This window comes from Cydia amplana, chromosome 5, assembly GCF_948474715.1.
Source record: "Cydia amplana chromosome 5, ilCydAmpl1.1, whole genome shotgun sequence".
Lineage (NCBI taxonomy): Eukaryota > Metazoa > Arthropoda > Insecta > Lepidoptera > Tortricidae > Cydia > Cydia amplana.
Window position 1 is genome coordinate 15,318,512 of NC_086073.1, and position 72,089 is coordinate 15,390,600.

Sequence of the window (72,089 nt, forward strand, 5' to 3'; positions counted from 1 at the left end):
CATAATCCCGATTTTTTATATGTCCGAAATAATGAAATTACGACTTTGAAAACCACGAAAGAAGAAAATCACGACTATGCTATTACCGAAAACTTAAAATCCGATTGTCATATGCACGAAAGCTTAAAGTTCCGATTTAAAAAAAATCCGAAAATATTTTTCCCGAATTTGTCTATTCCGAAAAAATCATTGACCGATCGGAAAAAAGTAATTCGATATTCAGAAATTCGATCTTTTGTAAACTCGGAATAATGAAATTCGTGATTTTCAAAATAAGATTTAAACGCACTTAAACGTCTATATGTATAACTAACCAAAATCCGAATCGGAGCACCCCACTTTCCACGTGGTCTTGTCTGTCCTTCCCCTAGAGTGTATGTAAAAAGCCGGAGGCGCGGAGGGGAAGCAGCCCTCGCCCGCCGTAGCAAAGCGCAGAGCACAACGCGAGCCGTAGCGGCTGAGGCTGGTCGCCTAGGCCGAAGCTGCGGAGGCGAGCATTTGTGCCTGCGCTTTGCTACGCAAGGGCGAAGGGGCTGCATTGCCCGTAGCGCCGGAGCAGATGCGGAACACGACTCGATAAATTCGGAATTTTAAAAATGGGGATAGTTAAAATAGGAATCACGTGAAATCGGAATTCAAAATTTCGGAATAATGACAATTCGGAATTCGTGATTTCAAAAATCGAAAATGTTAAATTCGGTGTTTATAACTATCGGAATTTTTATATTCGGAATTATGTGGTTCGGAATATTAAAAAATCGGCTTTTTTGTTATTCCGAAATATATACCTTCGTGATTTTCATCCTTCGTAATTACGACAGTCGGAATTTTGATGGATCGAGCATTTAAAAATCGGAATAATAAAGTTCGATATTCTAAAATTCGGCATTAAATATTTCGGAATTATGTAGTGTACCCGTTTCATAATAAATTAACAATATTTTTTCCATATTGCATGACGTCAAACTTCGTCGCCTGCTTGTGAAAATCCATTTCAAAAATGAAAATGATTTTTCGACCTCGACAGATGTAACTGGCAAAAACTGTAGTTTTTTGTAATGCTCTATGCAACTTTTGTTTACAACGCTGTTATGAATTTGAACTTCCTTATTTTCTAACAAGTGATTTATAATATTTACAGATTTAAAGCCCGGATTTTTATTTAATATGTTTGTTAATTTTGCATGTATCAGTTTCCCTTTATGGTGCTGCCTCACTAATGAAATTTTAAGTCATTTTAATTTTAATTTAAGTGATCCCTGTGAAGTGGTGGAAGAGATCCCTTATAGGGATAAGCTGGCCTTTGTACATTGTTTCTTTATTAACTGTGTTGTAACTTGTTTTATTTACCCCCGAACTTAAACGGTTTAAACAACACTATAGGCACCTAGTACCTAATAAGTCGTCTCTGTACGATTCTATAATTTGTCGCCGTCCTATCTGATGAAAAAGCTGGAATGAATGTCTAGAGCATTCACAAAATAAGAAATTTATTTTGACAAACAATCCTTTATAGATAAATATGAATCGACTAATAATGTGAAGCAACATCACTATTTGCCCCCAAACTGAGCATTAGATAACGGGGTGTAATCATTAATTAGTAATAATACGCATCGTTCTGCCAATAAATAATTGTTTGAATAAAATATTCTTATCTTGTGTAAGCAAATCTCAGTCGCGTCACGGTGAATCACCCAGTGGCATTAGCCGACTGGATCAATATGTACCATGAAAAATATGACGTAATATTCTAGGAACTTACTATTTACTATGTATAACCTTCTACGACATACCTACTCATCATCAAGGCTCGGGAAAACTCCTGTCATTTTGAAAACATAACCCTGGCCTGTTCCGTACAACAGAGACTTCACCAAATTCAATGATTAAGTATGACGCCCGTATCTCTGTGAACGAACATTTTCGACTCATGAGTCCTAAATTATGGTTGTGTTTTCAAAATGACGGGCGTTTTTCCGAGCCTTGTTCATCATCATCATCCACACAGACATTTACTGATTATTACTACGTCCCGATGTTGGTGTTGGCCTCTTAGTGCAGTAGAGGGTTACATCACATAATTACAAGTACTACAGCTTATCCAGTATCTAGGGCCAGTAAATAAGTAAGTATGTAGTTAAGTAAATTAACAATAAAAACGGATATGAGTGTAGTTAACAAACAGACGATATCGGGTTTCCATTAAAATGATACATGCTTTATTTACATGAAATGACAGATAGATGCCTGCGTATTTACAAATAGACGGTACCTAATACATAATATCTCTCATGTGAATGAAATACCTAATAAATGGGAATACTAAATAGTTTATAGTAAATGTTATATAGGTAGGTACCTTATATGAAAAGACACTTGTATATTCATAAATAGGTCTAATAACAATGACCACTTTACATTTTCCTTATTATTGAAGTCTGGAAGTACTTGACTATTTCGTGGACTCATTCAGCGTTAAATACATGTCATCCCGTGAAATCACGGTTAAAACCCGTTAGTCATGTGCCGTTAAAGTTACGCAGCCCACGACGAGCATGCAACACCCACGCCTCCATAAAACGTTCCCAACTTTCTCAGACGGTTATTCTATACAGCGCAATTGCAACGAAAATCTACATTTTGATCTCTTGAGGCTATAAAGTATAGGGAAAAAACATTGCAGCCACGGCCACGCCTGAATGAGTGTGCTTGTTGAAGGAAAAACTTAATGTTTACTGAAACTGCATGACTTATTGGACAAATAACAAGGGCATTTATATTAAGACACGCTGTTGGCTTTATATAAGCAAGAAATCAACATTGAAGTAGGTAGCGTAGACATTGGTACTACCTTCGCAAACAAACAGCGTGATGGCTGACATTTTGTGATAGATAGGTTTTTCTTAGTGACCTATGTTCAAGAAACAATATATGTATATACAGTATTATAGTTATATGTACGCTGTAACAAATTCTATATAGGTACCGTCTATGTGTGAGCCAAAAAGGTCAAATATCTACATCAGCCATACTCTAAGTGTGTTCCGCGGAACCCTTGTGTTCCGCGACACCCCTGCAGGGGTTCCGCAAGAATTTAGAACACTATGCTTTAGTCGCCTCGAATAATTTTACTATGCCGCCACCGTATTGTAGGGTTCCATCAAGTATTTCCAAAAGGGTTCCGTCAAAAAAAAGATTGAGAACCGCTGATCTACATAAACATTATGCGTCGAGTATTGCAGGTATTTAAATACCTAATATGCAAGCCCTTAAAATAATGCGAATATATTATTCTATTTTCTAACGCTTTCTATCTTCATATCCATTGTATAGATAAGTAATATAACGGGCAATCATTTTATTACAAGGAGCTACATGGGTAGGTATTTTTTAATATAATAGATTTGCAATTTAGAAACAAGAAAAACTGAGGCATATTTAGGCAAGACAGAACCGAAAAACCCAAAAACAATATATTACTTATGATAAGATATATTGACTGTTTATCAGTTTAGAGCTTATAAAGATTGACCGTTATTTACGCTCGCGACACACATGGGTTGAGTTGAGATTATCATTTATCTTAAAGACCGGACGGCCATAGGTCAGTCGGTCATTTTAAGTATACTAGCGTCATTAATTAAATAAATATATACAACTAGGTACATAAATTGCCAATCGCACCTCTTGTATTGGTTGTTAATTTTAAAAGTAAATAGTTAATGCTTCTCTTATCTTTGTTCCAGTTATTTATTGATTGTCACATGTTTATTTTTATAATCAGAGGATAAACAATTGGCCACTTAACAAATTATCCAAGGAAAATATAATTATTTTGAAAGGTTGATCATGAATTGAAACTAAACAAATTTCGAACCATTATCCGGACATTGATTCGGGTATTTACGTAACTTCGAAACACAAATATGGTGACTCATACCATCTTACTTAAAATATCACAGAAATATATATAGCACGTACTTAGTACTACACTACGGTCTAGCGCTAAACATAACAATACAGTTGCTTCACCTGTAACAGTGCACTTTACACGCTCGTAATATTACCTATATTAACATAACACTAAATATGAGCACATTTGTGACACGAACACCGGACGAGTTCATTTGTTTTATTATAGCGTCGATCACAGGCAGTGGAATTGCTATGAGGGTCAAATCCAGACGCTGAACTTACGAGATCTTCGTTTGTTGCAAAGCCAAGGAGTAACCGTTAGCGATGCTCAGATCCGGAACCTCGGGCCCCTCGGTCGATGATTCAAGCAGGTAACACCTATGGCAAAGAAAAGAAAACATTAATATATGAGAAGAGCGCGTGCCTGAGTGTGAGTCATGGAGGTTGTACGTGACGCGATGTGAGTCAACTCTGTAGAGGTCGCGCTGAATGGCTACTGTTCGTCTTTGCTTTTAGAACATGACGAAGATTGTTCATCGATAAATTCATAACATAACGAACAACTTTCTCTTTCAATTCTTTGATTTCAATCAGCGCGGGGATGCGAAAACTGGCGCGTCTGTTCTCTCTCTGCAAACTAGTTCAAGTATCAAAATTGGCCTTTTTTTGCGACGAACGGGGTCAATGTTTCGCGATTCGAATGGGTTACAAAAAACTCGTTATGCTAGTTAATACAATTGTTTTATCAAGAGCAGAAGAAGTAAAGCCCATGAATTTATTCAATTACGCATGGAACGTGACATAAAGAGAGGCGATTTAATCACATTCTTATCTTCTCAGCGCGATATCAAGGGATTTTGGTGAGATCAACTTTATGTACATTTCCACACGTTTCCAGCACTACGACTACAACACTATGACTAACAAGCAAATAATAATTCCAATTAAATTGTGTAACACTGACATTCATTTCGTATCTAAAGTAGTTATAGTAATATTTATGCTACTATTCTGTTAAAGATCCTCCGTTTTTGTGAGTATGAGACGGATAACTGACAACTGCAACGATGAGTAAATGAATTATTGAACAACATTCATTTGGCATGTACGAGTACCTACCAATAGAATTACGTATTTTGTTCTATAATTTCATATTTTTCTGAATTTTCCACAGATTTGTTTCGGAACTAACATCTAGACACGCGGCAGCGTGTCCAGCCAAGTTCAAAGAAAAAGGAACTGGCGACGCAGCAACCGTGTGTAATATTACACGAACCATTTCGAGCTACTTTTGACCCCTTCACAACTTGAAACCTACTTAACCTACACACATGAAATTTGGCACATGTATTCAAGTCCCTTAACTTGTACAAAATACAAAATTTCATAAACAGCTCAAACAGTTATTAATAAATTAACGTTTAAAAACCGGCATTTTTGTGACTGACTGACATATAGATTAAAAACCTAACCCACTTCCAGATGATCTAGAAACTTGAAATTTGGCATAAAGGTAGACTATTAGGTGTATATAGAGGGAAAAATCTGAAAACTGGAAATGATTGATATTTCGATGGAAAATAATTTATTAATACTTATAGACCAAAAACCTAACCCACTTCTAGATGACTTAGAAACTTGATATTTGGCATCAAGGTAGACTATTAGGTGCATATAGAGGGAAAAATCTGAAAACTGATATTTCGGTGGAAAAAAAAATTAATACTTATAGACCAAAAACTTAAACTACTTCTAGATGACTTAGAAACTTGATATTTGTCATCAAGGTAGACTATTAGGTGCATATAGAGGGAAAAATCTAAAAACTGATATTTCGGTGGAAAAAAAAAATTAATACTTATATACCAAAAACCTAAACTACTTCTAGATGACTTAGAAACTTGATATTTGGTATCAAGGTAGACTATTAGGTGCATATAGAGGGAAAAATCTGAAAACTGGAAATTATTGATATTTCGATGGGAGAAAATGTATTAATACTTATAGACCAAAAACCTAACCCACTTCTAGAGGACTTAGAAACTTGATATTTGGTATCAAGGTAGACTATTAGGTGCATATAGAGGGAAAAATCGGAAAACTGGAATTTATTGATCTTTCGGTGGAAAAAAAATAATTAATACTTATAGACCAAAAACCTAACCTACTTCTAGATGACTTAGAAACTTGATATTTGGCATAAGGTAAACTATTAGGTGCATATAGAGGGCAAAACCTGAAAACTGGAAATTATTGATATTTCGATGGAAAAAAAAATATTAATACTTATAGACCAAAAACCTAACCCGCTTCTAGATAACTTAGAAACTTGATATTTGGCATCAAGGTAGACTATTAGGTGCATATAGAGGGAAAAATCGGAAAACTGGAAATTATTGATATTTCGATGGAAAAAAAAAATACTTATAGACCAAAAACCTAACCCACTTCTAGATGACTTAGAAACTTGACAATTAATTGGCATGAAGGTAGACTATTAGCTGCATATAGAGGGAAAAATCTGAAAACTGAAACTTTTTGACAATTAACCGCGCGTTAGCGAGGGTTTCCTTTTCAGCTTAGGCAAACGGCTTTCATGATGAATATTATAGTAATTTCTGTACAAAAAGTAATGATATCCCAACAAAAACATAAAAGTGAATGAAAGCCAAGTTCAATAGGTATTAAGAATATGTGTCGTTGTTGACTCGCCGACAAAAGAATTGAGATCTATATGGGTGCCAAGTTCTGTGCTGTGTAGAAAATCCTGAACTTATAAAGGATTTGTCTTGGCTAGTTTTTAAAAACAAACCAATTTTTTGAAAAATAACAGATAAATATATTTTATTTTATTTTATTTTATTTTAGTACATGGAAAACCAACAGCGCTACATATATCCAGAAATTACAATAGAATCACAGAGCCAATTATAGGTTCTCACTTATAGAAATACAATAAATTATAAAAAGTTTTTGCCCAACTTAGTTACACATACAAGTTCACAAAGCATAAGAACAGATGATCTATATGTATATGATCTATGTTTACAAAAATAAGTGAAGAGAAGAAAAAAGAAAAAACCTTTTGCGAGTAATACACATTCAATAATGCACCGAGCCTTGACCTGCGCCAGAATTATTGTCACCCATGAAGTATCTAATTAATTTATATTTTATTACTGGTATGCTATCACTATATATGTCATATTTATTAAAATACAATAATTTGTTTACGCGTAGGTACCTATGCTTTGTGCCGTTTTATATTTAGATAATTTACCTTTATTATTTGGGAAAAAATTAACTTTATTAATAAGGAGCCTGTAGCGAACCTTTTTCGGTTGGCTTACCTCCGCCTGCGAAAGCAGGCCGCTAAGTCAATGATATACCTAGGTGTCAATTTAATTGTCTAATTGAAGATATTCTTGTAATGTCAGAATAAATATTAATACGTTTTAGGTATATGAGATTAATTATTTATTTAATCCTAAATAGGAGTCCCACAAGCCTTTTCTTTTTGTACGTATTAGAAATTAGAGTTATTTATTCAATAGAAAACCGTTCCCGTTGCTCTAAAATATTCAAATGTACCTACCTAGAATCTGAAATTAAATACCAAACGGATTAATTACAAATAGTATTTTCACGTATTCATACTACGCGTATGATCGTTGTACAAATACTTATGACTACGTTGTAGGTACAAATGTAATCCTAAACTCACATAGATTAAAGCTCAATGTAACCAGCCAACAAATTCAAATACGAGCCTGCAAAAATTTACGTCGCGATACACATACACAACTTCAATACCAAAATGGAACAAGTAGATAAAGAGATCAATCCAACATTCATTTTAAAGCTAGTGTTCTGAATGAAACTTCAAGTGCGCTCCATTTTTGCGTTGTCTCTTTTGTAAGTAATGCATGCAAAATATAGATTTTTTTCTAATGTCATATTACCTATATGCCTATACGTAAAAACTAGCCAAGACAAATCCTTTATAATTTCAGGATTTTCTACACAGCACAGAACTTGGCACCCATATAGATCTCAATTCTTTTGTCGGCGAGTCAACAACGTACACATATTCTTAATACCTATTGAACTTGGCTTTCATTTAACTTTTATGTTTTTGTTGGGATAGTAATCTAACATAGGAATAAAAGACAAAAAGGGTTACCAATATTTACAATCCCTATAACATTAACTACTTAAATGTCGTCATGCCATGATGCCCATGATACGTAAAGCTCATACTATTACCTAAGCAGACTAATTTTGTTTGGACTTACCCCGCTTTAGGGTTTTCCCTAATATCTAATCCCATTATGGAAAAATCTTTGCATAGGTAGGTGTTTCCTCAAAGAAAAATATCTTTTGGAATCTTTTTTCTTTCATATTCATATTCATATTCATCATTTATTTGCATAAAAAACACAGAAATGCATGCAAATACAATTTTTAAAAACACAGAGATCGCAACAATACATAAAACAGAAATAATAAAACACACAGCTATACATAAGTCAAACAGAAAAAACAAAACAATAATACTAAGTCAAATGTCAGGTACAATGGTCAAATACAACTTCTACGACATAACTTAAACTAAGGCAGATAGGTTTAACAGTAATAAAAATAAAAAATAAAAATGAATACTATGTCCAAAATAATAATAATAAGTCAATAGAGAGAGTGAAGATATCAGATTACAAATATATAATAAAACATTAATTTAATAGAATAGCATTACAGAGATGTCAGGTACATTGGTCAAAAAACTTATCATAGTATTCATTTATGGAATAGAAAGGACGCCTCAAAAAATATTCTTTAACTGTTGTGTCAAAAGTTTTAAAATCTTTTATATCTTTAATTTCGTCGGTCAATAAATTGTAAACTCTTATAGCCGTATTATTTAAGCTTTTGTCAAAATTTACATAAATTTCGCAGTTTGTAATGATTGATGGTCGCACCCTGTTCCGCATACAAGTGTTTGTTGTTGAACACATAAACACATATCCTGTATAGGTACATAGAAATCACAGTCAATATTTTGTTATTTATAAATACTACGGTATAGTAGTTAGTAAGACTTCCTTGCTTGCAATGTTCATTAGGGCTTTCATAGCATAACAAGCCCCCGCTAATTTTATATTAATCTTATCGATTTGATCATGCCATCTCAAGTACGGATCAAGATCTACGCCTAGGAATTGCACACATTTTGCTTTACTGATTGGGATATCACAGTCAAAATCTTTCTGACGCTCACAAATTAGAAATAAAATAAAGTAAAAATACGAATGTGCCCTTACCTATTTTGTAAGTATTTACCTAACATTTATTTAAATTCATTTTAAATTCAGGAGTTTATTCACTACGACTTTGCCTTATATAAGTTCAGTAGTGGGTAACGCGCTAACTCCGAGCAATTTGCCACAGACGGACAGACATTCCATTATAAGACATCCTGCGTCGGCGCTCGTGACCTTTTATCGCGGTACTAATGTACATCAGCATCAAGTGCCCGATACGCAGTGCAGCTGAATCTATATTTTGCATGCATTACTTACTTAAACAAAAGAGACAACGCAAAAATGGAACGCACTTGAAGTTTCATTCAGAACACTAGCTTTAATGAATGTTGGATTGATCCCTTTATCTACTTGTTCCATTTTGGTATTGAAGTTGCCATAATAATGTGTATCGCGACGTTAATTTTTGCAGGCTCGTATTTGAATTTGTTGGCTAGTTATATAGCCTGACCAGTAATATATGATAATTGTCAAGAGGGCGCTGTTATTCTCATGTATAGGGTGACAATACAGTGTAGTATGAAAAAATTAGTTCCAGTGAAATTCCGCAACATGGCGCACCCTCAATAGATCCTGGTTCACCTATACATTCAGCTTTAATCTATGTGAGTTTAGGATCACATTGTACAACGTAGTCACAAGTATTTGTACAATGATCATACGCGTAGTATGAATACGTGAAAATACTATTTTCACCTCAGCAGCTCGAACAAGGGTACTTTGATTCTTAAAAACAGTGAGCAAAATGTGATTATGCTCACTGAGTGAGACAAAATGACATTCAAGTGACCTTTATAGTCAAATGTCATTTCAACATGCGGGGTCTAATACAAGTTCGAAATACTTGGGTTCTATTATCTCTGTCACTTTCACACTGTTAGCAAAAAGAAACAGACAAAAAAAAGTTAAAACGACATTCAACGGTATAATATTCACTGTTTATAATAGACCCCCGAAAAACTTCAGACCGCATCGTTCCAAACCACGTACGAGTATGAATTCTTAATAATTAATTAATAAAAATAAAGTTTAAGATTTGATAAAAACGGATAAAATATTATATTTTAGGTATTTTATTGTACAATTAAAATAATGAACTCAAAAAATACACAGATCATCACGCAAAATTAATTATTTTACTTTTAAGAATTTCTACCATAGTTGACAAATAGTACGTATCCGCAATTCGGACCGTATCTTACAAAGATTAAAAAAAAAAGTTGTCGATTGAAGTGTCAGTTGATGTTTGTTATTTCCATATTATTTTACTGAAATTTATTATTACGTTTTGTTCTTGTGTTCCACTTCAAGTTGTCTAATAGGTATGTTCTCACTGCTCGGGTGAAAAATGTTGTGTACTACACGAGATCAAAGTTATTTACATCTCGTGCGCTTTTGAGTCCCTTACTACGCTCAAGATTCTAAATTAGATTCACTCGCTACGCTCGTGAATCTATTATAGAATCTTTCGCTTGCACGGGACTCAAAATAAGCACTCGAAGAAATATCAAACTTTGATCTCTTGTTGTACAAATAACTATTGTAATGAATCCGTTTGGTATTTAATTTTAGTTTCTAGGTAAGTACATTTGAATATTTTAGAACAACTGCAACGGTTTTCTAATGAACAAATAAATAACTCTAATTTCTAATCGGTACAAAAAGAAAAGGCTTCTTATTAATAAAGTTAATTTTTGCCTAAATAAAACAGGTAAATTACTTCAATATACTTCAATACATAGGTACGCAGTAAACAACTTATTGTATTAGCGCATTACGGTAAATGAGCTAATTTTAAATAAATAAAAGAAACACAATAACAGGGTTAATTACCTGGTACCTACACTACCAGGAACACCTAATACGAAAAGTAGCTACAGTTAACGTTTTCCTTGAAACGAAAAACAAATGAACGCTTTATAGCGTTTCTTTTAAATGTTTCCTTTTTTATTAGCGTTAGTTTTTGGAATCGAAAATGAAAAACATAATTCGATTGTTTTGTTTCAAACACTTCGCTTTGTAGGTAGTAGACACAGTTGTTTGTTTAGACTAAAAGACGAGCACTTTTATACCGACATTGCTGGTTATGTTAGTGGCAACAGCTGTTGAACAATATAGTTTTAACTTATACCGTTATAATGTACTAGCTAGCTCCCATTTTTTATTTGTAAATATGTGTATATAGGTAGATAGTTTTAGTTAATTTTAATTTTGTAGGTATTATTTCTGTTTTTATATGTTTATGTTTACGTAAGAGACAATTGAAACTTAATAAAATCCCTACCTCTTTTCGCTGTAATGTACTTTATATTAGTGATTCTTGCCAGCATGGATATTGGCAATTGATTCTGCATGCCACGTAGTGGTAAATTGCTTTTGGATTGCTCGATGCCTTATGACTCAAGCTATTGTTTGAATATAAATGTAGTATTAGCGATGATATTAGATTCAAAGATAATTTGAAATAGGTACCTACTATCAGAGGGTTATTTTGCTTTTATAAATAATAATCATATAGAGGAAAATTCCTTAGGCGTGCTTTAGACGTAGTATTTTTAGATTACAGTTCTGCTTTTTCGATGTAGTTACAGTTAGGTGTATCTAGTGAAGTTTTTCATCATGCAGTTAGTATGTTACATGAGTTACATCATCTATTCAAAGGCTTGTTCCATTATCTTCAAAATCGTGGCGAAACTATTGTGCATTATTCTTTTTGATCTAAGTTGTTTTGATTTTAGACAATCGTGAATCATTCAGATTAATATTATTTATAAACATCAATTGTTATAACGAAAATATGCCATAGAAAGTTTAGTAAACATATTAACGACCGTCACATTTTTTCAGATGTTTTGCGCACGACATGCTTGAATAGTCGTCAATTATTGTTGATTCACTCAATCATCTGAATTGAACAGCATTAGTTTTCTACAGAATTAGCCCAGTTAATTGCCAGTAGGTAATTCAATAATCTCTGACCTTATTGAGTCAGTCACGATCACTTAGAATGCGGTTAATATTAGGCCGCATGTTGTTGAATCCTTTGGCATATTTGTAGTAATTGAAGTAGGTACCTACACTATTGTTAGTAATCAGTATGATCATACTAATATTATTAATGTACAAGTGTGTTTGAATATTTTCAAGCAAAAACGGATTCAGACAAATCTTGGCACACAGTGAACCAGAAAAGGACAGGATAATTTTATAAAGTCATCCCCTATTGGGGTGCAATGGAGGTTGCAATCTACGCTAATGTTAAGGAAGGAGTGGGGGAATTTTTGACACTTCCATATAATCCTACATTACTACCTAGGACCTAGGTAGACTCTACCAGTTGTAAACATTTGAAGCAAAGATTCATGTAGTAAATCTAAAATTATATTACGTTATAAAACGATATTGCGATAGGTATTATATATTGTCTATAAACTAGACATTTCCTGCACATTGCTCGCTTAGCTTTACGCAACCAACTTTATTATTTACAAGCTAAGTCTATACCTAACACTTTTACTATATCACCAATCAAACATGTCTTTGTTCATTCCAACAGCTAATTAAATAATACAATACAAGCTACTGATTAAATATACGGACGTGTCGGACATGCTATAAAGCCCTATACAGGTTTGTATGTACCTATTAGATATGAGCGCCGCGCCGGCGCGCCGCCGCCGCCGACAAAATTTTCGCGCCGCCGCCGCCGACGCTGCTCTATCGGCGTGGCATCGGCGTGACCTTGGTAGTTACTACTACTTTCAGAATCAGATAATATATTTTTAATCGAGTTTAGATCATTAACGGCGCCACTTCGAATAGTTTATAGGCATTCAAAAGGTATTTTAGGCCCATATAATTCAAAAATATCGAAGGCAAATGCAAACTTATCTGTCTAGTAACCGCGCTACTAGTCTTGGGGAAACGAAATTATTTAATATCAATTTTAACATCAATATGCTTGTAATAAACATACTGATTTCCTTCCATTTTTATTGTGGAACGTTCCACATTACAATTTATAGATTGTATATATACACTAGACATGTCAATCACAATGAACAAATTTACTGTGATCAACTCTGGCTCACGTGAGACTCGAACCCACATCTTTGGATTACCGATCCAATGCATAACTAATTTTGCCAGCTAACCATCCGTCATTTACCGCGAATTTAACCATTGTAAGCATGGTTAAACGCACAGAACATATTAAAGAGGTTAGAACGGCTATCGCGCGCAGTTAGTATCGGAACCGGTGTCGCCGCTCGTTCCTCTCCACATTTCCACATTTCTCGCGCAACGGTAGTAAAAACTTGTGTCTGGTGAATGGATACGCCTCCTTTAGACAGATTTGATGTCTGGCTTCTTAATCTGAACGTTATTGTGGCGCAAAAGGCATGTTTACGTTCTTCGGTCAGCGCGGGCGAGAACTAGCATGCGAGCGTTTGCTCATAACCGGCGGCGACACGTACCCTACTCGCATCGCCATTCTACTTGTTCTGTGGTTAAACGTCTTTAAAAGGTATAAAATTGGGTTAATTTTGAGATATTAAGCGGTTCCACGTCCAAATGTCCGGCCGTTGGTTTCGCACGGAAGGGCGTCGGAATCGGATCTCAATTAAACTTGGCCACTGTTGAAATTTCAAGCTTTGCTCTCTCGCAGCTCAATCTTTGGCCTTGCATCGCTCGCATGGAATTAAGCCGCTATCTGAACCTGCAAGTTCTTGGCCCTGTTTGGAGCTCAACTTTCGGTCTGTTTTAAAACGCTTGAGCATTGGTCCTTATCCGATCTTAGCTCCATTTCAGCTCGGCCTTTGGCGTCGCACGAATGCGCCCGCAGGAAAGCTCCAGATCTTTAACACTATGGCTTCAGTTTTTATCGGCCTGCACCGTCGCTCTGCTCTCTTGCAGCTCGGCCTCGCACAGAAGCGCGCCGCAATCGGCGCTCCAGGCGTTCAGCCGTCAGCCAAGCTTACACTTGGCGTTCGATTCTTAGCTGTATGCTTACCTGCAGCTCATCCTCTGGCCTCGCATTGGGAGGCGTCGAAATAAAGTCTTCAGTGTTACATGGAGCTCGGCGTAGGGCCTCACTTTTTGACATAAATCGGTTTTGTTGGGTCGATATTGGTTAATGACGGAGCTCGTTTTTTTTTGGACTGTCGACAAGACGTTTCCCTGATACAGTCAATCGGCAATTTTTAACTTAGCACAAAAGATAAGGGCCTCGCTAAGATCTTCCGGCCAAAGCCTCGCCATGATTAAGACCGCCTCTGATGCCGCGCGATACCGCTTATCCACAGTTTATACGATATCAATTTTTTTCGTACCATTATTCAATAAATTATCCTTGAAAATAAGAAAATGCATTTATTTCATAACTTTCTTACAGCAAAAACATGTTTTTTCGGTAAAATTTTGGTTTGAATTCTTTTTTCATTAATCGAAGGTGTTTCAAGGCCACGCCGCCGATTCGCCGCCGCCGCCGACCAATTTTGACCGGCGCGCCGCCGCCGGCTATATGCCTATCGGCGCTCATATCTAGTACCTATAGCACATATGATAGCAATAAATCAATACAACCAGTGTATAAATCCTGGCTATTATCGGTAACTACTGGGCTCGTTGAGTAATAAAGTTATGTATTCAATTACAAAAACATCGGTCTGATTAATCGTTTTCTTTGGCTTTTGTAACCTTTGCGGGCGCTACCCGTATCGAAATTTAATATCGGGCCTTAAACAAGGCGTGTTTGCCTATAATATAGACATGTTATGTATCTAACTTTTTGTTCTTATATATACTTATTATGTTACACAGACTTTGTATTATCAAGTTAACATGCCCCATTTTATTTAATTTTTCCATTAATGAACTATTTTAATCAGAGCTATTAGTATTTATACTATTTTAGTATAGTATTTATTAATGTTAGGAAATCGCAGGCTTAACAGTCCCAGTGAAAAAACGACTAAATTCGTAATAGACGTAATAGTATACGATTATTTCCTATTGCGTCTTGTGGGCTCAAACTAAGAAAATATATAGTGAGCTTTGAGCTTAAGATACCGTGTCTACACTTTATGGGTTGATTAACATAGATCAGCCATGCATTATAGTTGTTGTCCAGTATGGAAATGTTCACGACAGGCCGTTTGTCACCCAATAAAACTGGAAAATATTGGATTCATTTGGTGCATGCCACATTATATCGGAATTAATTTACTATATTGAGATTAGGTGCTGTAACGAGGGCCATTTTTAAAATATCTAATAGTTACTATTAAAATGAGAAGCCTTAGGTAGGTACTTGTGTTGGAATCTCGTATCAAAAATGTTTCATGCTCTTACTAGCATTATTATAGCTACCAGACCTGTTAGCATGAGTTGCGTTTTCGCGCACGACTTCTGGTCATACATTTTGCGCGACTTCCAGTAAGGACTGCAACTTATGAGATGTAGCAGGTCTGTACGGCTACCATCAGTTTGTCACTGACATAAAAGCCGTCGAGAACGTAATTTACTTTCTATACATCTCGCTCGTACTCGCATATTAGTGCAAACGAGATGTATAGAAAGTAAATTACGTTTTCGATAGCGTAAATGTCAGTTTTGACACTGTCAGTGACTCATGGTATGTACGGGCTCTATACTTATTTACTTAAAAAGTGACACCTTGAGCGTACAATGAGTAGTTAATGTTTGTTGAATGACATAATTATGATGCTTCCGCTAGTAAAGGTTTCCTGAATTACAGCTTGATATCGCAGGAGTGCCGCGAAAGGTGACAAATCAATGTACGAGTATAGGTATACCTATTGTGCCCCCAATTCGGAGCTGATTGATTGATCGGTGATTCAATGATTTCTTGGTACGCATCTAATCATTGGTAGTCAGCCAGATTTTTTATTAGTAGTTTGAGAAAGAAGATCTTAAGGCTGGTCGAAACGCAGCCTAAGACATGTATTTCGTGTTTTCCCTGGTCTAATGGTAAAATGACGCTCCTTGTTATTTATTACGAGTGTCCAGTTTCAGCCTAGCTTATAATAAGTTATGGTATCAATCTGCTTGTTGTGAAATATAAATTAGGCAATAATAACACGGCACCAGCAATCTCGCGGCCTCGTCGGCTAGCCGTGTGCGGTCCAGGTCCCAGACTTTCACGTTTACTGATTTATACGGTCTAATATCGTACGCAAATGGAATAGTTATTTAGGTGTTACCATTAGAAACTATAATTGTTTAATGGTTATTAATTTATTAATGTACCCTCGTCCACACTGTTAACAATAGGTTAGTTAGCTTAGTTATCGGTATTATGTATTTTGATACAAAAGTATAGACCTATATATTTTAAATGATACTTACAAATGTCAAACGTCTCAGGTTCCGTGAATCAAGCACAAAGAACCAATAAAGGGAATTCCTTTCTTGGAATAACAAGGTATTTTATTGACTACGTAAATCAACCAGGAAACGCGTGGTATTCGTGTTATTCGTTGCGTTGTCTTGTTAGCATCCCTGTTCGTGCTGACGTTTTTCATCAGTTTTATTCATATATATGGGTATTAACATCATATTTTTTAAACCTAGACTCTACGTATAGGTAATCACTGAATCATAATATTACGTAAGCAAGGCTGAGATGTGTGTAACATGGGGTTTCTCATACCCGTTGTAATAGGTACATATTTAGTGTAATTTTTAACCTTACTATTGCAGTAATTATGTTGTATTTAAGTTTATTATTCAAATATTTAGGCAGAGTTATTAGAGAGACATCTGCTGTAATTATAATCATCTATCTACTGATTACCCAGGCCTCACATCTCATTCAAAGACATTACATAATTACACTTAACATTTAAAAAATAGTATTTATTTAAGAATAAAGGCAACTTTTGTTTAAATTCATTTTAATTTATAAGGCAGCTTTAAGCTGTCTAATCGCCTAATGCGATAATAATATGAAGGCTAAATCAATTGATCATAAGTACTCTTAAATTGCAATATACAGTGTGTAAATCCAATACGGGCGAATATTTAAACGGTGGTTAGCATAGGACCTAAAAAGTATATTGAGATAGATTTTACTTAGAAATGCATTGAAAATTTTAACCATACAAAATAATTCGGCCCGCAATGTAATACACCACACACGATACGGGATACGAGCTTTTTAAAGTAACTGTCAACGCTTGTTGGCAGTTACTATAAAAAGCTCGTATCTCGTAATGTCATTATCATCTTCTGTTTATTAATGTTTACAGTACATTGCTGCTCGGTACATGTGGAAAAAATTAATCACGGGGTCATAATTAAGTTTAACTTAAAAAAACATCTTAATTAATGATAAGACGGGTAAATTCTATATCTGGTTTAATTTATTGCCCGTATTGGACTTACACACTGTATATTATATTACCATCCAATCATGTAGAGGTCGGTACATATTTTGTCCATAAACTATTTATGCCTTCTATTCTAAAACATGTAAAAACTCGGTAAACGGTACTGCATAGGGGTACCAGTTCGGTATATTTTTTACCACGGTATTTAGAGCTGGTTCGATTTAACTGTCCGATCCATCGTAATCATGGAACCCATTAATCATTATAGCCATTAATGGTAGGTTGTGTTCACATTTCTGATGAAATAGGGTCAATCTTTATCCAAGGCAGATAGGTGATTTTAAAATCTTTCAGTCAATGCGTCATGTATTCAATACAATAATACAACTAATAAATTATTAAGTGATATGTTCCGGAATATTTCGACCATTTATATTGTTTTATTAATTTGCAGTATTTTCTAACAGGCGCACAAAAAGCTTTGATTACCTATATAACTACTGGTTAATTAAGTAGAAAATGCGGTACCTATACCTATTCAATTGCGTTGATGTGTGTTCTACATTGTTAACTTCATTATTACCATTGATTAAATTATTATTGGATTCGGTAGGCATTATATTTTCTTAGGCAAAATTGTACCTAATTTAAAAGAATATTAATAAATCGTTAATGATGATGAGATATATACAATATATTTTAATCTTGTTCTCAATGTGGCCTAAATTGACAATTATCGAATGAGCGAGCGAAGTTCTTACATTCAACTTTGAACACGCGGCTGGCTAGCGGCAGTCCCGGCATTTCGATGTTTTTAAGCTGAACTGTCAGAAGATAGTTTGATACACAATAACATAAGTAAATTTGTTCTAATTTAAATAAAATTGGGTAAACGTGTAGTCGAGGGCATTATATTTCAGTCATTAAATTATGAGCAGGCTCGATCAAGGGGTTATTGAGCTAGAAGAGCTTAGAAGGCCAAAAAGCTGTTTGTGAGGTGTCTTGCTATTAAGGTCATTTTATTTGCAAGAAAGTATGGTCAAGTTTGGTATCAAATGAAAGTGCTCGGCTTACACTTGTATAATATCGTTTTTAAATTTACCATTTTGAAATAATTAGCAAGATAAAAATAAAATAAAATAAACATAATATAGGTATTTGACAGGAAATATTTCGGCTTACCACAGATACAGTATCAGTCTTGATGCATTCAAATGATATTTTTGGCGAACCGTTAGTCCGTTAGTTAATAGGAAAGTAAAATTGGTATAGGGCAGCCGGTATTACGAATTCAAAACACATGGAAAATGTAGTCGTCTCATATCATGTCAATCTGTTTTATCAGGCCCTTAACGGAGATGAAGCTGTATTTGGGTTTTATGTTAATTCGTTTCATTTGGCCGGTAGCGATAGTTGTTGTTTCAATCAAATATATATAGTAATTTATAATTTTTGCCATCATTTTCTAAACAGTTTTCATCAAAAAATTTATTGCATAGTTTATGTAATGAGTAGTACCTTCTCAATACATGATTAGATATTAAGGAGCGAAATAAAATAAGTGATACATAATTATTATACTCTCAGTGCGCAAAAAAAAATCATGGTTAGTTTTGGTTACAAAGTTTTGTAAAGTTTTATCAGAATTCTCTACATATTATTGCTTAGCTTTACTGCCTACTCGAACCTACTTATCTACATACGTCGTCATCTACCTCGATGACGGTGTTACAGAATTTACAGACCTTTACGTTGACCGGTATGCAACTATTCTATAATTATAAAGTGTGTAATAAGTCTCTGTTTATGTACAATTACTCAATGCCCGTGCGCATATCGCCTTATAGGTAGGACAGGAGTTGTTCTATTAAAAGTCATGAGCCGATAGGTGATTATAACTTCTAATAGGCACCTAGTCGAATAGTTTACCATAACGATTCTAGCGCCTTGCGAGTAACTTATACATTTTAATAGTGACTAATGATCGAATTAACCGTAGTACATACATATTTTCTGTAAACTAGTTTACTTGTAGTAGAGCCTGTTTATCTAGGTACTACCTTATTCTCGGTTACGTGAAGGGTAATCGAGATAAATTGCCTATTTTTTTGCTTGCGTGCCTAAAGTATATAATAAAAATATTTATATTGTAACTCCCTATTCAGAAACGTAATACGTGAAAAGCTATTTTGATATCAACTACACATTGTGTATAAAAAAGCGGCCAAGTACGAGTCGGACTCGCCCATGAAGGGTTCCGTATTTAGGCGATTTAAGACGTATAAAAAAAAACTACTTACTAGATCTCGTTCAAACCAATTTTCGGTGGAAGTTTACATGGTAATGTACATCATATATTTTTTTTAGTTTTATCATTCTCTTATTTTAGAAGTTACAGGGGGGGGGGGACACACATTTTACCACTTTGGAAGTGTCTCTCGCGCAAACTATTCAGTTTAGAAAAAAAATATATTAGAAACCTCATATCATTTTTGAAGACCTATCCATAGATACCCCACACGTATGGGTTTGATGAAAAAAAAATTTTTGAGTTTCAGTTCGAAGTATGGGGAACTCCAAAAATTTATTGTTTTTTTTTCTATTTTTGTGTGAAAATCTTAATGCGGTTCACAGAATACATCTACTTACCAAGTTTCAACAGTATAGTTCTTATAGTTTCGGAGAAAAGTGGCTGTGACATACGGACGGACAGACAGACGGACAGACGGACAGACAGACAGACATGACGAATCTATAAGGGTTCCGTTTTTTGCCATTTGGCTACGGAACCCTAAAAACATTGTGTAAAAAAAACGTCGTAAATGTACTAACCTAATTTGGATTAAAAAAATTATAGTAGGTACATTTATCTCATTGAGTAATATGATCGTCACTATAAAATAATCATCAATCATCACAACTTCGTGTAGTTGTACGTGTGGTATCACATAAAAAGGAACCTTAGGGCTATTGGCGCTTACGATGTTGGTAACGATGTTTCAATTCAAATGCAACGCTTTGAGACGTAAGTACCAATGGTTACAAGCTCCCTGTTTTGCTATTCGACACATATTTTTAAGGCTGGTTTATTGCTGTCTATATAATTCGTCATTATTTATATATTCTTTGTCTATGGTTCGATGCTTGTACGACGTACGTGCCTTCTTGATGCGACCTCTCTCCGAGTGTGATAGGTAGTACTTATGATGCAACATTAAATAATAACATAATGAATGTGTGCTTAACGAGTCTATCCATATTGTATTTGTGAAGATTGAAGATTATTGTTATTATGAAACTACAATTGTACGAGGCTGTATCTAATAAAGTGATAAATCATGCTGATAGTTGTTTTAACTCCAGATAAATCTTTACAGTCAACGTACTTGTTACTAAATTATAAATAAGTCGTAATAAAACCTGTAAATTGTGTGTAGCCCTATTTTATGCGGTTAAGCGCCGTTGTATAATGGTAAAATAACTTTACAATACGCTTAAAACACTGTTTTGATGTCGGTAAGGTTAAAATAGCTATTTTGTGGTTTTAGAAAAGTCATTTGCAAAGGCAAAGGCCAAGACAAGTCTCAACATAGGTAGGATGGTTAAAATGCCGATTACACAACTAAGCGCCCGGGTTAACCGGTTAAACTGTTAACCCAGTGTCAAATTGTACTTGTAACCATGGTAACTTCAAGTTTAACCGGTTAACCCCGGGTTAGTGAATGGTGCAAGTGGCCCTAACGGAATTGGTTACCGATGTGCTTCCCTTAAAAAAAAAACGGTCGTCGGTTAAAAATTAGTCGGTTGCTAAATAAATTTGAGGGCCTTTACTTTCTACGTTAAAAAAATATATACATATTAACATAGCCTTATACATATGTAGGTATTTAAGTACCAACCCTTGTTCCTTCCATTAATTATTAATTCAACAGTTAATTTCCAAGTTTAGACGAATGTGTACATGCTTCTTATAAATAGTATATTCTGTAACTTTATTAAAGATTGTACAGTTGTCTAACTTAACTTCATTACATAAATATCAGATACTCAATATTAGGAGAGAGATTACTCAATATTAGGTACAGTGTTATTGTAAATAAAAGAAACATCGATAAATAAAGTAGGAATATCCGGCATTTATCTTTATTTTCGCCTTACAAAACACTTTATTTACAGCCATATCGAGTTAACATTATCGCGGAAGCAACACTTAGGGTATGAGGTCAATTTTCGACGGGCCGCTGACCCCAAGGCCACTAATAATGATATAAGGCGACAGTTATCCGGTCGCTGGCAAGCACTTGCATTGTAATTTGTATTTGATCCGCTGGATGAGCTACTGAAGACTGTTAAAGTCATGTAGGTACCTACTTACCTACCTTAAAGAGAATGTAATTTTGCCTGCTAGCGATAGCGTCAGATTTGCGCTGACTTACGAGCCCAAAGGTGTCATTCTTTTGTTTAAAATATGAAATTTTATTTATAGCAATCAATAGGAACCTAAAGTCAACAATCGGCCTTTTAAATTATCAAACTGTCAAATAATGACTGAAAGGTCAGACATATCAGGTCAGATAATTAGAAATTAATGAAGTAATTGTATTTTTATCATACCATGATGCGATGCGAATGAAAGCTACACTAGTACCAAAAGGTACAATATGTATAAACACAGAATTTACTGCAAATAAATACTTATTTAAAATGAAATGCCAACGCTTGCTCATTACTTAAGTTTGACAACGATGTTAATGACATGATAACGAATGTACCGACTACCTAAATGCTCATTAGTGGTCGGTCTGAGAGATTCCATCGTACACATTATTAACTGACATTTCATTTACCTACCTTATTACAAAGACATAAGGCCCATAAGGGCCATCAATGGTCAGCTAAGAGTGTAGCTGTAGGTAGATACAGGGCTCTTATTGACATGGGCCTGCTAAACCAGCACATTTTGCACCTGCATTTACCATTTAAGGAGAGCGGCCGAATTCTCCAAGTGTCTGTCACTCCACAGAGTGCAGGGAGTAAAAATGTTTTTTGACTTCTTTAAATAAGTATTCTTTCGTATTTCTTCACAGCCCGATTTAGTTTTTGCTTTAGCACAGGAGTTTACTTAGCCTAAGTATATTATTGTAGGTAGGTAGATCAATTGTTTTTTTTTTGTTTAATTGATATAAATGAGAATAGGTATGTATGTAAAAATCCTATGCGTGCAGTATCAAAGAATTATGGAGAGTTTCCGACCTATTAAAAACGATTTTGCCGTAGCAATTTTAAACGAATTACCTAAACTCCTACCAAAATGTCACATGTTTTAAAACTAAGTTAGAGAATAACTTTACATATTTTCATTTTAATGGCCGCTCTAGCATTTTAAATTGCTAAGTACATACATTTCCAGCGCTAAATTATTAGTTAATTGCTTTTACAGATATCCGCCTGCTTCTTGCAAACATCTCAGTCGTTGGTTGGTAATTTTAAATGTTCCTCATCGTGTCAGTGATAGTAAGGAATATCTGAATTTACTCCTTGACCATAGACATTTCGGTGCTGAATTTCTGTTAAGTTCAGCCAGGGATCGGATACCGGTATTTTTTGTATGGGAACGTAAATGGTATGCCACGTGACACTTCACCTTTTGTTATGCTATCTATATCCAAAAGTGCCTTATTACTATTAGGTACTTATAGATGCTAGATAATAAGCACGTAAGTCGCAGAGTGGTGACACAGTAGTGACATTTAAGGGCCTACTGCAGCCGCGTCTGGCGCTTCGTAAACCACGCCCGCTAGTTCTTCCCTCCCCGCTAACACGCACACATGGAAACGCTTCGCGCCGCACGTGAAGTTTGTGTGACCTTTTAGCACCATCTAACGTTACAGAAGTTAACTACCATTATACGCGGTCGCTGCGGTCAGCCATAAACTTAAATTCGGAAAAAATTGAAACAGATGGCGTTGTTACTTGTTCATAATAGCAAACAATAAAATAATTAATTAATAAACCTGAATATTTATTGTTGTTTTGGAAGATGTTAACAGCATAGAAGCAGCAGCGTATATAGCATATAAGTTAAGAGTATTGATAATAAGAAAATAGCACAAGAACAGAAAAGAGATTATTTTTGATAAAATATGATGAAAAGAGATTTACTTGATTACGCTCACCTGACTTTGCGGTCACTAAATGCAAATTTCAACCTTATTGTTATGGGGTTACAATACCCCTGGGGTTGCAGGCGTCCATAGTCGTTATTATTATAAATGCTTTGGTTGAAATGCTTTTTAACCCTCGAATTTTTCATAGGTACAGTCACCTGCAATAATATGTTACTCTTCGACGGCCGCAAAAATATGTGACATGCTCTTATGGCTCTACAAATAAGATCTAACATGATCTACCGCAAAACGGCCTTCGGTGTGTAACATATTATTGCAGCTGACTGTACTCGTATTCATTGTTGTATAGGTAGGTATTAATATTTTTTATCCTATCGATTTGCATTTATTTGAAATAAATCACAGTGTTTAGTAATTATATGTTTTATTGAATAAGAGATTATTTAGGTATGTAAGGAATACAGGGTGCCTTTTTGAAACACTCATTTTTAGGGTTCCGTAGCCAAATGGCAAAAAACGGAACCCTTATAGATTCGTCATGTCTGTCTGTCTGTCTGTCTGTCCGTCTGTCCGTCCGTATGTCACAGCCACTTTTTTCCGAAACTATAAGAACAATACTGTTGAAACTTGGTAAGTAGATGTATTCTGTGAACCGTGTATGTGTCTTTTTGTACAATAAAGTGTTTTACTGCTACTAATATATCATATTAACGATTAACTAAAAAGGTATTTACATCTAATTTAACTGGTAAATTATTAAAGTCCGCTAAATTTAATATATACCTATTCAAAAAAATATTTGTTAATATGTCCCAAAATCATGGCTCATTTTTTAAGTCTCCTGACTTACCAAACATATCGCAACGAAGGCAAGGGCACAACGCGGCATCGTGAACCTAATAACGTAACGTTTCAGTTACTTTTTTAGTCGCCGACTATTTTATCCGGGGTACGAAAAGAGGTATTAGATCTATCCTGGGTCTAATATGTTATAAAAACATAGTTTTTTGAAAAATGTTCGTAGGTAGTACACAAAATTTACCTTTTCTTTTAAATGTGATTTGGGTCATCGTTCTCCCTGGTGACTTTTCTGGTGACCCAAGAGACATCAATTTTATTATGACTCAGGAGACTTTTTTTCTATGCACTTTGATTTTTTTGATGCGCTAATTTTGTAATCTAAAATAACTTTAAACTGCTGATATACTTATATCACTTTGATGATGAGTGGAAGTGGAATTGAAACTTAATTTATTGTTCTCTCCCTTGACATTTTGGCATACATTTGACATGCTGCAGTGCACTCCTAACGTTAATAAAGACATAATTTTTAGAAAAAGCTTTAGGAAAACTCACTCTTGAGCTTAAAACGATTAAGTCCTTATCATATTATGTTAGATTTTTAGTACAGATTTGGATCAGTGAAAATGTCTCTTAGCCAACTAAATTTGTCTCTGAGAAAAGTACGATATCCCTAAAAATTGTACGTACATTTCGCATTTTTCTGAAGGAATTCATAAATTGGGTTATTATTATTTTTTCAGATTATTTGATTGCATTGAAATATCACCAAGATAGATAGAACATTTAAGTTACCAGAAGAAAAGCATTTGTGTTATTTTATACAGTGTGGAAAAAGTAGGTTCGATTCCCGGGCGCGACTAAGCGAATTTAAAAAAAACAACGTGTTGCATTCCAGGAGTGCCGACAGAAGTGAAAACTCAATGACTAGTCCAAAATGTCTGCAGCACTATGTATAATTGACCCATCCTCCTTTCTATTGAAAACTTTTGGTTCCGAAATTGCTGGTCAGTGAGCTTGTTTAAAATTCGAAATTCAAATTTATAGCGTTAATTGTTTAAAATTCGAATAGAAATTGTAAAGTTACCTTGCAGACCTCGCATCTAAATATATTTGGTCATGATATTTTGAGTTTTATTCACCAGTACTAGAGTTCACTTTTATTAGCGATTTCATCAAGATGTAGCTTTATTGAATTATATTTGAGTGATATAAAGTTATAATACTGTGAGATCCTCGTATTTCAGCCCGTACAAGATTATAACCTTTTTCATGTAATGTCATTGAGTTTTTCTTTATTGATTTAAATGCCATCTAAACCTTACGGTCACATGATCGCCTTACGCTGTCTCGAGTTTATCATTTTTTCCCCACCTCAAAAAGTGCCTAGCGCCGCTAAAGAAGTTTTCACTTCAAAAATCTTTGAATGCAGTTGTTTCTTTAAAAAACAATAATGTTTCATTTAAGTAAAATGAGCAAACTTAAGGTTTTAAGGCACTTTCCCTCCAGGGCCCATAATTTTTACCACCCGGTAGTAGACAACTATTTTTTTCGACTAAATGAAGTTTTATTAGATAAATCGTTGATCACATGGTTCGTTTCACACATCACATCAAATCGTTTGTCATCACAATCAAAATTTGTCAAAAGTAATGAAATTTATGCCAAAAAAACATAAATAAAACATATAAATTCAACACATTTTTTTAATAAAAATCTTTCTCGATGATATAAAAAAGAACATCGACAAATTATGTTCAAAGAATTAATATCAAAACAGATGTCATAATTAGGATTGGCTACTTTAAGAAAGGGACAGAGAGATTTAATCCTCTCGCTCTGCACGTTTTTCTCATTCCTCCTTGTCAAGCCAAAATAAACTATAAAATGATAGTAACACAGTACATTGTAATATTCACTTTTTCCACGGTATCATGTCATTGTAAATTACTTATGTGAAATTGTAGTGGCGTGCGACTTTCAAACCGGAGGTCACGGGTTCGAACCCCGGCCCGTGCAAGTGAGTTTTTGTAAGTAAGGACCTTTTTTAGTAGTACTTAAATATAATAACTTTTCGTATTATTGAAATAAAATATTTTATTCAAACAAACTTAATAATATAATAATTAAAACGAATAACATCAATTAGTTTTCAATATTTATTCAATTATTTTAAATTATTTGAGCATGAAACATACTAGATTTATTTTTATCATTACAATAGAAAAAAAGCAAAAAATATATTCTTATACATATTTTATTTTCAAACAAAAATAAAGCAAAAAGTTACGGTTAGATTCTGATGGCTAAATACCAAACAGCTACCGATACATTTCAATATCTGTCGAAATTTCCTAACCCGTTGTAACTGACAAAGAGTATAGATTTCGACGTAGCATGACGTAGCTAAGCAAACACGCACACATGCGTAACGTATAGGCCTGTAAGAAGGCACCATCATAGGTTTACCTCCGATTCCGTTACTACTCAATGGAGTTACGACTCAACGTTTATTGGATATTAAAATTTTACGTAATTCGGAGCGCTGCGCGAAGTGACATAGGTCTTACCTCTTTGAGGCACGACGGCCATCTAACATTACTGGCATAAAGGATGCATTTATGAATTTGACACATGACAGAAAGAGAAACCGAACTGCGTAAAATGGGCGTTTGCTGTTGAATTCATAAAATCAAAAATCGATAATAAATCCATCGGTAAAGGATAATAAGTTAATATTTAGTTCTTTGAAAGTTAAGACGAGATGAAAACCTTTGCTGTAAGGTGGATTGTGCTGGATATGGATGTGTTTTCTAGTTGCACGAAGCTAAAACCGAAAAATGAACACGTAAGTTTGGATTTATTTTCTATCGAGAAAATTTTAAGCATTCGTGTTTCGACTACTACGAAATCTCTTATCATATAGTCAAGAAACATATATTCGAAAATCACTACTGTTTGTTTCCGGGGCTAGCCACTGCCACCTTTCTAAGATCCTGTTATTTTTCGATGCACGGCCTTAAGCCTTATCGGCGTGTCTGCAGTAAATTGATTTATAACGTGTTATAAATTATATCGATAACGACGTACGCGCAACGTATTTCTTGGACATTCCTGTTTTATAGCAATTAAGCGTTATACTGCCCGAAGAGATCGGAGCCTGCACGGCAAGTACCTAAACATAGACTTTTTCTACTACGTACATATATGTGATGGGCGTCCGACGTTAGTAAAATAAACTTTTACTTTATTAGATATTCATAGATTGTATTGTTGGATTATTAAATATAAATAGATAGAATCACTGACAGTTCCACAGATTGTCGATATTATATATTATATTTGAAAATATTGATTCTAGCGAAAAAGTGTACTGAATGTTTTTTGTAGAACATTTTATGTAGATTACTTATGTGATAGAACATTTTTTGCTACGGGCCACCGTTTAAGAGTTATTTACGAAAAACTATAAAAAGGGACCTTAAAACCCCCCTACCCGTTAGCTTCACCCCCACCCCCCGGTACTTTTAGTATCTCGTTTAATACACCATTACCTACACCCATGCTAAAATTGGCTTACACATTTATTATTTCCGCTGTAATTCCTTCGTTTGGTGGCCTATTTACGCTCCCAACAGAACCTAAACAGAACTGGCAGTATAGAAAAACAAGACATAATATATTTGTCATATGTTATGTATAAAGGTTAATGCGTAACTCAATTTTTCATCGTCAAGCGAAGGGGATATTTTTGTTAGCACTCGCTTTTGCACGACGAAAATACCCACTGCATCACTATCATTGCTGCTCTGTTCACAGTGTTCACGGCAATACTTGTTATAATAAAAAAGGCATTTGAACCATTATTGCCTTTAGGCGGCATAAGATGATATAAATGCCCGACAAATTGTAGTCATCCTTCCTGTAGGCGTGGGCAGCCAGTATTCTATTTAAATTTTGAATTATCACTTGAATCAATGAGTAATAATAAACTATTAGGTATGAATAGTAGAGTGGCATATTTCTAACTACTAGGTATATAGTAGGATTATTAGTTACTTAAGTAACTGCTTATACGGCCTAATACTACCTATCAATAATATTGCTTGGTTTAGAAAAACCGTACTTATCAGAACAATTTTCTTAATTGTACAGACATTCTCAAAACACGGCAACATAGTAAAATAATGACACCATTGCCACTTTTACTTTCTTGTTTCTCTGAGGTTCTTTGTGTAGAAAACTCAAGTTATTATTATAGATAATTAAATAGGTATCTCTCTATTGATGGCAAATGGCAATTAGGATATTTCATAATTTAACAACGCAAGAATCTAGTGAAGGGTTTATACAGCATAGTTCATGAAACGGCAAGGCCACACTGCGATATCGCGAACAATAATTCGTTTGATAAGAGATATCCCTGTGTACGCAGTGTACACAGGCCATTCACCGGCATAGTCGTAAATTTCAATGTATCTTTATGTTTGAAAGAATATTTTCCTTGTGGAGTGGAGATAGTCATACCTAATTGATAGTCGTAAAAATTGTTAGGGAACGGTGTTTTACTGCCTGTCTGAATTATGTTATAAAAGGTAGAACCAGGGATTGACTGTTTGACATGACGCGGCACTCATTAGTCGAGCACAAGTGCTGCTCTTGAATTTACATATAAAGACTAGTAAAGAGACTTCACAGATCAAAGCAACCCCTGCATTTTTAATATAATACGGCATCACATCTTATAGCTTGTGTGCCGGGAAGTCATCAGGTTTCAGCTGTCTGTCCATAATTGAGTCCAGTTAATATGGACCAAAATGTAGAAATAATGCCAAGTTAAATCAGTAAAAAACTCACCCTTAAGACTTCGCAGCATACATGGGGTTCTTGAACGACGACGTTGGGGGCTTGTATAAGGGGTTGACGCCAACACTGTCTTCGGGCTCGATGTTGGCGTAGTTGGAGCCGGCCGCCGGCAGCGCCCCCTGGCCCTTCCACATGACATAGCCGACCGCGGCGGCTACGGCTGCCGCTATCGCGGCTATTACGCCGATCACCACTGGGATCGTCACTGGAAATATATCAAACGTTTTATATGCGGTATTGTAAATTAGTAATGGGACAGAAATACCTAGCAAGAATACAGTAGTCAATGTATTTAACCAGAAACATGACACCTTAAGTCGCTTACTTTACCAATTAGGTACCTTCATTTGGAAAGCCTAAAAAATTAATGATTGTTTTTATCCTATTTTAATTGGCATTGCTACATTGGCAGGCAGATGTTTTGCTCCATTATTTATAAACTATGCGGTTGGGCCTACAGCCTGGAAATGCTAACTAAAATCCCTCGTCACCTAGAAGATGGAGACTGGTTCTAACCAACCAGCCCCAGGTCACGAGTATATGGCTTAATTTAGTTTGGTTATATTTCAAGGAACCGTCTCGAGTTCGGCACATGGATTCTTCTTGCTATCTGCTATCAAGCGGTAGTGATATGCTTATGTTTTGATGTTAGGATATAATCAAATACTTATTGACTTGTTTAGAAATAAATTGGGATGATATTTTTTCGTCAGATGGTTGATTATTGTTTTAGGACGCAGAAGACATTGGTTTAAATTGTTTGTTTAGCTTTTCATAGCTATGTTATGACGAAACGCAGCTGTTTCTCCGATGACATTAACTATGTATACCGTGAAATAGAACAGGTATAGTGTATTCGGCTTCCCATTTATAATATATTTTATAAAATTTTAGAGTTCAGAGTCATTACAGTGAGAAAAGTACTGACCTGTTGACCGATTACGCAAACACGTCTGTCATGACATGGCCATTTTTCTATGCCATCCGTGTGTCAGGAGCTGTCACTAACATATTACTGCAGGGGTCGGACAAAAAGTGCGGATGACGTCAAACCACTTATAGGATGATTTCAAATAGTATTTTTGATTTTCATAAACAATTATCACTTATCATTTATCAACCTCTTTATTAAACGATATCGCCACTTGAAATGAGTAAGTACGTTTTTGACTGACACATTGTCAATCAGATGAACAATAAATTGACTTCGTTATTGTTTAGCTATTGTATCTTCACGATTATATTTAGCTAAAATTTAGCTATAAAAGTACATCAAATTATCTTTTTTTATTTTTACTAATCTTACCTACTGTTCCCACTTTTGACTATTAAACCTATTTATCTGAGGATCCCACAGACTTGTTCTAAGTGTTCTAACTAATTTCAAATAATTATACCTTATGGTAACAAGTTTCGTGAAATTTATTTTATTCACTACATCACCCTACCACCTGTATTATTAATTCCATGGATTTATTTACGATTATTTTGTTACTTCATTAATACTACTTTGTTACTACATGTCACACAGAAGTTTAAATACAAACTCAAACATCATCCTGTGTGCAAGATTACGTCATTTTTACGTCATCCGCACTTTTTGTCCGACCCCTGCATATTAGTATAACGCTGGATCTGTCGTAATATCGCCCTTTCATATGCATATAAGTATTTGAAGGGCCCAGAACCAGAATATGTATGTTGTTAAAAGTCAAATGTTTTAAAAAGTCAAATATTCCATAGATGCAAGTCATCTCTTAAGTGTAGCTACTTCTTAAACTGTGGTAGGTATTTTATATGCGGCGTCATGTATTAGTTATGACCTGCGTCCCGTTTTTGAGCCGTTAGCAACTCAATATTATGTATCAACGATATATCTACTATGTTCATAAAACGCTAAAATCAAAAAGTATATTTAAACACCTTAAGTGCTTAGACCTCCCGTGCACCGAGCTAATCTTTTTATAGGCTAAGTTATCTGTCTTTTAATGGTTACTAGCATTATGGTTTTACCTTTACCATACAGCATCATCGTGCCTTACATCGATTTTGAGGATGACAATCCACCAGAAATAGCTGATTCACAACTTACCATTTCCACCAGCAGTCTTGACGAGTGCGCCAGAGTCTGCCTGGTCATTCCGCATCATGTAGATAAATGTGTTAATCTTCATGGCCCAATATACTAGTATTCTGCCCTCGGAATTCACGCTACAGTTTACCCACAACTTTCTATCAGATTCATCCCTCTGATCCAGCAGAGTCTCATTCCACCTCTGGATGAAATCATGGCCACCGCAAGCTTCGCAAGGTCCTTCTGTATTGCTTATTAGACAGTCAACGTGGCACTCAGAGTAGTTGATTGTCGTGCAGAGATCTTTGCAGTCATTGTCTGGGTCGAAATATTGTGACCCTTGTATTGTGGGTTCGTCGTAACACTGACATTTGTTGCACTCGTCACAAACGCCGTTGCCTGAGCACTGGTCCTGTTAAAAATATAGCAAAATTAGTATATGACCTACTTATACCTACATAATTCATCTTCTGAAAAGTATAAGTAAAAGCTTAAATATTCGCGATCATTCTCATCCTCTTCACTCAGGCCTATAGCCGAAGCCATACTTACTTGTTATAGGCGAGAAAGCATAAACATACACATACATGAAAAATACCACAATCATTAAATGACATTCATTTCTCAAACTGAAGACGTAAGCGTCGTAAGACTGACTTACCTTGGTGTTTGAAGAACCTATGCACGACGTTGATACATCTCCGCGGTCTTGGCAGTTTTTCTTCTCACAAAACTTCCCTTTCCTGTTAAAAAATACGTTCGATTAAATATTTGCATCATGGCAACGTGAGAACTTAACTGATGAAGAGTCTCCAAAAGGTTGGAAACATAATACCAATAGTGGTTTCCGAATAAGGGCTGATTTAGACGGCGCGTGAACTCGCATGCGATTTTAGTTACATTGCGGACTGTTGGTTACGTCCAATTCAACCGACTAATCAAAACCCGCAATGTAATGAAACTCGCATGCAAGTTCTCGCATCGTCTAAATGAGCCCTAATAGTGTATACTACTAAAGCATAATTTGCTGAAGAATGAATAAACGTCGAGCTCTCACCTGTCGTCATTGCACTGGCACGCGCCGCAGGTCAAGTTGCCATACCCGTGGCAGTACTCCTGGTCCGCCGGCACCACTGCCCCCGAGCACCCGCAGCCGCACGGCACCACGTACTTCAGCACAGCCTTCTGTTCAACACCCTCCATACCCACTTCCACAAAAACATACTCAAACTTTGGCGAGCTCTGTGAGCAAAATCCCTCTTTCACCGTTGTAATAACTCGTAGTTTATTGTTAATCATATCTAATTTTACAAAAACGCTCGATTTTCCAGACGGTTGCGTCGTGTTGTAAACATTGTAACGCGGCTGCGAACAAAAAAAAATTCTTAACGTGGGAATGACAATTAAAATTACATTAGGGACAAGTGCGTGTATAATAATTAAGGCTTTTGTGTAACCACGAGATAGCATTACCAGCATGTAGGTAGGTATTTCAGGTTCTAACTAAACTATCAAATAGTAATGTTAGTATAATAAACTATACTAACAATTGTAAGAGAATTTGGACAATTTGGACAAATAACGGGTTGAAAATTGACAAACTGTGCGCAAAACGCATTTTTTGTATTGGTTTTTAAATATTGGTACAACGCAGCCACTCTTTTTATTGAACGGATATACCATCTAACTTGTTTTGCCCATAATTTCTGAATATCTTATTTTCTGAATATCAGATGTTCAATAAGAATAAAAATGTACCTTTTGCTGAATCCCCTTCACTGGGCGGTATCCGTTAATCTTCAGAGGCGTGACCTTCGCCGAGTTAATTTCAGCCACCTGTTCCAGGTACTCCGGGCTGAACATCAGGCCGTCTCGAGCAATGGTTTCAACGTGAGCTTTTTCCTTGTGGCCCGGACACCACTCGTCTCCTAATGCATTTAACGGGTTTTTGCATTTTTTATCCTGGAACAAAACAGATTACACGTTATTAATTAAATAAAGTATACACGTTATGTGTAATGTTAGTACGAGTATTACAATAGATGTGTCGATATCTACAAGGACTATAAGCCCGTCGTAATCCCTACTACACTCGTTAAAACTATTCATCAATATACCAATGACGTTTCGTTATTTGTAGAATGTAATTAGTAGCCGACAATAGACAAAGACTATAGGCACGAAACTACAGATGTGCAAGTTTCGGAAAGGTTCCTAAAAGTTGGAAATATTCTGGGAAAGTTCAAGAAACAAAAGAAAAAAATAATTTTGGATATGGAAATTTTGATTTGAGTTTCCGAAAATTTTCCCAGTGTTTTTTGGAAGCTTTCCGACGGCACATCAGTAACAAAGACTATCGAGGTACATAGCTATTGCACTAGGTGCCTTCATCATACAAGATACATTTCAAGAATGCTCCGTAAGCTCCACTTCGCTCCTTGTAAGGCACTGGCCGTATGCTAGACGAGTAATTACACAAATCGCCGCGCTAATGAAGCAGAGATTGAAACTGGTTGAAATGGTTACATCCGCGACACGGTTGGCTGGATGTGGCTTAGACGCAATTGACAATCCCTTTGGCAGAATTGAGAGGAGTTGTGTTCATGAATTAAGATACCTAGGTATCTTAAAACAAAACTTGAGCCCGATTCTAATTTAACAACTTGTTACGGTTTTGATACCTATTATTTTGATAAGACCTCGTTGATATTGGTTCATGCAAAATGTAGGGAAAGTCGTGCGTGAGATGCACGCCAACCAAGACGATCATCAAGCGCGTATTATCAAAACCATTTCAAATCATAACAAATCGTTAAATTAGAATCGACCTCCTTGTTTGATTGGTAAATGCATTTTAATCGCCAAAATGTAAATAGGTACCTACTATTTTGTGAATGTTACATAAACACAAAAAATAACACTGGAATAGACCTAAATATTATCCACAAAAGTAGAAGATTTGAATCGAATGGAATTATTTAAATCTTAAAATCGTCCTCTGATGGATACAACTTCGACAACCATATAGGTACCCATTGGTCAGCTTAAATTAAAAGTGAACTATGCACCTACTTAAATTTAAATTTGACAACAAACGTTGAACTGTATTGAAACGAATGTGATTGAAATTCGTGTCCTATGCAGCTGTCGTTTGTCAAAGGCCTCTTCTAGTCTTTTACGTCTTAATTTAGATCTTTGAAATGTCTGGCGCCACGGTGAGCGTAGTCGCGGAATAAAGAGCTCGCTCAAGACGGACATGCCACTTAATGCATTGTGCATAACTGCATATGTGCAAGCTAGAGTTCCATTAAGCTATGATTCACTGTTTGGATTTGATTTTCTCGGCAGATTGCATTTTTATTTAAGATTTTTGATGTAAAACAATGTACATATTTGTACAGTATTTAATTTAGGTCTATGTGAAAATTAATTTAATTATTTATTGGGGTTTACCAATCTAATATTGGCGGAACCCCTGTCAAAAAGTGCGATATTTGTGTACAGTTTTTTTGATGTTTTTGTTTAGTAACACTTGTTGAAATTCTTTGTTATAGAGGCCCAACGGAGCCGACATGTCTTTTTGATAAAGGCTTCTTTTAAATAAGTAGATCATCATCTTCCTCGCGTTGTCCCGGCATTTTTGCCACGGCTCATGGGAGCCTGGGGTCCGCTTGGCAACTAATCCCAGTAATTGGCGTTGGCACTAGTTTTACGAAAGCGACTGCCATCTGACCTTCCAACCCAGAGGGTAAACTAGGCCCGTATCGGGATTAGTCCGGTTTCCTCACGATGTTTTCCTTCACCGAAAAGCGACTGGTAAATATCAAATGATATTTCGTACATAAGTTCCGAAAAACTCATTGGTACGAGCTGGGGTTCTGTTGTGGTGGGTGGACTGTTGATTTTGTTTCCGGTGATCGACTAGGGATTGTCGTTGTCATCTTAGCCTAATATAATTGTTCTGTTATGTATGTAGCTACTATATACACATATAACTAGAGATTACTAGATCTTTCACACATGTTTACGTAAAATATAATTAAGATTTGGTATAATTTGTAAGTAAGATGCACGCGACAATGGTTTTTTTAATCACTACATAGTATAAAACAAAGTCGCTTCCCGCTGTCTGTCTGTCTGTCTGTATGTACGCTTAGATCTTTAAAACTAAAACGGATTTTGATGCGGTTTTTTTAATAGATAGAGTGATTCAAGAGGAAGGTTTATGTATAATTTGTTAACCCGTGCGAAGCCGGTCGCTAGTATTAGATAAGAATAACTTTTACCTTCATTTGGAATCACCTACCCTACCCTACTACGACTACCCGAATGACATGATATGGTCAGCTAAAACATGTACTGAACTCTTTTACTCTACCGTCACACGATACTTGATCGTTCTATAATAACTGGTCCCTTCTTATTTAGTCATTCACACAACACATGATTTATTCATCGGTGTTGACTGTTAATGTGACAAACAAAACCGGTTGTTTGTGTCCACACGGTAGTATGTACAATAGTTACAACGATGACAAGAATGCGATGATTAAAAGTATAATGTTCCATAAACATGAAAATAAATATAATTACAGTAATTTTACGGTATAATGTATTTTTAGTCACTCCCATCGTGAACCGGTCCTCAGCACTATATTATTGCTTGAACATGGAGACCTAGAAAAAATTAAGTGCGAGTAACTAAAATTAGTTTAATATTAAAATGACGAACGACAGTTTAAATTCGGAATAAAATTACCGAAATTAGACTTAGTATTATAATACGTATGTATAGTGCATTTTTGCAATGTATGAAATTAAGTAGGTACCAACCAACATTTAAATGGCGCATGCGCATTGAGAAACTGCAACGTTTTATTATCGAGCAATAATTTCTAAGTACAATTAAAAGGGCAATAAACCTTAGAAGTTCTACGTGGGAGTGCAATAGAAATGTTGACGATTGTACTAGCCTCCCTATTCCGACCGTATCTCGAACTTACAACATTTCTCATCTAGTGCGTTTTGGCTTGCACCCGGTTGAAATGAAAAGGATAGAATGAGTGAAAGGCGTCTGGATCGGTCGGAATAGGCAAATTTGCGTGGGTGGCAGGGCGCGCTAGTCTACCCACAGAGCGGGTGTATCTCGCGTTACGACATCCAAGATAAAACTATCCACAGATAGAAAATTGCAGTTCGTGATAATCGTGATGAAAGACAGCAAAGTAAACTTTTCTTGCATCTGAAATAGAGCAGATTGTAGAGTTGTCTTTAGTTTAGCAAAATTTTCATAGCCGCCATAGACAAGAGTGCTAAGTAGTTATGTCCAACAGCAAAGTGCAGTCGTGTTGCAGTACTTGCATCAGTCGTACCTACGGTAACCGACTAACAATACGATACTGTAAAAAGTCTGCAATGCCTACATTTGCCTGCTGGTTTGGTTCAAATAGTCGCTCTATGACGCCCCTCACGCCTTAATCCAATTGTTAAAACAATATAATTCGTTCTGTTTTTCTTTAATATAGCTACTGTTATACGATACCAATTCGTTTTGCAATAAGCATTGATTACTTGAACATGGGTGTTAGTCAAAATGTAAAACAAAATAAGTAGAAGGGAAGGAACATATAGCTGGTCAACCAAATCTTGTCAGTAAAAAAGGCGCGAAATTCATATTTTCTATGGGACGATATCCCTTCGCGCCCATGGACCTAGAATATTACGGACGGACTGTCACCTAAGACAAACTGTGACACTGCAATGGCGGACGGTTTGAATGTGTGCGTGTAGACGAGTGTTACCATGCAACACAAATTCTCCCCTAATGGTGAAACAATTATTTTTAATATCGTCCTTGTTTTCAAATAAAAAAATTAGGACAGTTTTACGTTAGACAATAAAAAAGGTGTGTACGTATCTGATTTTATAGGTCTTGAAAATGCGCAATATTGCACAATTACTTTGTGCAAACATTATTTTCAATACCTAATGATATTTAGCATCGTAATGAAATCAGTTCGTCATGTTTTTTAATTTATACATTTAACTTGAAACATATCTGGTTTTCAACAAAAAAATTATAATACATAACAAACAAACGTTAATTATCAAACATGCATGTAAGCGTCTAATCTCCTTAGTATCGGGAAATTACCATACCGACCTAGTTTGAAATGCACAATCAATAATTTAACCATTTACCTAAATGATCTCTTAATACATAATGATTTAATAAGAAGGGTATCAATTACCCTACTTTCGGGAAATTACCCTATTCATGTTACTGGTCACACTCCTGTTTTGCAGTTTGATAATTTATAAACAACAAATTATAGTGGTTTTACGTACTAATTGATAAACTTAAGTATGACAAGTTATTCCGTGACTTTTTTTCTTTCGATCGGTACAATTCTAGCAGGATTTAACTACGCATGCCGGCATATTTTATATTTTTCTTCGACATGTTTACTTCAATGACGTTTCGATTCGTCTGACGGCAAACTGGTGGATGTGGGTTGTCAATGTGTGTGTGTCACGCGTAAATACTATGAAACTGGTGGATGTTGAAATCACAGTTTTGTTGTAAGCGAAACTCTGTCCGTAATATTATAGGTTCATGTTCGCGCCTACATTTTTCAAATTTGCCGCCTTTTTCTACTGTCAAGATCTGGTTGACCAAGTATAAATGAAACATTAAAACGTACTTTATGCAGATACCCAGAAGAGATACTTATTTAGTAGCAGGAAAGCGAATGTGGGACGTGAGGAGTCGTCGGCCTACCTTGAGAGTCGAACAGTGGAGCAACGACCGATGCTGATGTTCTCTGTAGTAGTGGTCTACCCTGCCACACAGGCAAAGGGTATAGCCGGGTAAGCATGGCCAAACTGCCCTTAGCGTAAAAAACAATTTCCTTTTACTGGATTATTAACCTATGTATATGTAGTGCTTTCACCAAATATTAAGCCTCAAATGCTTTAGATTTAAAAACAAAATGCAAAAAAAGAAAAATCATTTTTATTTTATTACAGCCAAAGTACTAATCCGATTTCTTTGTAATTTGGGTATGTTGTATATACAATTAAGGTCGCTTTGTGAAAAAATTAATATTGAATTATCTCTTAAAATAATAGTAAAAAATTGAGATGAAAATTTTCAGAAAAATAAAAAAAATATATGCGAGATAGCGACAGTAATCAAATTTACATATTTCATGTAGAATTTAATAATGTTTAACATATATTTTTTTCAAAAATTAAAATCGGGATTAACAGTGTTAAAAACTCGAATTTGTAACATCCCATAATACCTTCTCTTCATACAAAATAACTTGTACGTTATACTAGAAAGTTATATTCCCAACGCAATTTGAATTTATTATTAAAGAAAATATTATTAAATTCTACATAAAATATGTAAATTTGATAACTGTCGCTATCTCGCACGTATTTTTTTATTTTTCTGAAAAGTTTCATCTCAATTTTTTACTATTATTTTAAGAGATAATTCAATATAATTTTTTTCAGAAAGCGACCTTAATTATATATACAACATACACAAATAACAAAGAAATCGGATTAGTACTTTGGCTGTAATAAAATAAAAATGATTATTTTTTCTTTTTGCATTTTTTTTTAATCTGAAGCATTTGAGGCTTAATATTTGGTGAAAGCACTACTTATATATAGGTTAATAATCCAGTAAAAGGAAATTGTTTTTTTCGCTAAGGGCAGTTTGGCCATGCTTACCCGGCTATACCCTTTGCTCTTTGTTAAAACCAGAAATATCGATTTATTTATTTATTTTAACCTTATTGCACAAATAAAGAAAAATGTACACATGGCGGACTTAATGCCAAAAGGCATTCTCTACCCGTCCACCATTGGGTCAAACAGAGACATTCCTAGCGATTTCATTCACCTATCAGCCTCATGGGAAATCCTCATAAATCTGCTTTGAGTTTAGTTGGAATTCCTTGTAAGTACTTAATATGAGATCATCAAACAGTCCCGCGTATGCAGCGCGGCAAGGAAAATGAAATGCTGCATATATTTGTACAGTTCATCAGAACTATGAATACCTAATACAATGTGCTGATCACATCCAGTATATTCGTTATACGTCAGTACACGTAGTAAGCACAAGCAGCATTATGAAAAAATGAAGCAAAATACATCGGTATAAAAAGGCACAGTATAACTGTAGATAAGGCAATTAAGATGTTACATAATTTGCAGCACCAGGCGGAACCAACGAACCTTCGAGATTATAACGCAATTGTAGGGATTCTTTTAACAAGTCGATGACCTGTAAGGAGACTACAGACTTCTAAAATGTGTGACTAACGCAGACAACTATACTCGTATGTGTACATGTAGTGTCTGGCGGAAAAATCGTCGCGATTTTCTTGGCACTACCCCAACGTTGGCAATTTAGTTTAAAAGTTCCTAGTATAATAGAGATGAGTCAACGGTCATGTTTTAAATGGCAAACTAACAGTTCTTTAAATTGTTTCTAATCTCATAGAAATTTTATAAAATATCGCATTTGTAACATCTATTTTATGGTGTAACTTTGGTAATGTATGTATTTATAACCTGAGGCTTGTATGATTTTTTGACTACCTCATTTACTATAGATGTCAGACTAGCAAAATCGCAGTAACCCGCAGTTTGGCCTTTTGACACTACGTGGTGGGGTCATAGAAAAAAAAATACATAGAGTGCTCACTCCATACATCAGTTTTAGTACTAAAAAAACTATTAGCATCTAGCATCGAGTAGCGGAACTATCAGTACTGCTACTTGACAATAGATGTAGCAGTACCTACTGATAGTTCCGCTACTCGATGCTAGATGTAGACACTGAAATTAATAGTCTGAACTGATGTATGGAGTGAGCCCTCTTGTCTTACTATATTTCTCTATGGTGGGGTGGAGAAAAAATACTAAAAATACTTTTGCTTACTTTTGGATTTCGTATCGTAAAAAACTCCAAGTTTTGATCCTCCCTTTTTGAAGTCAGATGAAAAGAACCGTTAAGGTCGTCCTCCCAATCAGATCGGCCGATTGCGTCTGACCCACAAAATGCCAGATAAACGCCCTTTGTGATCTTTATGATTTTTGTAAAGGTACGTGTTGCGCAAACTAGCGAGCACCGAGATGTGTGCGGCGGCGGCGCTAAACGTGTTAATGGGCGAATGGTTCGAAATGCCTTAATTGTATTGATTGATGTGTTACTACTGCATCTGATGTTGCAGCTTTCACGTTGAATTTAAGGCTATGGCCGAATACAACATTAAAAGAAAATATTTCAATTTTTTTTCAATTTCAAAATACTGATTAGTGATTACCTACCAAAATAATCTCAATCCTGGTACCTAACTCCATGTCCCATTATTGTTTCTTTCAGTTTCAATTCATAGGTTGTAAAAGAGGTGGCAAACAATCAAATAACTATATATTTGAAACGCTGCCATTAAAGACGTTTACTCGTAAATATCTTGCCTGCAGTTGCAAATTTATTTTAATTCTTTTTCAAAATGATGCAGTTAACATTATTACTTATGTAATGTTGTTGTAATGATCTTGAATATAGAGCGTGTATACGCGTTTACATTTTTTCGGCATTCCTTACTTTGTACCTCATTAAGCAAATCGTAGGTAAATTTAACCCTTATCTTGGCAAGGCTCAAAATATCCTAAATATAAATATTTTTTTAGTTTTTGGTCACCTATTGAGCATTCTAGACTATAAAAAAATAAGGAAAAAAATCCTAGGTTTTCCAGTTTCGGAAAAGCATATGTATCATATTTGATACAATGCCAATCCCTCAACAAACCAGTTACCTACTTTTTAGAAGAAAAATTTGGATTATAATAAAAATAAAACATATAGTGCAATAGAAATCATCATTTATTGCTTATTAAATGCAATCTAAAGCATCAGATGACTATCAAACCTGTAAAAATCAATTATATCCACGAATACCTTATCACATGGAAGAAAAATTTGAACCCGTAAAATTTCAAAAAACTCGTCAACAAAAAGTAGTCTAAAATAGGAAAAGTAAACAAATACATAAAAGTTAAAAAAAATATTGTTTTTTTACTTAGGGGGCATTTTTTGGCATACACAAAATTTTCCGCGCTACGAGCTACGGCGTAGCAATAATGCTACAGCGTACGAATATACAGTTAAAAAACATCTAGTACTTTTAAAAAATCAAAGTTCAGTAACTAAATAATACGACAACTAATATGACACATTTGAAACATGTTTTGTAACCCCACAAATATAAAAAATATTTAAAAACATGTAAACCTATTTTGATGACAACTTGGCAATGTATTAAATGTAATACAATCCTTTTGACATGTACATTTCTGAGTTCTTGGCAATGTATCACATATAATACATAACAGTTTCATGTAAGATTCTGTGTATTAAATGTTTTAAAATTCGACCGCAATGGAAATATTTATACACTAACAGTTAATACATCAAAATGTAGATTATGGGAAAATACATATTAATCTAAGAAATAAGTGCAAAACTTCCAATACGAAACGAAATTTGTTGTTTCCGCGGCGCCATGTTGATTATTACTAATTAATTTACAATGACACTTGTCTCCATTATTTTTTTCTATAATAAAGGAGGGTAGCTCGACATATTTATGGCATAATTATTTTGTTAGGTAATAAAGTTAACCTGCTAGAATTTTTTAAAGTTCCATGTATCACGGGTGCTACAATGCCAAGATAAGGGTTAAGTAAACTGTAGCAGTCGACTCAAGACAAGGTTTGCGAATTAATTATAACGCGGTGTTTTTGAAGATAAAAACTGACTGGCTGTTCATTTGCGAAATAGATTTGCACTTTACAGTTACGAATGCAGTTTTTTGTGTTTAATTTGACGTGGTTTTTTGTTGACTTAAGAAAATCAATTTAGTTCTTTCGAGAGTTACTTAATTGCATTCAGTATCAATCAAATGCATTTTATCAAAGAAAAAGTTTAGGTAGCTATTGTGGTAGAGAAGCAACAAAATCTGTATAAAATAAATTTCTTGTGGTCGTAAAGGGTAATAAAATTAAGATAAATTGAACAAATGTATTGTTTGATTCTTGTCACTTTTGCGCTTTAAAGAAATAGGATTTTGTTGTCGTTACCAAAATAAGTAAGTCAATTTTAGGACACAATTACACTAACCCGGTCGACTACATCAAACGGATACGTAGACCGGATAAAGTAATTGAGCCATTTCAACTGGGATATATTACGATGATGATATACCCATTGGCGAACATTTGACGCCAAAACAATCTAGTAAGGCCGAATCAAACTGTCACACCGACTCGTATACTTTTTCAGCGACTTGGCCAAGTCTAGCGAAAATTACGTAACAATACTACATTGTAAAAAAAATGAAATCTATAAATGATAAATGAACGTTGCATCAGTTAAATTAAGAACATTATACTAATCTCGAGACTCGTTGTATGGTTGGGTCGATAAAACACATGAGCGTTTCATCGATACAACATCGAGTCTTGAGATTACATACCTACTATTGAACTGAGAGATACTATACAGACATGAGAGTACTTACATGTACTCTTACCATCTTCAATAAACAAACCCTCCCAAACATAATTTTCATTGACAGCTAGAAATATGCCCAATAAAACGATAATTACTATTGTCATCGTTAATTGCCCCCTCGTAAGTTCAGGATAAATGATGCATTAAGAAGGTTAGCAATTAAACTTTACAATCGACCAGCCATCGTCGTGACATTCGCTGACCCTGTTTCATCAACGAAGCCCCAAAGTAATGCTCCCGATCAAAATGCCAATGTCGAAGGTGAAAATAAATGACTTGCAGTCCTGTCACATCGAGTGACATTAATTTCACGGCGTAAATGGGTGGTAATGGGTACATTCACGCTCGTTTACGAAATATGGGTTCGTCATATAGCATCAGATAGCGAATGTCACAGTTTCTGACATTTCTTTTTATTAAAAATCCCATTACGCGTTTACTGATATTGCGTACGATATTGTACGGTTATGGGTGAGCTTTAATTGGTTAGAGGTCCTAATTAAGAGGCGACGCGCAAGCGCAAGAACATTATTTAAAACATGATTGATTACGCGCACTTGGTCGTTACTCACAAGCAAACGGGCCTCATACTAACGAGCGTGTTCTCCGATAACGTATACTTATTACGAATCTGGAACTCAAGATATGCTAGCCACGAGAGCACAGTCGTGTCAAAATGTTTTATGAATAAGTTAGTTGATATCAACGCATAACGCATGCTATAGCGATCATGCAAGTGTTCCAGCGATTACACTTGCTGACATTAAAAATTGTGTAACATTTTAAATATCCCAAACACGAAATTAGGTCGAGTTGTATTTATAATTTCTCGGAATGGTGTGCGCGGATGTTTCCACGTTTGATGTGTACACTTAGATGCACGTTGTGTACGTTTATAGGATGTTAACTGGAAGTCTATACGTAACGATTGCTTTGTTAACTGTTTGGTAAACATTTGCTTTTTTTACAGAAAGACGTGGTGAAATTAACGAACTTTTCGCCTGTTTTTGTTCAAATTTTAGATACGTTACAAATGTTACAATGTGTTCAAAAATGACAACATACTTTAATAATTATATACCTTGTCCCTTTGGCTACCAGCTGAGGAAGCTGTTTCATTATAATTATGGTAAAATTAGCAATGACGGCAGCCTTTTGTTCGTCGTAACGAATGATTCATCTCGATATTTATGAGCAGTATTGACCGGAAGATGTCATTTGAAATTCTAAATTATGCTCTCATACCCGTAGAACAAAAAATATAAAGATTCTTACTTGTTGTATCAGTGAGCGGACTACTGTATATTTAGCAGGTCATAATTACTTAGCGCCACTTTTACCATCCCACTAACCCGGGGTTAACCGGTTAAACCTGGAGTTACCATAGTATAATATGACACTGGGTTAACGGTTTAACCGGTTAACCCCGGGGTAGTTTAGTGGAATGGTGCAAGTGGTTTCAGAGTGATACTATTTTTTTTTCATTTTTTAACTACCGTAAACCGGGGTGACTTTCAAATGCAGGGGCGACTTCGATATTTCAGTTTTTCAGCCGTTACATATTTTTATTTGGATTTTTTAGTAGTAGGTAAACAAGTATGTATAATAATCTAACTTGTTACACGAACAGTTCGAGAAAATAATGAATAATGATAATTTAGTGGCAGTTTTAAAACTATCAAAGTATCCCCAAAATTTCCTAAAGTCACCTCGTTTTACGGTATGTTAAATAGTGGAAATGAATCCAACATTTACGTAAAGTGTATAAACTTCCAGATGGTACCGTAGCCTTTGAATCCTGTCAAATTATAAAAACGTGCGAAAACTCATGACTAAACCAGATTAAATATCCAGAATTCCAGATCAAAAATAGCTAAATAAATATTATTTTATAATCACTAAGAGTACCGTTTCTAATTGATATTTTTTTTGTCATAAATGGGACTTTGGCCCTTGCGTGGTCCACGAGTAAAACGTTACAGTTATTAGGCATTATTAGTAAAATTCCCTAGTGGTATATTTGTACATGCAAAGCTTTTGTTTTATACTCGTATAGTTATCTACAGTTACCCTCCCCTTCGCCGGATATTGGGAAATGGGGTCGCTCAGGAAATTCGAAGGTAGTGACCCTTGGAAACACTTCACCAGATTGGATGACGTCACTAAACTAACTATCTTGTTTATTTCTAATTACTTATTTTCAAAAGTAATTCTAGGCATATGTAGTTTAGTTTGGCATCATGTCTAGTTTTGTTCTTTTGTTGTTTGTTTACTGTGTTCTTTGAATGCCAATTTTATCTTACATGTAAGGTAAAACGCCCTAGGGTTTGATGGCTCCTCTACACGATGGGCCAACGCCGGCCACTCCAAGGGACGCATTTATGCGTTAGAGGGAGCAAGTGATATTGCTATCTCATTCTACCGCATGGCTGCGTCCCTTGGAGGGCCGGCGTTGGCCCATCGTGTAGAGGAGCCATGACAGTCATATCCATACTATAGCTAAAATGAAAAGTGGCAACTAAATGGGACAGTGCCAAGAACTTTCGGAAGTTTACGTTATAAGTACAGAGTGATTTTATTATGTCTGACCATACTCTGAGACGTGTAAGTAATACCGTAAAATTGGGGTGAGTAGGGGCAAAACTGATATTCAAACCTCGATAACATTTTATTTTTACATACCTATGCAAACTGAATGGTGTATATAATAAGTGTTCCGGACGTTTGTATTTTAGTTTTTATTTTATTTTGGGTAGTTCCATTTCATAACTTTGACGATAAACAGGAAATCCCACCTCACCCCGTAGTCTCTCGTATTTGGGGTGATTTTGGAAGATTGTTGGATCGATTTTTTTTATTATGAGTATTACTATAGCTCCATTTTAAATTGGAATACCTACATTATTTTTGTAGCAGTAGCCTTAAAAACTCATCTCACCCCCCTTTCATCCTTTTTCTCCCCATTCATAACCCAACTCTCCCCACGAACCCTACTCACCCTATTTTACGGTTTGATCAGTACTATTATGGAGCCAACCCTGAAAACGCTAAAATCTGCTGTCTCTACATTTCGGCAAATCATAATGTCAATTTCTCTATGGAATAGCAGATTTTTTTTCGATAACAATCTGTGTCGTGTGTCATTGCTTTCGAGAGCTTATTTATTATTTAACCAGCATGTCGTTTCAGTACACTAATTTGAATGTCCGCGTGATGGACAGTCAGGGAAATGCGTTGGCCGTGTCATTGTCTGAGTCGGAATAAGGGCACAGTAATCTGTGCAAAATAATCCGATAAACTATCAACCTTATATACAGAGTTGAAGATTCAAATTATATTGTCAGTTGTAAATCGTGTTTATTTCAAAATAAATTTGGTTACAGGCCGCAGAGGCGTGATAAACTGCGAAACGAAGCTTTCTCTATTAAATTTGTAAAATATTATTCAATCTGTTGTCAATTTTACAGATACTGTGCAAGTTGAGGAAAGTTTCAAACAGTTGGAAGATTTTTCTGAAGTTTCGGGATATTTTCATTTTAGAAAACCAAATTTTCGTTCGCCATACAAAAATATTTATTTACTTTATTGCACATATCATACAAATAATGTTCACATGGAGGACTTCATGCCTAATGGGCGTAATGGCATTCTCTACCAGTCAACCATCATATACGAGTATCATAAAAAATGAGAAGTTTCAGATTTTTTTTAAATGTGGAAATTCGCAATTTTGGAAAATTTCCAACGGCACAACAGTTGTCATTTTACCCTTTCTAATTCTATCTAACTTTCAAAAATCATATTTATAATTAGGATTACTTAGGATACTTGATTTTCGAAATTATGCTAATACATAACCATATAATATTAGTCATACAGTCATTTGCTATTGTTTAAACAAGTTGAATTTGCATAATTCTCTCAGTTCATGTACCTATAATATGTAATATGACTCATGCCAAACATCCAATTTGTTCATCGTGCTATAATGTACGTCATTTGAACAAGGTGTTGTTTCGTATGACCGATAAAAAACAAGTACCGTATACGAGTGGCATTCAAACTCTTAGAAATCTGATCGTGACTTAATAAGATTTTTATAGTCTAACTAAATGCTGCTCAATGTCAGTAATACGAGTTTTTGGGATTTTTAGCCGACTATAGATGGCAGAGTAATGTTTTTAAACTGTAGATACATATAATTAAGTAGGTATAGATACGGTACGCTACAGGTAGCCTTTAGTTTAAATTAGACTCGTGGGAAGAACCGATTGGTACAATTAATACAAACTAAATAAAAAATTCACGTAATCAGTTATATTTCCTAAAAACGCTACTACAACCTATCTAAACTTAATAAGCAGTAGAATAGGTACATAGGTAGGTATATATTCCTACATTTGACCCAGTCAATGGTCGAGTTGAGTAATAATTTGACCAATTAGCGAGAGCTTGACGGCTGGTCAAGTTCATTCATAAACGCTCTGCCCTACTAAACATTGTTGGGCCGAGTTCTTTCTGCAAATATTTTTTCAGTGACAAAGTGTGGCAGTACCACAATAAAAGTCAAATGCCTAAATATGAATCCCACCAAAAACACTTTCATGTAAAATGTTGCCAAGACGAAACCATAAGGCTCGCACTGACAAAAAGTTATCAGATCTCTCGTAGAGCCAAGCTTCTAACTCTACAAGCCCTAACTTCACAAACTCTACACCTTAGTCAAAATATGTGGCTTGACCGATTCGCTATTGTCACATGGACGTAAGGTGAAAAATGTATTCACTGTTCATTATTTTTTATAATACAATAGTTCTTGGAGTAACGAAACGCTTCGCTTTGCTCGTCTTGGCGGGGGCACTACCGTGCCCCCAGATTCCACTCTGTTTTTACTTTAAAAGCGGTGCAGACTTAACTTATAGTATTTTCAATCAATCTTTGGGTAATATGGCTCCATCGATACTGTCGATGATTTCGCCAACGTCAAAGTGGATCCCACGTGGGATCTGGGGGCACGGTAGTGCCCCCGCCAAGACGAGCAAAGCGAAGCGCAAGGGCACTACCTACCTTTTCTCGAAGCGCTTCGTCGTTTTTTTGAACCCTCATAACTTGGGTTTGAATTATATCAGATAAACAAAACTCTCGGGATATGATGTCAATAGTAAACTTATTAAGCATAAAAAATTTCAATTGCATAACTCTTATACTTTAGATTTTATTCATGTCTAAAAAACCCCAATTTCGTCACTGACTCACTCACTCACTGTTGATCATCAAAACCTCTAGGGTACTTCCTGATGTCCTAGGAAGCTGAAATTTGGTATGTAAGATAGTATTAGTCCACAAATAACAAAAAAATTCAAAAAAATGAAATTTGTAGCCCCTAAGGGGGTGAAAAGGGGGGTGGAATTATGTATGGGAAATCAATAACCGCTGAACCCATTTCGTTGAAATTTGGTATGTAGATAGTTATTGTTATGGGGAAGGATATAGAATAAGTTTTCAACCCCAAAATCACCCTGTAAGGGTGAAAAGGGGTGGAAATAGGCATTAGGGGAAAAAGGGGGTTGAAGTTTGTATGGGGAATCCGGTAAAAAGCAGATTGTATAAAAGATGCCCCCAGGTACGTATTTGAGGATTTTTAGTAGTAAATCACCCGCAACCCTTTAAATTAGGAGACGGAAGATTGTCATAAGCAACTTACAAAAAGATGTGAAATCCCACCAAAAACATTTTCATGTAAAATGTTGCCAAGACGAAACCATAAGGCTCGCACTGACAAAAAGTTATCAGATCTCTTGTAGAGCCAAGCTTCTAACTCTACAAGCCCTAACTTCACAGACTCTACACCTTAGTCAAAATATGTGGCTTGGCCGTTTCGTTACCACAAGAATTATTTTATAATAAAAAAAAATGAATAGTAAATACATTTTTCACCTCACGCCCATGTGACGAAACGGTCAAGCCACATATTTTGACTAAGGTGTAGAGTCTGAAGTTAGGGTTTGTAGAGTTAGAAGCTTGGCTCTACAAGAGATCTGATAACTTTTTGTCAGTGCGAGCCTTATGGTTTCGTCTTGGCAACATTTTACATGAAAATGTTTTTGGTGGGATCGAATTAATATTATTTGTAATAAAATTCAGCCAGTGTACGGTATAAAAGTATAAAATTATGGCCTCTAGGGCTCTAGCCAGCCACGGTTAGAGGTAGAAATACCAAAATAAATGCTCTAGAGCACGACGTTGTTCGGTAGTCTGATGGTTCTCAGTTCTTGTAAGGCGATAGCTAGACTTTACAAGAACCCGCGTGGGCTACCCGGCGTTGACGCCAGAATGGTGGTTATACGCGTTTCATGATTATTTTTTCATTATCTGCACACTTCCACATTAGTTTACTGCATAATACGCTATCAATATTACACTTTAAACAATATTAATAAGCAAAAACAAAGAAATTAATCACGAGGCTATGTTACCAAAATGGCGGTCGACGAATAACCCCTTATAGTATTTTAAAACATCATGGGTACGGTGTCAGATGTCATCTCAGTACAATGTTGCCAGATTTTGCGTTTTAAGACTTTTAAGGTTGTATGTTGTAAAATGTACAAAAGTAAGAGGTTTTGGACATCACACGCGGTTCCCGGTGTAGGTTGCGACGGGGGCGTACTCCTCTTTTATGCAAGCAGGTCGATAATTTTGATCGCCACTTTCTTCCCAATAATTCTATGGGTAGCTTGCTCAACTCTCGCAAAGTGCCCCTTTCCCAGCACTTTCCCTGTCATGAGGTAATTCCCCACACTGTACACATATATGGCCCTTATTCCTCGTCATGGGTTTCATATTTTTATTTTATCTCACTTTCTACTCATAATTTAAGCGAACAATCTAAGCACTAATGTACTAACTAAACGATTATCTAAAAGTAAACGAAAATATTGTCTCTATTATGTACATATTATGTATAACAATTACCTATACTGTGACAGATACTTTAGAACGCGGACTGAGAGATATATGTATAGCTGGTCAAGCAGATCTTGTCAGTAGAAAAAGGCGGCAAATTTGAAAAATGTAGGCGCGAAGGGATATCGTCCCATAGAAAATTTGATTTCGCTTTTTTTACTGACAAGATTTGCTTGACCAGCTATAGTTTGTCAAAGGACTGTCTCATTTCAAACATATACAGAGATAATCATACTATCTTTGTCTTACACTAGTACTATCACCCAAAAGAAAAGGATGAGTATAGTTTTTTTTGTTTTTATTTACTGACAAATTGGTTTGACCAACTATACCTAATATAGTTGGTCAAACCAACAGTGTTTGAACAGGATGGCTTTTGGAGAGTTGTTTCATCCGCTACTATTGATGCTAACTATACATGCTGCTGCGCAATCTAAATGTCACCTTTATGTGGTTTTCGTATTTTAAGAAATAAAGCTTTTTAGCACGCATTACTACCCTCATATTTTTTAAGTAAAGTTATGTGAGGCAATGTTCTGCTTTAAATTTTCCAAGCACACTAAATATGTTTGAGAAAAGAAACATTATTAGATACTCTAACCTAATGCCAATAGGCAGGGATCTGAACCTTTTTTCATACCATAATTAGGTACAGTTAGTAAATGACACAAACTTTAGACTGACGTGAAAAACTTTTGAAGAAGATTATATTTACTGCTTTGATAACATTTTCTTTTAAGTATTTGCTTAAATGGTACACATTTTTACCCACCTCTTTAGGATCCGAACACCATATCCCACCACATCTGATACACTCATCGCAAGTTGTTTTTTCTACGCTAAAAACGTTGTGGCACTCCAGTGCACAACCGAAATGAATCATAAACACTAACACCAGAAAACACCGTAAACCCATTTTTATAGTCATTTCAAAAACACTACGAGAAGATCTAAAAGGACCGGTAAAACTTTTTAAATTTCGAACTTGACGCTATTCGAATGTCGGTTAAAGTTCCGCGAGCGTTCGAAATTCGAATGTGGAATCACGCGCGCTCTCGTTCGATGTTACCATCGCACTGACGGTTGTCTGTAAGTTGCATTTCTTGAGTAGCGCGAGAGAGATGAATCATTCTGTATACAACATTATACATACATATACATTATGTATAAGGTGTGCGCGTAATTTCCTTACCATAATCGCCAAATCGGTAGAATTTATTGAAATGTCACGGTAAGGAATGTAGGTAGCTGTGCCATTTAAAGAAAAATGACATTGAACTTGGAAGGTAGATATAGATACAAAATGTTGTTTAACAGTTCTAATCAGTGAGATAGGTAATTAAGTAGGTACCTACTAGGTGATGATGATGATGATGATGATGACGATGATATGGTTACAAAACAGAGGTAAACAACATGTGCCCTTATTGCTAAAGAACGATATATATTACTTCCAGACAACCTTTAGGTGTAAACCTAAGTAAGCCTAGGTAATTACATACTACATAGCATTTTAGTCGCGGCATGGCATCGCTTCATTTCATATTTGTCAGCGTAGATACATAATCGTCCGTGCAATTAGTTACGCACTAACAAATTATGCAGTAAGGTCCATTTAGTACAAAGTCATGGTAATACGGCAGAAATATCTAATACTCTAACTCTAATACGTATTCGTAACGAACACATCTAGGTATTCTAGGTATTATTAGTCCATGGAAAAGTCTATGATCAGAAAATAACGCCTGGTATAAAAATTATAGCATAATTGTATTATAAAGAATCTTGCAGCAGGCAGGCTTCAGATCTCTCTTACTTTTTTTACGTAGTATTAAATTTGATACTAAAAAATCATACCAATAATTTACCCATTTTTGTATTTTTAAGACCTGTAAGTAAGTGGGTATAGTTATAAAATTGAATTAAATATTATAACCACATATGATGGACTCTACGCTTAATAAAATTATAACAGCTATTTTATCTATGTGAAAACATTCACAATTTTTTAGAAAACTTTGTATAAAACAATATTTTGACTGCCGGTATTAATAATAGGTACTCTGGATCAGGTTGTTTTTGCGCCAGAGGAACATTTTCCTCACAATGCGACAAATTTAGCTATGAATGTTATCAGAGTGCAATTTTCCGTCTCTTTCTAATAAGTATGTAAATGCAGGATGGATGATCGCTTTACTTCGGCGTTAAAAGTTATACATTACATTTATTTATAGGTACCGCTCACTGGTAAACACACATATATTTAGCTTATAGGACAAAAAATAATTAATTAAAATAATGGCCATAATAGGTTTTCGATGTATTGTTGGAATATTATTTTTTGTCCAGTGGTTGAGCACACCTGGTTTTGCTCTTGCCTGTAACTTGGCGCAAAAGGAGACGTGTGGTGAGTGCATTAAGTGTGGTGGGATTTGGTGCAAGGATCCTTACGAGGTTTGTATTTATTTTAAAATGTAGAATTGCGGAATTCTCTCAGTATCCATTATGACCTTGTGATAACCGAAGTTCTTATCTTTGCATAAATTAATCACTACATACTACATAGTATAAAAGAAAGTCACTTCCCGCTGTCTGTCCCTATGTATGCTTAGGTCTTTAAAACCACGCAACGGATTTTTTTAAATATATAGAGTGATTCAAGATGAAGGTTTATGTATAATTTGTTAACCCGTGCGGAGCCGGGGCGGGTCGCAAGTTAAAATATATACTTATTATTTTTTGGTAGTCTTACAAAATGTAGCAACAATATATCCTCCGCTTTAAGGTAAGTACTTATATATTCGGCTGGCGATTGCATCAGCGTTAGTGCTACAAAGTAAAAGAAATAATCCTCACATTATTTCTACACTTATTTTGGAGACTAACTACTAAGTACCATCCCATCAGGCTGGCCGGCTTGTTTGCCACCGACGTAGTATTAAAACAACTATATTTCTAATTTTCTACGGATTATGGGAAACGTAGCTCTTAAGCAGTTAGGAACCTATACATTATAATAAATACATAGGTATCTTAAAATTACATCCGGGCACAATAAGTGTTGGCAAATTCAACCAATGACTAGGTATTTAGGTAGTTTTTCCTTACTTAATGTACCTACATAATTACTCGCTTAATGTTATAATTATGTTATTATTTATATTAATTGACTTAATCTGTTAGAATACGACTTTTTAAAGTTTCTATCTAGACATTCTAGACACGTTCAGTCACCCGTTGACCACGAACGCTGTAAAGGGTTCGAAACGTCAGGATGAAGTAATAAATTCAATATACGCGATATAATCCGTTTTAATAGTTTTATTTCATGAGTAACTATCGCGGTAACCGAAGACAATATTAAAGACACGCTTTGTTATTTCTTTCAGACGCGAAAATGTGTACCGTTAACTGGTGGAGGGGACGACTGGTGTCCGAACCACATGGAAACCGCCCACGCGGACCTCAGCTCTCTGGACGGCAAGGTGTTCCGGCCCCAGTATGAGGAGGTCCTGGCTCATATTGACTCGGGGAAAGTTACTACACTGAAAATAAACGGAGATTCTATGGTGAAGAGTAGCAGAAACGTAAGTTTATTACTTTTTCATCAATTGCCGCTAAGCGGGGATGAAATTTTAATGCAGTTGTAGACTCTATTTGCTGCCTAATTCCCAAATAGGTGAAAAAATTAGTATATTTTTGTCGATCTTTTTGTAAACGGACCCTACTCCGCAAAATCGTAAGCTTTTTTTACCGATACGTTATGACTCGGTATATAGCCATAATTTATTTCGGAAAAAAGTGAAACAACATTACAGATACGTACGTACGTATCACTGTACCTGCGTATCTCACCCGTTCTCAAATAAGGACATAAATATTACTTCACAGAGACAGTATTCCTTCACAAAGAAATAAAAACTTCAGTGTGTAGAGCGTTGTCCTAAATCATCAATTTTTTTTAATAGATTGTTGTATTTTAATATTTATTTTTGTCCGCAGGTATATCACAATATTATTAACACGACGCAGACTGACAAATCGAAAGTTCACGTAATGATTCACAAATATCCTACTAAAATTGAAGTGACAACGAAAATTAGCCCAGGCTTCTGCTCACCGTCATCGCAAAAGTTCGAGTATGTGTTCGTGGAAGTCGGCATGGCGGGTGTGGGGGAGAAGGCTCTGCTGAAGTATGTGGTGCCTTGCGGCTGTGGGTGCTCTGAGGAGGTGGAAACCGTGGCTCTGGCTTGTCATGGGTTTGGAAGCCTTATTTGCGGCACGTGCCAGTGTGACGAAGACAGGTAAGATTAAATATAAATACTGTTGGAGAATGATTAAGGGCTCATTTAGACGGCGCGCGAACTCGTATACGATTTTAGTTACATTGCGGACCATTGAGGTTACATCAATTCAGCCGACCGATCAAATGACGCAATGTAATAAAACTCGCATGCAAGTTCTCGCACCGTCTAAATGAGCCCTAAGGGTAAGAGATTGGTTAATCTAAAAATTTCGAATAAGCGTGGGTATGTCTTAAATTAACAAGCCAAGCTTACGATAACATCTAATACTTTATTATTAGTCAAAGTAGAAAATAATAAATATTTTCAACTAGTGACCACGTAGGTATACTGATATTTGACAAATACAACATAGCAAACTAAAGTGTCATTCCATTGAACTTGCTAACTATGTACATAGGTATTTAAACAAACCGCCATATTAAAACTATCAAAAAATATGAATTTACTAGTGACTTTTGTTTACATACATAGTTAGCAAGTTCCATAGAATGACACTTTAGGTGGAGGTTGATCATCATCGGTCATTGTAGAGATCTTTGATGAATACTTAACTGCGAGAATAAGATTTGCTATATAAAGGATGGCTCACGTAAGACCGGGTCGGAGCGCCCGGCGCTTCGTTTTCTATAGAAAGCACTACGATCAGCTGGCATAGAAAATGTCATGTCGGACACCTCGGCCCGGCCCGGGTACGGTCCGGTCTAGCGCGTGAGTCATCTTTAACACTTAAGTTAATAAAGTATGAAAAAACGTTCTGCATTTGTTTTTCACAGACATGGCAAGTTTTGTCAATGCGGTCCGGTGTCTTCGTCATGTGTTGTTGCCTCGCGTACTGTAAGTTCATTTTACTGTTAGTATTTTATGTAGGTAAGCTTAGTTAGAGTGTTTACTCCATAAATGAAAAAATAATAATAAGTAAGTATATATGTATTAATAAACTTTTACCATAACTCCCGAAGATACAGCTTAATAAGTACCTAGTACGTGTACCTATGGGTGAAGTGATGACTTATCTACCTATGTCAGTTTTTGTTCGAGCCGATATGCAGTATATTTCGTCTGTTGTACAAATTCCCTAAAAGATGTCGCTATTCCATATGAAAACTGAGTAACGCTAGTTTATCATAGAACCTATAAAAGAAACTGTAAATATGTGAATGTATGTTTGGTAACGTAGCAACTTGTTCAAACAAAGTGGTCCTTCGAGCCGGATTTAACAGATATTAATTTTTGAAGTTTCTTCTATGCAAAGTTAATATTAATTAAATTTCAACATATTTCATGTTAACAGACACCTAGGTGCTCTGGAAACGGCTACTGTGACGAGTGCGACCAATGCCAGTGCTTCTCCGATAAAAAGGGATCTCAGTATTTCGACCAACAAGATAACTGCAAGGACCTCGGCGCAACCGTCGGCGACTTCCTCGACTGCCAGAAAAACAAACAATTTTGTTTATCCTGTGACCGTAATGTATTCTTCCGCAAATGGAATGAAACTTTGCTGAATGATCTGTATGATGATACTAGAAAATCTTGGGTCGATTTGGGGTCGAAATTGCCGGGATATTTCGGTTGTGTGATTGATTCCATTATTCACGTTATGCGAAAGCCGGAGTGCTAAATTATAGTTGATCCACCAAAGCTGGCATTAATTATAGTTTGTTTTTTTAGCATTAGAAATAAGGTAAACAATCTTGATGTGTCTTTTAATTGAAAAACACATTTTAAAAATAAGTTACGGCAAATATGTAACAATTATGAATCTAATACGATCATTTATATTCTTCTGCTTTCATAAGTAATAGTTTTTGATTTAAAAAAAGCGTTTTTCAATTAAAAGACATGTCAAGATAGCTTACCTTCTTGCAAGTTCTCTCTAATGCTAAAAAAAACGAACTATAGTCACTCCACCAATTATGTCAATCAATATGCCTACACTACACCCTATTAAGTACAGTCAGCAGCAGAACTTGCTATGCGGGGTGTTCAAAATTACCTTGACATGCTCTTATTCTCTTAACAATAAAGTCGCGTCAAGATTATTTTGAACACCTGGCCCGCTTATCAACTTCTGCTGCTGACTGTACCTAGATGCCCACAATCTGTGCATTAAGCTCGTAATATGCAGGGGCGGGACGGAAAGCATATTTGAATGTATGAATGCCAAAACGCTTAATTATAGAGAGCAGGGACGTTGCGAACATCCGCATCCGCATCCGCAACCGCGGAACTTCCGCATTATTTTCAACATCCGCATCTGCATCCGCATCCGCATAAAATCGATACGGAGCTTATGCGGATGCGGATGTCGAACAAGTCGGTACAGGAACGTCTTAGCGGCGGCGTAAGTGCTAGGTAATTTCGTCATTACCTATAACGATATCGTCTAGATCCAGAAAAGTCGGCCAACCCTAGTAGCACGGTCGCATTTTTATCATTTATCACCATGCCTGTCACGTTCTAACAAGTATGTAAGTGCGAAAGTGACGGGAATAGTGATAGTGGATAAAAATGGAACCGTGCTGAGCCCGCAAGTTACTGTTTATTAAGTATAACGCACCTATATTCTTGCTCAAATACTTTCGTTTCGTTTTTTTTTTTTTAATAAAAAAATACTAAAAATGTAATATTTGACGTTTTCTAAGTACCTAATCTTGACATCCGCATCCGCATCCGCATCCGCGGATGTGAGCCTTTAAATATCCGCATCCGCATCCGCATCCGCGGATGTCAAATAATCTGCATCCGCAACATCCCTGATAGAGAGACAGAGATAGAGATCTTTATTTGCATTCCATAGTATAGATGTTACATACATGGACTTTGGAAAGGGTGTAGCAAAAAATAGGTAGTTTACAATATCACAGTTTGCTTATTATTACTACTTACTAATTATTATCATACTTATACATTTTCCAAATTGCACTTTTCTCCAACTAATAAAATCGTTAAGTAGTTATAGCCTCTTCTAATACTTCTTATTAGGTACCTAATATCTGGGAGACCGAGCTTTGCTCGGTAAACATATAAAAACTATACTCTAATAAATATAATTATACTGTAAGCAAGGACAGGATGGTTGCGCATTTGTAGTATACAGGGTGTCCCAAGAAGTAGTGATAAACTGAAGCTGGGAGGTAGAGGACCTAGAGGGCTATCTGAATCACCCCCATGTATGTTCCGCGATTTTTCGTATTTTCGGAGTTATGATTTTTTTTAATTTTTCACCTATCGCCGAGTACGATGAGATTTTTATTTATGGTGACGTGAATTATTGCGGTAGATGTTTGATTTTTTTTGTGTGCTAAGCTGATAGATAGGCCAATTCAGTATGGTAACATTTACTATCGTTAGATCTCTGAATGGAATTAAAAAAAAATTTAATGCCAAGAAAGATAAAATTACCCAGTATGTTTTATTTTTCTAAGCGCCCTTGAAGTTGTGAACATACTGGGTAATTTTATCTTTCTTGGCATTAATTTTTTTTTAATTCCATTCAGAGATCTAACGATAGTAAATGTTACCATACTGAATTGGCCTATCTATCAGCTTAGCACACAAAAAAAATCAAACATCTACCGCAATAATTCACGTCACCATAAATAAAAATCTCATCGTACTCGGCGATAGGTGAAAAATTAAAAAAAATCATAACTCCGAAAATACGAAAAATCGCGGAACATACATGGGGGTGATTCAGATAGCCCTCTAGGTCCTCTACCTCCCAGCTTCAGTTTATCACTACTCCTTGGGACACCCTGTATTGTGTTATGCGTCACTCTCGCACATACATAGGTACTTTTAGAACGCGACGACCACAATGAGAGACAATAAAAGTGCAACCATCATAGGCCCGCAGGTTGATAAGGGCGGCGTTGTATAGGACATATGAAATCTATAAATAGTTGGTGAATCAATCGGAAATGGTGTTAACATATCTGTGTCACAAAACCAAATAAATATTTTAAAGTAAAAGGAATGTGGTTAATTTATTTGACTGAGGTCAAACTCCTCCTCCTGATCCTCTACTATAAAGGATGACTCACGTTAGACCAGGCCGACCGGGCCGTGTCCGGGCCGGAGCTTCCATCGCTTACTGTTCTATGACAGTTGACAGCTGATCACGTGATACTTTCCATAGAAACCGAAGCTCTGGAAGCTCCGGCCCGGACACGGCCCGGTCTAACGTGAGTCATCCTTTAATCAGCATAGACTATAAATCATAAAGACTATAAATAGTTCATACTGAACAACTTTTATTATGGGACCAGCCAATGCCGAAATCGCGAAATAATTATTCGCTTTCCCATAGAAATCAGCGGCATCACATCTGGCCGCGTAGCAAACTTGCCAATCGCTTACGCTCCGTAACGCAACTGTCACTGTTACACTAATATGGAAGAGAAATAGAGAGACACCAAGCGATTCGATGGCGAAGCGCAAACGATTGTCACCTTGGCTAGGCCGCCAGATCCACAACTGGCAATCTGTATTTCAATTCTTAGCCAATAACAACCCACTTTTAAATTGTCTCTCATAACGACATTCAAAAGATACCTACCCCTGGAATAAAAGGACTAGAGACGCTGAGTACTAATACGAACAGTTTTTTAAATACCTAATTTAAAAATTATTTACATCTGTTAAAATTATCACTACACCTTATAAAAACAAAGCCCCTGCCGCGTCTGTCTGTCTGTATGTTCGCGATAAACTCAAGACTATTGAACGGATTTTCATGCGGTTTTCACGTACCAATAGAGTGATTCTTGAGGAAGGTTTAGGTGTATAATTTGTGTGTTAGGTGTTTACGTTCTGTGTAACCCATGCGAAGCCGGGGTGGGTCGCTAGTTAGGTAGTAAAATTGATATTTTAACAACGAAGCCCTTCGTTTGATGTTAATTTATTTTACAACTATATGTATTTATGTTTTGGGTTACACACGTGTACCTCCCTAATTTTAATAACCGTTATCCGTAGGTATACATACCTCATGAGGATCCACGCACCATATTCCACCACACTTGATGCACTCGGCGCAAGTTGTGTTTTTAGCACTAAACACAGTATTACACTTCATTGCAGAACTAGAGTAAATTATAACTGACACTAACATAAGATAACAATGTAAGCCCATGTTGATCTGATAAATAAATAATGTAAAATAATATAAAACTATTTTTTTTTAAGTTTAGTGTCGAGTCCGTCCGGCCAGTCGCCCGCTACTTTAACACTGAATCTGAACGTTTAATGATAGATTATTTAAAAATTAAACAATATTTTTAAAAGTCCAGTCTCGAGTCCAGTCCGATCGTCTGCTTCTTTAACACTGAATGTGTAGGTAATAATTCGGTCAGTCCAGGATGATTAAAATGGTCATTGCATTATCTTTGTCTTTGTCATACATATGACGAATTCGGAGCATTTTGATGTTTCACGCGTTTTCAACTGAATAATCTGACAACACTGACAATAATGTACCTACCTATGTACGACAAGTATGTAGGTTATTGTGATCCTCTCAAAAAGTAAATACCTACCTTAACAAAAATACACAGATGAGAATAGGACAGCTTTACACAGATGGACAGTAAGGCTTGAATTGTGGCACACAACACAACTTTTGGGTAAGTACAAGACGACGATATATGTACATATACCTATACACTATAGTTATAAATAAATTACATACGTACTTACATAGAAAATATTCATAACTCAAGGATCGGCAAATACCATTAGCAGGATTCGAATCCAGGACCGCCTACGCACCCTTGAAATATTTATACATATATTAAGAGCAAGTTTAAAAGAGACCCGATTCTGATTCAAATAATCGTACTCGACCCTATTCTAGTGTTGCACTAAAACCGGTTTTGAAACCAGATTTGTCCCAGTTTATGGGATCTTTGACAACCATCCCCACCCGTCGCTGTCAAGTCAAGCAAGGGGAACATGACAATGATAATAACTCGGAGTAATAATGATAATTCATCTTTAGAACCTACCTAGTGTACCTACATAACAATGAGTGAGAATCTAAAATTACGCTAAGATTGAATTACTTACAAACTAAGTACATTTTTGGGCTGCCTTCATACATAATATTTAAAACTTTCGCGTTTTGAACACATATTAACTCAATTAATTTTGTATTAAGCAGAAACGTCTGCGAACGATGCTATTAAGCTTCGAAATAAATTAAAAGTGGAAAAATTCACTGTCTTGGGTGGGACTTGAACCCACGACCACTGAATCACTAGTACAGTGCTCTTCCATCTGAGCTACTAAGACCGTACCCAATTCAGTGAATATTTCCACCATATATATGAGCCCACCCAAGACAGTGAATTTTTCCACTTTTAATTTATTTCGAAGCTTTACGATAGACCCGCCTATAAATGTGACTTAATATCTGGCTTCATACGTGTTAAATTTATCTATTTAAAAAATCTTAAGCATCTTTCTATACGTAGAGCTTTAATATAGTAGCCATAGTAGGCATGTAAAAATAAATTGTTTACATGGATCAACAAAAAAGTGAAATGAAAAAAGATAAATGCATGATTATTTAATCCCAATAAAGAGGTTTCAAACAGTTATTTATTAATACCTACTCTTATTAAACTTTATGCATAAATAGGTACATAAATAAACAATAGTTAGGTATTTATTTTATAAGGGGGCAAAGTTGTTGTTTAACCGCTCGTACTCTCGTGCTAATATTGATACCCGAGCAAGCGAAAGATTCCATAATTGGAATCTTGAGCGTTGTGAGGGTTTCAAAGCACGAGGGTTAAACAAAATTTGCCCCCTAGTGAAACACAAAATTTTTCACCACACCAACCCGAAGCAAATATTAAATGTAAAATATCAAACAAAATCAAACCAAATCAAATTCAAATGAATGTTATTAAATGTTTATCATCCAAAATCATCATTTAAAAGTCAATTCTACCAGCAAACATAAGAAAACAACTCAAAATTTGCATTTGATTACATGTGAATTACTGATAGCAAAGTTTTGCTATTCGTTTTTGAAGTGCAAAGTAAGCCTTTCCGAGCTGGTGTGGTGAAAAATTAATTACCTTCTCTAACTAAACTTAATACATAAACCTCCTTTAAACTTTACGTTTCTTTCATTAAACTTAAAGGGGCCCACTAATGGGCCAACAGTCCGCCGGACGATATCGGCCTGTCAGTTAGAACAAAAATTTGACAGTTCCGAACAACTGACAGGCCGATATTGTCCGGCGGACTGGTAATCAGTGGGCCCCTTAATAGGTTTAGCAATCCATAAAAGAGGTGTAGGTAGGTACCTACCTAATCCATAAAAGGGAAGTCAAATTTTCTACTACAGTGGGGTTGAGGAACGTTTCCTCGTTGATTCAGTGAAACACTGTTGCTTGATTGCGATTCAGAGTCCCCAGTGAGTCGGGGATGCTCCGAGTGAATTGCGATTCTCGTTTGTAGCTTAGGGAATGCTTAACCCTGTTAGCTATGCTTTGCGTGTGAGCCGTGTGCTCCGATAGTGGCATTGTTTCAGCCCGAATGTGTTCCACAGTAGTTGACGTAGCTTCGAGTCAGTCGTACTGCTTCACCGAGTGAGGTAGACTTAGAACAGCTCTTCCCTCATGTCACTGCTTTACTGCGTAGAAACGGACTCCCCACTTTGCGGAACACGCTCGCGTATTTATACAACAACGTTTGAAAACATCACTTGCGCGATGCAGAACATTGGTCTGTTTTAGGGCCTTTATGCACTTCAAAGTAATAAGATTTAACATTTTATGGTCCATATAAACATTTTGTATCGATCCCAAAAGCAAATAAGCGGAAATATAGCTGAATAGGAACTTTAATTTTTTTACTCACCCTTAGTGAGGGATAGCGCTATGCGCCTGTAGTTGGAATGATAGGGACGGCGTCAAATGTAATAAGAAGCCTGTCAACAGGCGCGCCATCCATTATTGATTATTGTAACTACATCGCTCGATGCTCGCTTTATGAAAAAATATAATATATTATTTTATTTCTTATTGAAGTTATTTGATTTGCTTTAGAATAACCTGATACTAATTTAATCTAAGATAAAATTGTGTGTGCAGATTAATAAGCGATAGGTATCAATTTCAACAAAAAATATTGAGTAACCAAATTAAGACTTACAAGTTTTGAGATGAACGGAAATGTAATTGTTAACTTCTTGTAATAAAATATTATAATATGAAGTACTGCGACTGCGACCCATTTTAAAAATAAAATCGATTACCATCTGAAATAATGCTCTTTGCAAATCAATTGTTAGAACTAAATGCTGTAATAATTTTGTCAGGCGTTAAACGATTCCACCACAAAGTCGTAGTTGTTAGGTTAGGTTAGGTTTGGTTGGTTAGTAGGTTGAATTACTTACTCATTTTTTTTCTAACTCAAGTTTCATTAATTATAATGTTATAGGTAACTTATACTTGGTATATACCAAGTATAAGTTACCTATAAAATTTCCTGATGTCGTGACTTCTTTGACGATTAATTAATTATACGTCATTATAGTACCTATGTCTGTCTACTAGGAACACTGTTATATGACTTAGAAGTGTTAGATATGCCGTTTAATGACTGGTTGGTAACAAGTTGGTCAGCTACGGATCGGTCGAAGACTTGGCTTAGCTGCATAAACCTGGCATAAACTAGTTCTCTATAGTCCCAGAACTTACCTACCTGCTGTACAAATTTCCTAATTAGGGTTCCGTAGCCAAATGGCAAAAAACGGAACCCTTATAGATTCATCATGTCTGTCTGTCTGTCTGTCCGTCTGTCCGTCTGTCTGTCCGTCCGTATGTCACAGCCACTTTTCTCCGAAACTATAAGAACTATACTGTTGAAACTTGGTAAGTAGATGTATTCTGTGAACCGCAGTAAGATTTTCACACAAAAATAGAAAAAAAAAAACAATAAATTTTTGGGGTTCCCCATACTTCGAACTGAAACTCAAAAATTTTTTTTTCATCAAACCCATACGTGTGGGGTATCTATGGATAGGTCTTCAAAAATGATATTGAGGTTTCTAATATCATTTTTTTCTAAACTGAATAGTTTGCGCGAGAGACACTTCCAAAGTGGTAAAATGTGTGTCCCCCCCCTGTAACTTCTAAAATAAGAGAATGATAAAACTAAAAAAAATATATGATATACATTACCATGTAAACTTCCACCGAAAATTGGTTTGAACGAGATCTAGTAAGTTTTTTTTTATACGTCATAAATCGCCTAAATACGGAACCCTTCATGGGCGAGTCCGACTCGCACTTGGCCGCTTTTTTTTTTCACATTTTTGGGCGGTTAATAAATCCCACAGATATAATCCTTTGGTTTTTAGGCCATTCAGGATTTATTCACTAATTTTATGATGAGGTAGGAATGTTATAATTTTATAAAACATGGGAGCTAAAATAAATAAACCTTCGTTTTATTTATTTTATTAAATGGAGTCATATAAAAAATATCAGATACTTAGGTACAAAAAATCCTTAACTAGAACCTAATGAACCTAAGGAACCTAACTGCAGATATTCTAATGAAACATAGGATATATAGGAGTAGCGCTACGCCATCCCTAAGTAGATTATAACCTAACTACCTACATACGGTACCTACCTTTTCTACAAACAATTTACGCGACTGCCACTCCATACTGTCATAGAGACTATATCTTTCGATGCGAGAGGTATAGTACAACTTGGTACAACATTGTACAGATGTAGTGCATAATTATATGCCATCGTATTTTCACGGAAACGCTCGAACTTGTCTTGCTATTTCAGTCAGTCTCGATACAAAAAGTACTGAGGTTGACTGAAGTAGCATGACAAATACGACCGTTTCCGATAAAATACGATGGAAAACAATTATGCACTACATCTGTAAGGACCTTCTATGATCTGAGGGCCTACCGCGAACCAAGTTCGACGTGTTGCCTCTCTGTCGCTCTTGTAAATTCGTACGTAAAGCAACACGACGAACGTGGTTTGCGGTAGGCCCACTGAGCACCCGTCGAACCGAGGTATGATGATAAGTTACCTGTTCACAATTTTATTTACCTATGAAATTCGAAAGACGTAGACATGATAATTGTGCCGTAGGTATAGTAAATTATTTTTGAAGCTTGTTCTCTTATGCTTGCTATCTTATTTATTCATTTGTTTTATTACAATCCTATTATCTGCTTTTGTTCTCGTAGGCGCCAACCAGTTTAATTACAAAATAAGTTAGAAGTACATTGCGTGTATATTGAATTTTTAACCTTATTCCTTGTTGAATGGGGTTAAATTGGTCTAAAAAGATAATATCATATTCAATCTTTTGTAAAGTCATATCCACCTTAGCCAGGACAGGGAAGTAGTCTGGTGCAAAATACAAAAAAGTTATGTTAGCCATTATTTAGTTAGTGTATTTTGTAGTCTATATTGTTTAAAGAAATAGAGTCGTTAATTTATACTAACATTCCAAGGCGGTTATAATCTGCTTTTACTATGAGGTAGGTAGTTATCTTAGTTTGTGGTTTGCCACTCAATGGTATTGTGTTCTTGAGACTCTGAGTAAACTAGCTCAGTTCAAAAGATTTACACTACAAGTTTGGTCGATTATTAAAACAAAGATCAAACTAAACTAGCGTAACACACGCGACAGTCTGTTAAACATGGGGTTCGTAAAGTTAGCCGTAGGCTCTTTATATATTTGGTTGATGTTCGCAGCGTCTCCGGACTCGTCGAGCAACTTGTTGAATCTCTTGTACTCCCTGGCGTCGTACATGTCCACCGCCACCTTCCAGATGACCGCGGTCAACAGGCCGATCAGAATTATGGCGCCAATGGCGCTGCCTATGGCGACTGAAATGAAACATGAAATATTAGGTATCTGAACAAGCATTTTAAACTAGTATGGAATATTGCTGCATTGCTGCCGACTATATAATTATGTAAATTATGTCAAAATCATTGTCCATACCTATACTAACGTTACTAAACTGATGATGGCTATCAATTTATATGGTTACCTACTGAAAATTCCCTCTAGGTTTATTATTACGTCATACATACAGAATTATTATTTGTTGGACCATAAATATCCAAACAAGGACAATAATGTCAATAATTGAAAGCAAATGCCTTGAAGTGGGCTTAAACAAAAGGTTGCTGTCTTTTTGGTTTGCTGGGAATGTTCTATCGGACAGACAGTACGCTTATCGTCAGGGCCGATCGACCACAGACTTGGTTAGGGAAGTGACACACTGCGCGCTACGCGCCCGCGAGGCGGGACATCACGTAGCTATCATATGCTGTGACCTCTCACGCGCCTTCGATACTGCCGACCACGGGCTTGTAGCAGACAAACTTGAGCACTACGGTATCCGTGGCCCTGCACTTAATCTTTTGCTTTCGTTTATGACCGGAAGGACCCAAGTGGTCGTCGGGGGAAGTGGCAGCGTCACATCATCGGAGCGTCAAAACCTATTGGGGGTCCCGCAGGGGTCCTGCCTCTCAAACACCCTCTTTAGCATCCTCCTCAACGACCTACCGCTGGCAATAAAAGGCGCGGATATCTACATGTACGCCGACGATGTCACGGCAGTTATAAGTACGCCTACGAAAAATGAACTGGGCGCTGCCGTAAACAGCATAGTACTGCAGCTTAACGAGTGGTTTAAAACAAACGGTTTGGCACTAAACAAAAACAAGACCTGCTTCATGATAATCAAATTAAACGGCCACCCCAGTGATAGCCTGCGCGTGTGTGCAGACGACTCCCCCATACAGCAAGTGTCCTGTACTCGCTTGCTCGGGTTCCACCTCGACAGTGCGTTTACATGGGAGCAGCACATAGATGAGGTGTGCAGCCGATTGGGCAGTGTTGGCCGAACGTTAATCCCAATTACCATTAAAAATTAACCATTGAAAAGGTTAATTCGAATTAACCATTAACCATTGAAGGAAAATTAATTGTCAATTCGCATTAACATCAATTTGCATTAATATTAATTTATTTCGAACCATTAAAAATTAAAAAGAATTAATGGTTAATGCTTCACAAACCATTAAAAATTAAATCAATTTTTAATGACAATTAAAAATATTATTGATAATTATCAATTAACAAAAATATATCGTAATTTTATAAAGGCGCCCGTAATTTTTATCTAGCTAGTGGACCTCAGGTTTGGTGCAACATAGAAACACGCCGTTTGGTCACCCGACTCGTCTTGATGAGCACTTGGGAGACCAGTACCCAAGATAGAGCTGATGCTGAACCCTGGGTGTACCTAGTGGAATTCAGGTTTGGTGCAACATACACATACGCCGTTTAGGCTATTCGACTCGTCACAATGAGCACTTGGGAGAGCAGTACCCAAGATGGAGCTGATGCTGAACCCTGGCTGTACCTAGTGGAACTCAGGTGTGGTGCAACATAGACACACGCCGTTTAGGCTATTCGACTCGTCACAATGAGCACTTGGGAGAGCAGTACCCAAGATGGAGCTGATGCTGAACCTTGGCTGTACCTAGTGGAACTCAGGTTTGGTGCAACATAGACAAACGCCGTTTTGGTCATCCGACTCGTCTTGGTGAGCACTTGGGAGAGCAGTACTCAAGATAGAGCTCATGCTGAACCCTGGCAGTACCTAATGGAACTCAGGTTTGGTGCAACATAGACAAACGCCGTTTTGGTCATCCGACTCGTCTTGATGAGCACTTGGAGAGCAGTACCCAAGGTAGAGCTGATGCTGAACCCTGGCAGTACCTAATGGAACTCAGGTTTGGTGCAACATAGACAAACGCCGTTTTGGTCATCCGACTCGTCTTGGTGAGCACTTAGGAGAGCAGTACCCAAGATAGAGCTGATGCTGAACCCTGGCTGTACCTAGTGGAACTCAGGTTTGGTGCAACATAGACACACGCCGTTTAGGCTATTCGACTCGTCACAATGAGCACTTGGGAGAGCAGTACCCAAGAGGGAGCTGATGCTGAACCTTGGCTGTACCTAGTGGAACTCAGGTTTGGTGCAACATAGACAATCGCCGTTTTTGTCATCCGACTCGTCTTGGTGAGCACTTGGGAGAGCAGTACCCAAGATAGAGATGATGCTGAACCCTGGCAGTACCTAATGGAACTCAGGTTTGGTGCAACATAGACAAACGCCGTTTTGGTCATCCGACTCGTCTTGATGAGAACTTGGAGAGCAGTACCTAAGATAGAGCTAATGCTGAACCCTGGCAGTACCTAGTGGAACTCAGGTTTGGTGCAACATAGACACACGCCGTTTTGGTCATCCGACTCGTCTTGATGAGCACTTGGGAGAGCAGTACCCAAGATAGAGCTGATGCTGAACCCTGGCAGTACCTAATGGAACTCAGGTTTGGTGCAACATAGACAAACGCCGTTTTGGTCATCCGACTCGTCTTGATGAGCACTTGGGAGAGCAGTACCCATGTTAGAGCTGATGCTGAACCCTGGCTGTACTTAGTGGAACTCAGGTTTGGTGCAACATAGACACACGCCGTTTTGGTCATCCGACTCGTCTTGATGAGCACTTGGGAGAGCAGTACCCAAGATAGAGCTGATGCTGAACCCTGGCTGTACCTAGTGGAACTCAGGTTTGGTGCAACATAGACAAACGCCGTTTTGGTCATCCGACTCGTCTTGATGAGAACTTGGAGAGCAGTACCTAAGATAGAGCTAATGCTGAACCCTGGCAGTACCTAGTGGAACTCAGGTTTGGTGCAACATAGACACACGCCGTTTTGGTCATCCGACTCGTCTTGATGAGCACTTGGGAGAGCAGTACCCAAGATAGAGCTGATGCTGAACCCTGGCAGTACCTAATGGAACTCAGGTTTGGTGCAACATAGACAAACGCCGTTTTGGTCATCCGACTCGTCTTGATGAGCACTTGGGAGAGCAGTGCCCAAGATAGAGCTGATGCTAAACCCCGGCAGTACCTAATGGAACTCAGGTCTGGTGCAACATAGACAAACGCCGTTTTAGTCATCCGACTCGTCTTGATGAGCACTTGGGAGAGCAGTACCCAAGATAGAGCTGATGCTGAACCCTGGCAGTACCTAGTGGAACTCAGGTTTGGTGCAACATAGACACACGCCGTTTTGGTCATCCTACTCGTCTTGATGAGCACTTGGGAGAGCAGTACCCAAGATAGAGCTGATGCTGAACCCTGGCAGTACCTAATGGACCTCAGGTTTGGTGCAACATAGACAAACGCCGTTTTGGTCATCCGACTCGTCTTGATGAGCACTTGGGAGAGCAGTACCCAAGATAGAGCTGATGCTGAACCCTGGCTATACCTAGTGGAACTCAGGTTTGGTGCAACATAGGCTCACGCTATTTAGGTCATCCGTCACATCTTGAACCTGCAGGTACTGCCAGGGTTCAGCATCAGCTCTATCTTGGGTACTGCTCTCCCAAGTGCTCGTCAAGATGTGACGGATGACCAAAACTGCGCTTGTCTATGTTGCACCAAACCTGAGTTCCATTAGGTACTGCCAGGGTTCAGCATCAGCTCTATCTTGGGTACTGCTCTCCGAAGTGCTCATCAAGACGAGTAGGATGACCAAAACGGCGTGTGTCTATGTTGCATCAAACCTGAGTTCCACTAGGTACTGCCAGGGTTCAGCATCAGCTCTATCTTGGGTACTGCTCTCCCAAGTGCTCATCAAGACGAGTCGGATGACTAAAACGGCGTTTGTCTATGTTGCACCAGACCTGAGTTCCATTAGGTACTGCCAGGGTTTAGCATCAGCTCTATCTTGGGCACTGCTTTCCCAAGTGCTCATCAAGACGAGTCGGATGACCAAAACGGCGTTTGTCTATGTTGCACCAAACCTGAGTTCCATTAGGTACTGCCAGGGTTCAGCATCAGCTCTATCTTGGGTACTGCTCTCCCAAGTGCTCATCAAGACGAGTCGGATGACCAAAACGGCGTGTGTCTATGTTGCACCAAACCTGAGTTCCACTAGGTACTACCAGGGTTCAGCATCAGCTCTATCTTGGGTACTGCTCTCCCAAGTGCTCATCACGACGAGTCGGATGACCAAAACGGCGTTTGTCTATGTTGCACCAAACCTGAGTTCCATTAGGTACTGCCAGGGTTCAGCATCAGCTCTATCTTGGGTACTGCTCTCCCAAGTGCTCATCAAGACGAGTCGGATGACCAAACCGGCGTTTGTCTATGTTGCACCAAACCTGAGTTCCATTAGGTACTGCCAGGGTTCAGCATCAGCTCTATCTTGGGTACTGGTCTCCCAAGTGCTCATCAAGACGAGTCGGATGACCAAAACGGCGTTTGTCTATGTTGCACCAAACCTGAGTTCCATTAGGTACTGCCAGGGTTCAGCATCAGCTCTATCTTGGGTACTGCTCTCCCAAGTGCTCATCAAGACGAGTCGGATGACCAAACCGGCGTTTGTCTATGTTGCACCAAACCTGAGTTCCATTAGGTACTGCCAGGGTTCAGCATCAGCTCTATCTTGGGTACTGCTCTCCCAAGTGCTCATCAAGACGAGTCGGATGACTAAAACGGCGTTTGTCTATGTTGCACCAAACCTGAGTTCCATTAGGTACTGCCAGGGTTCAGCATCAGCTCTATCTTGGGTACTGCTCTCCCAAGCGCTCATCAAGACGAGTCGGATGACCAAAACGGCGTGTGTCTATGTTGCACCAAACCTGAGTTCCACTAGGTACAGCCAGGGTTCAGCATCAGCTCTATCTTGGGTACTGCTCTCCCAAGTGCTCATCAAGACGAGTCGGATGACCAAACCGGCGTTTGTCTATGTTGCACCAAACCTGAGTTCCATTAGGTACTGCCAGGGTTCAGCATCAGCTCTATCTTGGGTACTGCTCTCCCAAGTGCTCATCAAGACGAGTCGGATGACCATAACGGCGTTTGTCTATGTTGCACCAAACCTGAGTTCCATTAGGTACTGCCAGGGTTCAGCATCAGCTCTATCTTGGGTACTGCTCTCCCAAGTGCTCATCAAGACGAGTCGGATGACCAAACCGGCGTTTGTCTATGTTGCACCAAACCTGAGTTCCATTAGGTACTGCCAGGGTTCAGCATCAGCTCTATCTTGGGTACTGCTCTCCCAAGTGCTCATCAAGACGAATCGGATGACCAAAACGGCGTTTGTCTATGTTGCACCAAACCTGAGTTCCATTAGGTACTGCCAGGGTTCAGCATCAGCTCTATCTTGGGTACTGCTCTCCCAAGTGCTCATCAAGACGAGTCGGATGACCAAAACGGCGTTTGTCTATGTTGCACCAAACCTGAGTTCCATTAGGTACTGCCAGGGTTCAGCATCAGCTCCATCTTGGGTACTGCTCTCCCAAGTGCTCATTGTGACGAGTCGAATAGCCTAAACGGCGTGTGTCTATGTTGCACCAAACCTGAGTTCCAGTAGGTACCTACTGCCAGGTTTCAGGGTCATTTTGTTGTCTCATTTTAAAATATCACGACCTGATAATTCACTGAAGCTTGTATTCATATGCTTATTTTTAATTTTAATACCTAGCTCCAAGTTTCTAAGCAATAGTAACATTAATTATTAGTTTATGAAAAAATTGATTTAATTGCATTAAACGTTAATTTAGATTGACAGTCAATGTAATTAAACGTCTCAAAATTCAATTCTAATTAACTTAATTTAAATTGATGCGTAATGCAATTGACTAATTGCGGATTTAATGGGTAATGGAAATGATTAATTGTTAATTAGAATTACACAATACGGCCAACACTGCGATTGGGTAAGGCATGTTTCGCACTGCGCCGCCTGGCACAAACAGCCGGCCGGGCCGCGGTGCGGGAATGCTACTTTGCAACGGTCCACTCGTTACTAACATACGGTACGGAGCTGTGGGCCCGAGCTGCTGATTGGTACCGCGTTTTCTCCCTCCAGAAGCTAGCACTCCGCGGTATGGCCGGCAAGCCTAACGACGCCCCTGCCCGCGATCTCTTTATAGATTTTAAAATCATGCCCCTACCCTGTATACTTATACAACAGGTATCTGTGTTCACATACGTCAATCGAGAGCTATTCAAATGCAGAGGTACAAATCCCAAATACCCCCTACGTAGCAATAAATACGCAGATAGATTGGTAGCAGAGCGTCACAGACTAGCGAAGTCGGCGAAATCGGACTATTGTCTCGGACCATCAGTATTTAACCGCCTCCCGGAATGCGTCAGAAATGCAACTTCCACCGCCGGTTTTAAATCTAGATTAAACAAGTGGCTCCTTACGAATATGTTTTATGACTATAATGAATTTTTTGACATACCACTTAGCTTATAATATAATGATAAATTATTAATTTCAATGAAACACACATAAACAACAATGAATCTTAAATATGTATATAGTAAAACGAATGTAATTTAATTATATAAATGTATAGGTACGTAATGAATTTCCAAATTGTGAATTTGTCTGTAAAAAATCCTAACTTACCATGTTTGTGTATGTATAGGTGAAAAATAGACTTAACTAAACAGACTTGTAACCATTGTTACCAATAAAATTTCATTTTCATTTCATTTTCATTTTGAAATGTCGATAATGTTAAAATGGTGGAAAACAATATTATATATCATTTCTAAAAATACATTAGGTATTTATCATTAATAATATGAATTAGCAATTAATATTTTTGAAATACTAATAAAATATTTCTTACTCCACATATTG

At 36.7% G+C, this 72,089-nt stretch overlaps 3 protein-coding genes across 3 annotated transcripts in view; 1 reads left to right on the forward strand and 2 right to left on the reverse strand.

The window, feature by feature from the left end:
• Positions 1-3,898: 3,898 nt before the first annotated feature.
• Positions 3,899-51,073, reverse strand: LOC134648339 (integrin beta pat-3-like). The gene is made up of 7 exons (XM_063502850.1): positions 50,800-51,073; positions 33,218-33,421; positions 32,517-32,824; positions 32,121-32,202; positions 31,478-31,871; positions 29,377-29,590; positions 3,899-4,296 (listed from the first exon to the last, which is right to left on the reverse strand). The coding sequence occupies exons 1-6, from the start codon at positions 50,953-50,955 to the stop codon at positions 29,379-29,381; spliced, it is 1,356 nt and encodes a 451-aa protein (XP_063358920.1). The 5' UTR covers positions 50,956-51,073; the 3' UTR covers positions 3,899-4,296; positions 29,377-29,378.
• A 1,239-nt stretch (positions 51,074-52,312) lies between these two features.
• LOC134648350 (integrin beta-7-like) lies at positions 52,313-55,955 on the forward strand. The gene is made up of 5 exons (XM_063502866.1): positions 52,313-52,481; positions 53,417-53,614; positions 54,030-54,331; positions 55,108-55,168; positions 55,626-55,955. The coding sequence occupies exons 1-5, from the start codon at positions 52,326-52,328 to the stop codon at positions 55,953-55,955; spliced, it is 1,047 nt and encodes a 348-aa protein (XP_063358936.1). The 5' UTR covers positions 52,313-52,325.
• A 9,013-nt stretch (positions 55,956-64,968) lies between these two features.
• The window catches only part of LOC134648127 (integrin beta pat-3-like), an 11,219-nt gene continuing 4,098 nt past the window's right edge, over positions 64,969-72,089 (reverse strand). Inside the window, exons 7-8 of the mRNA XM_063502598.1 lie at positions 72,079-72,089; positions 64,969-65,223 (exon numbers count right to left, since the gene is read on the reverse strand). The exon at positions 72,079-72,089 is cut by the window's right edge and continues 383 nt beyond it. Of these exons, the coding sequence (XP_063358668.1) occupies positions 65,003-65,223; positions 72,079-72,089 (232 nt within the window). The 3' untranslated portion in view covers positions 64,969-65,002. The remainder of the gene's footprint in view (positions 65,224-72,078) is intronic.

Excerpts from the sequence above, each read along its gene's own strand:
- LOC134648350 (XM_063502866.1), top strand. The coding sequence starts at position 52,326 with ATGGCCATAATAGGTTTTCGATGTATTGTTGGAATATTATTTTTTGTC. Across the intron at positions 53,615-54,029 it reads TGGTGAAGAGTAGCAGAAAC|GTATATCACAATATTATTAA; the intron begins GTAAGTTTATTA and ends TTTTGTCCGCAG. Across the intron at positions 54,332-55,107 it reads TGCCAGTGTGACGAAGACAG|ACATGGCAAGTTTTGTCAAT; the intron begins GTAAGATTAAAT and ends TGTTTTTCACAG.
- LOC134648339 (XM_063502850.1), bottom strand. The coding sequence starts at position 50,955 with ATGACTATAAAAATGGGTTTACGGTGTTTTCTGGTGTTAGTGTTTATG. Across the intron at positions 33,422-50,799 it reads GGTGTTCGGATCCTAAAGAG|GATAAAAAATGCAAAAACCC; the intron begins GTGGGTAAAAAT and ends GTTTTGTTCCAG. Across the intron at positions 32,203-32,516 it reads TGCCAGTGCAATGACGACAG|GAAAGGGAAGTTTTGTGAGA; the intron begins GTGAGAGCTCGA and ends ATTTTTTAACAG.